This window comes from Parus major, chromosome 1 (genome assembly GCF_001522545.3).
Source record: "Parus major isolate Abel chromosome 1, Parus_major1.1, whole genome shotgun sequence".
NCBI lineage: Eukaryota > Metazoa > Chordata > Aves > Passeriformes > Paridae > Parus > Parus major.
In genome coordinates this window covers 70932487-71004575 of record NC_031768.1, presented here as the reverse complement: position 1 = coordinate 71004575, position 72089 = coordinate 70932487, and the positions used below count along the sequence as shown (strand labels likewise).

The 72089-nt window shown below is 41.8% G+C and overlaps 1 protein-coding gene across 3 annotated transcripts; it reads right to left on the bottom strand.

The window, feature by feature from the left end:
- Nucleotides 1-13063: 13063 nt before the first annotated feature.
- LATS2 (large tumor suppressor kinase 2) lies at nucleotides 13064-61854 on the bottom strand. 3 transcript variants are annotated; one of them, XM_015640375.3, is made up of 8 exons: nucleotides 61783-61854; nucleotides 57038-57610; nucleotides 25262-25394; nucleotides 21814-23351; nucleotides 18513-19095; nucleotides 17692-17874; nucleotides 16388-16494; nucleotides 13064-15636 (listed from the first exon to the last, which is right to left on the bottom strand). In XM_015640375.3, the coding sequence occupies exons 2-8, from the start codon at nucleotides 57374-57376 to the stop codon at nucleotides 15142-15144; spliced, it is 3378 nt and encodes a 1125-aa protein (XP_015495861.1). In that variant the 5' UTR covers nucleotides 57377-57610; nucleotides 61783-61854; the 3' UTR covers nucleotides 13064-15141. The 3 variants fall into 3 exon arrangements, with proteins under 3 accessions (XP_015495861.1, XP_033371527.1, XP_033371538.1); XM_033515636.1 differs by lacking the exons at nucleotides 57038-57610; nucleotides 61783-61854 and adding exons at nucleotides 25606-25706; nucleotides 26301-26635; XM_033515647.1 differs by lacking the exons at nucleotides 57038-57610; nucleotides 61783-61854 and adding an exon at nucleotides 26301-26635.
- Between the last annotated feature and the right edge of the window lie 10235 nt (nucleotides 61855-72089).

The window sequence follows — 72089 nt, the reverse complement described above, 5'->3', positions numbered from 1 at the left end:
TGACAGAATTACTCTTACTCCTGAGGGGTGGAATTCAGTTTGGCTTGGGGATTTGGGGGGCATTGGTAGCACGCTTCATTATGAATTTACTGTATGAAAAAATTCAAGTTTAAAGCCAGCTTAAACCGTAAAAAAACCAAACAAAACTTTGTGAATGAACAACCAATGTCGAATTTAAATATTGAGAGTAATTGTGTGCTGCTATCAAAAACAGTAGGTAAGGGTCCTGCTTTGGTGAATGGAAGATAGCAATCCTAATTTATAATCAGTGTCTACACATGATTTCTACATGCTGTGACAGTTTACCTTAAAACTTGAAATTTCAAAAGCAAATTGATAATGTATTGAAAATTTGCCATAAGGGAAATATTCCCAATTAGGAGTTTAATGGAAGAAGACAAGGTCATTTGTTGCATCACTCATTTTCATAAGCAGAAGTTCTCCCCGTGCAAATCACCTGCTTCACATTATTCTTTGCTGGAGTGTCTGCCAACATATTTTTCAGTAATTCTACAGAATGTTTCACTTGAAAGTGAGCATCAGAGTAAACAGTCTTGCCTAAATTACTAGAGCAACTGAAATAAACAGTTCTGTTAGCCTCAAGGAGAGTAGTATTGATGATTTACTGAGAGGATGGCTTTCCTCAGACTCTAATTGTTCAATGGGCCAGAGGGGTCGAGTTTTCAGGGTGTCACAGTACAATGCAGTGAAACAAGACAATTCTAAGGCTTGGAAGTGACATTTTGTGCACAGAAATACTGACCAAAAATTGCCCTTTACCTTGTCTTAGAGAAAATGGTTTCATCCAAATGAATTTTTGGTACAGATAAAGGAGGGAGAAATGTCACACATGTAGCAAGGAGGTTTGATGCTGAGTTAGATTTGGTCAATTTATGTTGGGCACTCAAAGGACTTGTGCATTGAAATGCTGAAGGAAGTTTCTGTTGGGATGTTGAGACAGTAAGTGTGACAGGAGTCAGGTTAAAACTGTGTGGCTGCTGTTTTGAATCTCCCCCTTTTTCAAGCTGTTAGTACAGAATTTGTTTTATTAACTGCCATCTGTATAACTTACTGTCAGCAACTGAATTTAGAAATAACCTCTCCAGAATAATCTAAGTAAAATATGCATTAGTGCTCATATGTTGGAAAATGGGAAGAAACACAACAGGCAATGGCAGGTCTGTGGGATCCAACAAAGGGACATTACAACAGTTCAAGCAATGTAATGTTTGTATTGTCCCCTGTCCTGTTCCTTTGCTAGTTATGACATCAGGATGTGTCTGAAAAATAAAACAAACAAAGAAATAAGAAAAGCAAGAGCATTGTTTTGGACTGGATGAACTCTGAAGCGGAAGGCCAAGGTGATTAAGGCAAATAAACTACAGGACTGTGTTTATTAGCCAGGAAATGGTCATTACTAAATTGTCAGGAAATGCGCTGGAGGCTGATGTACCAACTCCAACATAGCTGTATGTATCAGTAATGTTTTGTCAGTGTTGTTGAAATCATGGAATAATCATGGCATCTGCATTAACTTTTGTTTGAGAACAAGGAATTTCATTTCTTTTCAGCCACTCTTGCAACTGCATCCACCTTTATTTAGAAGGGGTGAACCCGGTTTCTCTGATGTAAATATTTTGGTGAAGGTGGTGCTCATGAAACAGGACTGGCCACTGCTGTCACAGATGGTATTTGGAGAGATGGCAGCTGCACTGTGTCATGATGTGAGATGGCAAGAGCAAGCAGGAGAGGCTTGAGGAACACCCAAGAGACCCCTTCAGCATCTGTCACTGCTGGAGGCAGCTTCTTAAGAAAAGCCATGACACTGTTTGGAGGAAAGTGGAGTCCCAGAGGCACCCACCTTCTCTCTATTTCATGAAGTACTTTTGGCAAAACACTCCTTTCTGTGCTGGGAGCAGCCATGTAGCTTCCCAGCTGATCAACATCATCCTCGACTGGAGGAATCTCTTCTGGAAACCACAGCACCATTCAGCCTCCGTGACTTGTTTAAGTCAGGACTGTATCCAGACACTGCTAGTAAACTTCTCCATGGACTACCTGAGGCTGCCTAAGAGAACACCAGCTGCCTATGTTTGGATCCCATCCCTCCTTTCCTCTTATCTTCTTTCCAAGTAAGACATTGTTGCATTTATTCCAGGGGTGCTGCATATTTGCAATGGAGGCAGCACAGCTGGTCTAGGACAACTAAAGGCAAAAGAAAAATTTTCTCCTCTGTCTGACTTGAGCAGTGGTCCTCTGCACACTCCTCTTCATCTGAGGCAGTTGGTGTTCTCCCCATCATCAATCTGTTATTTTACATAACTACAGATAGAAAGGTTGTTGGATGGGGACAATGACCCCTAAACTGAGATCCAGACTGGAAAAGAGCAGGGTAGGTCTTACCCATCAAGCAATAGTAGTCCCCAGAGTAACAGTGATTCATGCAGTTTCTCTGGCATGAAGAGATGACCTTTCTGTGTGTGAATTGTTTTGGTTGTTTTTTTTTAACTGTACTGGAACTACTCTTCAAATATTTTGCTGTAACTTGTTATTTGAAGCAGAGTTGACCTTATAGCCAACTCTGTGAATAGATGCTTTTCCGAAAACTGAGTATTAAAAATTATATAGGTGTTAGACACTGATATTAATTAAGCCTGCAGTGAGAGTAATATACAAGTAATACATAATGCAGTTCAAATTAAAGGCTTTGTTGGTATAAAGCAAGATATTAAAGCAAAATAAGAACCCTTCTTATTGAGTTTCATATTTAGGAAATTTCAGAAGACCATCAATTTTTTGCTGGCTGCAACCTGGTGTACTTTTGTTGTAAACTCCTTGTGAGGTGACAACTGTCTTGGCTTTGCTTTAAAGAACAATGAATGTACGCACATGCCTGCACTTTGGCCAAAATATGCACCAATGAAATATCTCCATTACATTTTCCAAAGTTACTGAGGTCTGTCAGCACCCTGTTCACTTCCTTGACTTGCTGTACAGCAGCGTGCTGTGCTCTGCTCTGGATGATGACCTGACTGTGGCAGCCTGTGCTTAGCACATTTGTTAGTCTTGTTTTAGCATATCTGGGGAGTTGTCATAACTATGGCAGTTATTTTAAAAAGCATTAGTGGATACCTGCTTTAAAACTGCCAGGCAATTTAATTTAAAACGAGGTAAGTTTCTAAAATCTACCTCAAAAAGAAAAAACTCCATTTTATTTTACAGCCCGGCTCACCCTGTGACTGGGGCCAGACTGTCACTCGTCCCTGTCAAGCCCTTGCCCACTATGTGCCTACTGGAAAATGTCATCTTCACTTTTGGGTCCCTAAAATACCACCAGTAATGCAGAAAGGTTGTGGCTCAAGTAATTTCTTTTAACATAATGGCATCTCCCAATGGACTATTTTAAAATGACAACACGACTGCCTTACCACAAGATGGCCTTTACCAACCACAGCTTTGGCTTCTATCTCCTACAGCATCTGGGGATTATTACCATCACTGCATTTTATTCCACTAAACAGTTTTCCAATCTAGCAAGCCTGTGGGATGTGATTACTGTTGGGCTCCACAGTTACTAAACAATGAGTCCTCCTCTCTGCCCAGTTCGTGACAGTGTAGACACCATGAACATAAATTTTTGCACGGTTAACTTGGCTGTATCCATGTGAAAGCAAATAACATCTAAAGGGATCACATTTGGAATGAGATTTCAACACGGAATCAGCAGGTCCCTCAAAGGTGGTGACTGAGGCATTCTGTGAGAAGACAGTTCAGCAGCAGGGATAAGCCCCACGCAGGACACTCCTGCTGAGAGATTAAATTAAATTTCCAGAACATTTTTCCTGTCCTTGGCTGCTGGAGTGGGAACATTTAGATCAGCAGTTATTAAGGTTAGCACTTAATCTAGTGAGTTCATGGGGTGCTCTCAGCTCTCATTAGCATCAGCAGATGCTGAGGACATCCAGATCTCAGCCTTAAAAATCACCAAGAGTAGATCGACAAAAGGGACATCAGCGCCTGAACTTGTGGTGTCATCTCAAAACACATGGCCAGATCCCATAAATAATTCTTAGGGTGAGCTGGATATCTTACTAGAAGCTTACAATAAATGCAACCCTTTGTTGAAAGAACCACCGGAGACAACCAGTTTTGCTCTAGAGAAAATCCCAACACCTATGTCACCTATTTGGCACCCCTGACCAGAGCTCTGCATCTGTTTGTGGGTAAGAGACACCCAAGTCTCAGCTTTCTCACCTGTGAACAAATAGGAGGCTGCTTTTGCTTGAGCATAGCCAGTGGCCTCATGGCTGGAGGTAGGAGAGGGGCTCAGGATCACGGACCTCAGATTTCCTGGAGCCGAAAGTTTCTCTTACCTTTCTTGTGACAGTCCATTTCATCAGGGTACTGGCTCTCATATAGTGGAAGATTTCTTGATTTCACATGTTAAAGATGTTTTATTTTGTATAAATAATATCAAGCTAGAGAGGGATCAACTATCTCCAGTTAACAAGGCACTCCTTTAAAAGATGAATATATGCACTTATCAAAAAATCTCTTGCAGAAAACTCACACAGCATATGAATTATACAGCAGCATCTACTTTCAGATAAGGAAAAAAGAAACTGAAAAATTGCATTCTGGAGCAGGAATTTCACCCTATACCCCACTCCAGTACCTCAATGAGATACAATTTGCCACCCTTTTCCTTAGAGATACCAGAACATGTTTAACAAAATAGTCTGTCCTGGTCAGGTAAGCACTCCCTTGTCTCCAGTGAGAATCTTGTTTTGTGCCAACCTGGCATCAGTTTGAAGAAGGATCCTCAGTAACCTGCAAGGAGTGGAGCAAGGTTTGGTATTTGAGCATCTTTGCACCATGAATTCAGACACTCCATGGGATTTGGACTTGGAATGGGGGGACAGTATGAAGGAGATGCAACTAAGAAATAAAACGCTTGTGAAGACCTTTTAGGGATTGTGTTTCAGCTTCTTCCATGGATTTGACATGTGATAAACTCATATTTCAAGCCTCTGCTCAAGAGTTTGTTAGGGAGAGGGAAGGGAAGGTAATCCTAGTGACAAGTCTTTGCATCCCCTCAGTGCTACAAGTGAAGCCAAAGGTGAGGGCAGGCTGGAGGGACCACAGAACACGTTTTCTGAATCTGCATCTCCCTTGTTTCACTTTTTGTTCACTGAAAGGAAAAGTGGCAGAGGGAGGAAAGCGTGCCAACCAGTCACAGACATTTTCCCCCAAAATCTCCACGATTCCATACTGGTCACCTCTTGCTTCTTCTCACTGATCAGCTGTAGCTGCCTGTGCAAGGGAAATGTTTCACCAGGATTTAAAAATAAACTAGAAGCTGGTTTGCAAAGACACAGGTGTTCTTAAGTGTCTTTTCCCTGAGCTTCAAACATCCTTTCCTGACTCTACATTTCTACTGCTTTTGTCTGAGGACATTTACCAGTATCTTCTCTGACAGATTCTGGTTATCCCCCTTGTGACCATTTAACTGCTGTTACTCGCTTTAAAAATAAATACAGACACTAGGGGAAAGAATCTTAATAGAAGCACAATATGTTCATGTTAATATAAGTACATATTAACTCTGGGCTTCCCAGCACAAGAGAAAACCATCTGAAAATCAGGCCATGGAGACTGGATAGATCTACACTATTCTCCCTGGTATTCCACAAGCAATTAAAACTCATTTAAAACTCAGTCTGCAATCTGAGTTTGTGATCCACAGTGTCCTGCAGCACAGAGCTGTTCAGTGCCCACAGGAAATGCAGAAGAACAACAGAGGGACAAAGAAACCACCACTGATTGCATAAATCCTTCATAGGCAAGCCACACTGTAAAGTACAAACAGTATGTGGAATTTGGGCTATTCAGGGATATTATGCTGTGTACAGAACCATTCCACCACTGCGCTCCTGAAGCAGCGTTAATTCCAAGTCTGTTGCTGGTAGAGCATCCCGACAGAGATGAGCAGTAATTATCCTACCCAAAAGAGGGCAGCAGTTAAACTTCTATGGCACAGTTCATATTATTTTCAGAAATGGTTTTTAGTAATGACAAATGTTGTTTCAAGTAGCTCAATGACTGGGAGTTGTGCCAGAGCCTGACAGTAGAAGCTGTTATTTTATTGATATTTCTCAAAAGGAAGTCAAGCCTGATTATGCATGTTGACACTCAGAAAATTCAAAGTAACATTTAAATTCATAATAAAGGGATGAGGATGCTTTCTATAAGAGTGAGGATGTTAATCATTTAATTTAAGTCAGTCATTGAGCTGCAAAGTGAATTTCAATGTATCAGAAAAGAGCAGATAGAACCAGAGATCTGCAATCTGTTTCGGAAAGTTTGCTCTCTGCCCCTTGAGCTCCAGCTGCTGTCACTGGAGTTCTCCAGTTGCTGTCTGTGCCACACCACGACTTGTCCTTACCACAAAGTGACTCCTAATCCCATGGATCAGCACTGTTTTCTTCCTCTTGCTACTTACAGCAATGCTTCATGGTTAAAGCTTTCCTCTGCTGCTATTCAGCTGCTAAAAAAGAGTTTTTCTTCCAGATAAACTGCTTTCCATCTTATTAATTGGTTCTTTTTTTTTCTGCTGCTGAGGCTTCCACCTTCTGTCCAGGGGAGCCTCCAGAAGCTCTTTGCCATCCTTGGCCCCAAACCCCAGAGTCCCGAGGCTGGAGGGGTCCTGCAGGTCCAACCTCCTGTGCTGAACTCAGAGCAGGCAGCATAAGGTCATGTCAAGGTGTCTTACAGGAACCAAAGCAGGAATGTGCTGGAAGCAATTTAGTCTGCTTTGGGAAAACCATGTACTAAATCAGCTGATTATTGAGCCAGCTGTTATAAAACCCTCCAAACTATCGCCACACTGAGCAATTAGAATTTTTGCAGCTTGCCACCAGGTTTCTCACCCTGTGAAGGAGATCTTCAAGTGGGCTGAATTTAATAGAAACCAAACACAAGAGTAAAGCACTGAAGAGAGAGGCACTGCCATCATGGTTGCTCAGCAGGCTGCCTCCAGTCACCTCCAACCTGCTTGAAGTTCTTCATTTTGTTGTGACTTTGAGTTGCAGGCTTCAAGGTCGTGATTGCATTAACTACCAAGGCCAAGTGCAAGGCTGCTAGGAATATGGAATTGGCTTTGGCTAGAGAGCTACAGAAGGCAGGAGTTGGTCCTGACTGCTATGTGGAATTTGAGTTCAGTCAAAGAAACCAGGAGGCTCCTCCATCAAACAGCACCAGTTTATAGGGACATGAAACTCAGAGGCACCCCAGAATATTTTTTCTTGTGGGCATCACATGCCACTCTTACCCTGGTACCTGTGAGGCAGCTGATGTTCCGTGCTTAGCTGTGACAGTGGAAACATAGGCTTGGCTAACACCCTGGGTGACTCCATGTCCCCCAGATATGTCCTTCTGTAGTAGCAAGATGAGTAATCTCCTGGGCCAGCACAATCCACGCTGCTTAGCTACTCACTGGCCCTGTGCCAGGCTTTCCCAACTAGTGGGGACAGAAGAACATCCTTAGGGGATGGGACGTAAGTCCACTAAGGCCACTAGTATGGGCACAAATGCTTGGGTACCACTTGGCTTTAGGAGTGGTGACTGCTCACTGCTCCACTTGTGCCACAGCAGGTGTTACAGTTCCTACCCTTGCACCACGCCCGCTCCTGCCTGTCTGCTCTGGGCTGCGGGTTAAAGGCCTTAAACCTGCCAGCCCTGAAATGCTTTCACACCACTGCATCTTGTCATCTACACTACTCTTTACCTTCCACTGGGAAAGCTGCCAAGCACATCGGGACTATGGTTCATTTTGAAAACATCAGTAACAAGATACTCCTGCATTGCTGCAAACATGCAGCCACTTGGGACACCAGTTCCAGCCACCATTGTTCCCCTGACTTAACCAGAGTAGAAAAGAATATTTCCAAATCAGCAAACCACAGCATTTCAACAAACTAAAGCAAACTGTGTGCACAGCAGTGTCAGTGCCTCAGCTACGAGCCGGGGTAAATAACCTTTGCTCAGGCACTTCACAAGGCGGTGTTTCCCAGCCATGGGCTCGGCCACGGGAATGGGCTGTGGGGAGCAAGCCCAGCAGCTTGGCCAGCCCCCACTCAGGCTGAGAGTGCTGCTCTGTGTGCTCCTGGTCTGTCCTCAGCATGTGACACCCTCCACCAACGGCACCGCAGGCACTGGCTCGGACCATCACATCCTCAGAACTCCTCCTGCTGTGATTCCCATTCCATTCATTGCTAGCCCTGGCTAGAATATGGATTAAACTTCAGAAGAGGGCAAGAAGATTGATAACATCAGAGCCACATGCGAGATGAGGATGTCAATTAAGTTCATTCTCATTTCAGATATTAGTTGGATTTGTTTGACCTCTTTTGTTATTTTTAGAGCTAGTTTAAGTTGGCACGTCCTGCTATGTGGGAAATTGAATGTTAAAACAATCCTTCAGGCCTAAATTGGAATGCACAGTTGGAAATTTCCACGAAATTGTATTTCCAAAATCTGTTCTGGAAACTTCAAAATGACATAGTCACAGCAGTTAATTTTAATGTTTGTAATTCTGAATATAGTGTGTTAAATATAAAATAGAAGTCCTCTGCCTTTTTATTACATTTTTTGGGTTTGATTTCTTTGGAAACAAAATATTTTTACCATGTTTTAGATACATGATTGTACATGCACTGGTAAGCTCTCTCAAAATATTTCCATTTTGTCAAACCAATATTTTCCTATGTGAAGTATTTTCTTTGGGGAAAGAAAACCCACTATGGATTTGAATTTGCCTCCTTCTGCCCAGGGATTTCAGCAACACAAATAGAGTTCCCTGAGGGAAACAGCCTGTCCCCAGCCAATGCTTGGGAACGGAAAGACGACTTTCTTCTGGGAGATACTTTTATTTAGATAATTCTTCCAGAATTAAGCATTTGGGGGGCAGAGCGCAGACATGTGTCAGTGTTACAGTTCCTCTGCACAGCAGGGACAAGGCAGACATTGAGAAGAGAGATATAGAAAAGGCATTATTACTCCCCTTGGTGACATGCCATGGGTGTCCCACCAGATTTGTAGCAGATCATCATTCCTGTCAGTGCTCTGCCAATTATCTGGCACTTCTGCTTGTGAAAAGGTGCCTGATCTGTGGCAGTCACCTCATTCACCTATGGCTGTGTGGGTGCATATTTTCTGAAATGGACTCCTTTTAGGTGAGAGGTGTGTTCTGGCTGTGCACGGCTCTGCTGAGTGCTGGGCAAAGGCTGGGGAACAGCCAGAGTGGTCTGTGCCCCAACCCCTCAACAGCTTCAGAATCCTCCACACAACCCTTTAGCTGTACTTTCCTTCAGGATCCTTTGGCTGGGCACTGTCTGACCATGCATTCCTGCAGCTGTGGTACAACACTCAGTGGTGATATGAAGCTTCTTTGCAGGGTCACGATGCCAAGAACAATCACAGAACCCCCAGGCTCCCAAGGGCTTGGAGAGCCGCAGATCTGGTTGGCGATAGCCATCTTCTGTTCCGCTCAGCCTCAGGCCCTTGTGCTGGGGAGGATGTGTCATCTCTGGAGGCCTTTCTGGACAAAAGTCTGGCTGGCCAGTCCCAGTGCAGCCTGCAGCCCATGGTGAGGCTCGGACTGCAGATCTCCAGAAGTCTCTGCCAACTGTGGCATTTCTGTGCTTCTACTGTCTGCTCATCCCTGGCCCCAGCCAAAGCAGATCCAGCTGTCAAGCCAGCCTTGATACCCACTGCCCTTCCTGCCAGTCCCTGGTCAGCTTGGGTATCTGCAGTCTTCCTGATTTCCACCCAAGTGAGCTCCTCCTATAAAAAAACCTTCCTTCCTTTTGTTGGAGTTCTGTCATAACATCAGGGTAAACCACTCTACACAAGCTTTTTGAAGCTGAGTTTTGACTTTTCTTACCTGTTAGATTTCATGCCTAGAAAACCTCTTACCCATCCTTCAATGCTGAGGCAAACCAAACATATAAATAGCTGGAGAACATACCTGTAAAGTATTGGACAACTGAGCCTTTCACAAGAATGCCAATGCACACTTTTGTCCTTGCGCCAAGGTCCCAGTAGCAAAGTAAGACACATAAAAGGTAAATGTGTGTTCCCTCCTTTCCTTTTTGCTGGCTGTGCTATTGAGCACGATCAGGTCTCTTTTTAGTGAACTTAACTGCTTTGAAATTGGCATCAGACCAGTGAAAGCCACAGGCAGTTGCTGAGCTGAGCTTGCTGCTGGTATTGAGGCCAAGAATGACCAATGCTATGGAAAGCAGCTGTCTTGAAGACACTGTAACTCAGCAGAGCATGAGGCCACCACGAGAGGCTGAGGAGAGGCTGCCCTCAGGAGCAGTGATTTCATTTTCAGACTTTGCACTACTAAAGATAACCCACTTTAGTGGGTTAATTTTGCCATGTTACTGAGTGCCCTGCAGATCCATTCTCCTTTCTAGTTCAGTTTCTCCTCTGGCCACAGAGGAGAAACTATCAGAGCTCCCTTTGGAAAGGAGCAGAATTGTGCGGCCCACAGTTGCCTTGAAAAAAGAAAGGAAAAAACCTCACCCAAAACTGCAGAACAGCATAAAAGCAGGAATTAAAAAAGCACTGTAACTTATGGCAAGCGTATTTCTGACAGTTGATGTGGCCTTCATAGGAACAGCCAGGAGTTTAGGGGAAAAGCTTTCCGTCTGTGGCACATGATGAGCTCCTTTGTGGTGCTTGGCTAGGAAAACCAGCAGCATTGGGGTGAGCTGTTGCTCCACTTTGCTCTACAGAAGCCCAGGGATGGAGGTGGTGGGAGAGTGGGGCAGCAATGCAGCCTCCCTTCCCTGTACAGCAGCACCCAAAGCTGCAGGCCTGGCTCACTGCAAGGACATGTGCAGCAGGACTCCTGTCCAGCAGAACTCCCCAGGAAGGCTGCTGTGCTACCAACAAGGGTGAGACCAACAGGAGGTGCCAAGAATGTTCTCCCCAACACGTGCACTCCCATGGGGTAACCACTGCATGTTGCAGTAAGGTTGGACCATCTTTAAAGTCTTTTTCCTGGCTGCCACTCATGGATTAATAGGATCAGCTATCTCCCTCGGCCCACACGTACCTCCTACACATTCAATTTGCCCATTTCTTACAACAGCTAAGTACCTGGGGCTTTCTTGGTCATGGGGATGAGATGGGGTGTGCCTTAACTCTATTTTTTGAGCCCCACTGAAATTTGAGAAACATTTAAGACGACCCAAGGCCTTCTTCATGAAGCCCCGCTTTCTTCACACATTAGAAAATAATAAGTGCTGTCTGTCACAGGTATTTTTCATCTCACAGTGAAGTAAAGGCACTTTTGAAACCATCAGAGCTGAAAGTCAGTGCATCCATCAGTCTGTTCAAATTTCTGTTGTCCACGTCATCAGCCTCCAGTTTCTTCTGCAAGGCCTGGAGCTACTGCTGCATTTGCAGAAGGTGACCCCACCTTTATGGATCAGATCCTCAGTTAGCTTTGGTAAGATGGAACCCAGGACTCCATTTTTACAAAAAGCTGCCCACTGTTCATTCACAGCTCACAACAGAAACACGAAGTAGGCACAGTTTCCATGTTCTTTGCTGCAGCAGATTTCTCTGCCAGGAAAAACATTTTTACATTTTTTTGGGGGGGGTGTGTGTGTGTATGTGTGTGTCTTTTAATGGTTGCTATTTCTACATTATCTATTCCTAAGATTATTTCCTGTGGGAAAGATTTATTATTTTTAAGTCAAATAATAAATTTAGTAACAGTTGCCATTTTGTGCCAATGTTTCTGCATTTTGGGATCACACCAAATTATATGTTCTAAATTCCTCATCTCGTTGCAATTTCTCTAGGAAAGCTTTTAAAGCAGTTATTTCATACCTCAAAAATTACAGGGAAAAGAATTTTCTTGTGCCCGTGAGACCAATTTTCCATCCAGTTCCAGGCTATCGCCTGCTTCCTGCATAGCCTCATTCTTCCATTTCCATTTAAAAGTCAAATGCTTCTCTCCCTCATTTAGCTTTCATGTTGCTCAAGCTAGGCACCTGGTTATAACTTCCACTGCCAGTTCTTTTGCATCCAACTAGGAATAATTTGCTTCTCAAGAATTGTTGCTGCTGCTCAGCAAATCTGGCCAGGCTGAAGAGTACAGGGATGTGATGGGGTGTGAAAGGTTTGAATAGGCTCCTTTCTGTTCCTGGCAGCTGGGCAATATAGTTTTCTGTTTCTTTATAAAGTTATCTGGGTTTGGGATTTTTTTTGTTTGCTTTGTTTTTAAGGAAGAGGTATTTTAATACCAAACCTGAGTTTTTTATAACCTTTGAAAAGAAGGTACTTGATTTTGCAAGAAGTTCAGCAGAAACAAGAATTAGAGGCAGCCTCAGGATGTGGCACAAGGTTTACTTGTCCAAATTTCATGAAATTTACTCCCAAGTTTCTGTTTACCTCTGAAATGTCTGCAAAGGATGAGAGGCTTTTACAGACAGTGCCTGATAAACGTGAAAGATCAGTTTTTCAAATCAGTTCTTCTTTAGATGAAAGGGGAGTTGGCTTCTGTTCCCTGCAGCACAGATTGTAAATCAGTAATGGTGAAAGGACCCGTTTCCTTCTGGGCTGGTTTCTCTTGTTTTGGTTAGTTGCAGAGATTCTGTATGTGCAGGTGAAATTATTTACATTTTAGAAATTAATCAGAGGCAACTGCCAAAGGGAGCAAGCCAGGGTTGTGGCTGCCCTGGCAGCACCACCACTGCATAGAAAGTGACTGTGTTCAGTTTTATCTATTCCATTCCATATCTGTTCCATCCACTGACCTGGTCACTCCAAACCAAGTTTCACCTGGAATCCTGCTCCTTATTCCTAAGGGCTGTGAGGACAGAAGAAATTGTCTGAAGGTACCTGGAGATTCCACCTCAAATGTTGCAGGAGAGATGAGATTTGGATCTTATGTTTGTAGCTCAACTTCATCAATAGCATTACAAAAAAGAAATCCACTGAAACTTCTGTCTTGAAGGAGGATTGAATAACACATAACACATTGTAGATTTTGATTCAGATTTTTAATAAATTCTGCCAGTAGAAGCTTTCAAAGGCAATGATATATCAATAAATAACAGTTAAACTGAGTTCCTGAGAAAGAACCTACCACATGAAAGAATGTCAGATAGATGTAAATAACAAAAAAATGGCATTACTATATAAAAAAGCAGTAATACTGAATCTTACATGAACTGTCACAACACAAGCACTGCATACCTCAGAACATTCCTTTCATACAAATGTAAACAAATACACAATCATTTTTGTTTAGTTTAGGCTGATGAATTCATATGTTTTTGCTTAGATATCTAAACAATGGATAGGATATGCTAAAACATTAAGGAATAATATGTGGAATAATATACCGAAAAAATAATGAAGCTCCAGATTTAAAAATAAAAACAAAGCAAAAACACATTAAAGGAGTGTTTTCCTCAAATGTTATTAGGTCAATCACTTTAAATAGGACTGTTACACTAATCTGAATTACGGATTTTTGTGTGTGTTTACTTATTTAGTTATATATAATATATATGCAAATATGTATGGCTTAATTATCTTTAGTATTCTGATATCATCTTGAATAATTCTCACGTATACATACAAGAAAAATGCATATTTTAACATAGTTAAGAACTGGTATTTCGAAGTATGCCTATAATTTGACAGAAATGAAGGCCTATTGTGCTCCGCCACAGCAACATTTTAACCTCTAGACAATGGGACAGAATGACCTACCAAAAATGCCAACATTTTCCAATGTCAGTGCCTAAAACACTAGGATCCTAAAGGGATACAAAGCCAGTTACATGTGGGGTCTGATGTCTGGAAAGCCACGTACCTCCAGGTTCCATAGGTGTCTGTGGAGCTGCAGGCAAGGCCTCGACATGTTACAGGAGCCCCGTGTTGGGAGATGCTCCAGTCTGGACACTGTTCTGCCTCTGCGCTGCTCCCTGCCTGAGCCAGCCCCATCCAGGCTCTCCCCACAAGTCTGCTCCGTTGTAATGTTCTGGCTGCTGATCCTCAGTGGGGAAATGTGTGTGCCCATGACATTGCTTGCTAGAACTGTCTATTACATCAGACCACGGCACCACTACTCAGGTATAACCTTTGCAATCTGTGTTACAAAATTAATATTGGATACAATCATAAGAGGAAACCATCCACACAACACATTATCAACACACGGTTTAAAATGGTCTAATTTTAGACCCTTAGAAAAATGAATCCACAGGACCTGCCTGTGAATGGCAAGAAAAGGCCATTTCAAATAGAAAAACACTGCTCATGCAACATTCTTCACACACTAGACAACGAAATCACACCCAAGTTGCCACTTGCTCACGCTTTCTATTACACTCCAATAAGCAGAAGGAAATAAAGCAGCTTTAAGGTTATGTCACAATTTTGAAATGTGGAAAATACATATAATAAAAATCACAATGTGAATACAATGGCATCAGTAAATTTAGAAAATTAGAGAGCAGTTTTCTTTTTTTTCATTTTTCTTCTTTTTTTTTTTTTCCTTTCTTACATTATTGCACAGAGACCTTTCATCACGTTCTTCAGCTTTATGCATCTTCCTAAATGTGAAGTAAGTGCTATGGATAAAATAAAAATGTAGAAAAGAAGAACAGCAGCATGATTTGTCAAAGTTAATCCCTATAATTTAGTAGGAAAAAAAACCCTGCTATAAACAAAATATAAGTGCTCTTTATTCATTTAAAAAATAATGCTGACAGTTGCAGAAGTCTGTAAGTGTTAATCTGAGTAAGGGGGACACTGACCTCAAATAAAAATAGGCCTAGAAATGACAGACTGCTGGCCTTGCAGATTTTGGTGAAGATCAGGATTTCAAGTGTAATTATGAACAAAGTTATTTACAGTAGAACTGACCTGAACTTTCAAGAGTGCCATCTTTAGGACCTGGTCCTGCAAGTTTTTTTTACTCCCCAGGATGTCTCCAGCCTCAGCTGAAGATACACCTTCACAAGAGTTGCAGGATCAGATCCTAAAGGATCAGTTAAAGGCCCTATTGGATTTGAGATTAGTCTTATCTGGAGTACTCTATACAATAATTTACACATATACAGGCTGACAAGCTCCAGTCTGATCCACCACACCTTTGTCTTCTACATCAGACTTCTCAGACTGGCAAACTTCCATTCCAGAAGGTTTGGGATACCTGAACGGATACCCGTTGTCATCAAAGAATCTTCGGAAAGTAAACTCATAAAAAGCATGTTCTGTGTGTTTGCTGTTGGAAGAGGCTAGTGGATCCCAGGTCCTGGTGCTGTCACCACTAGCATCATTCCAAGGACTTTCTTCTTCAACTGGATCAAAATTTGAAGTGTCCATTGGATGGCTGATCTTTGGAACATAGGGAGCTGGCTGTCTACGGATATCAGTAGAGAAGTCCATAGAGTGAAAGAAAGAATGGGCTTTAATATCATCTGCTCCATTTCTTCCAAGCCTGTCCTCAGCAGCACAGCAGAGCTTTGTGATCAGATCAGTTGCCTCAGGGCTCAGCTTGACCTGTGAGGGAATGTGCAGCGTGCTTTCCCAATTTATCACCTGCAGGTAACAAAGGTATTAAGGAACTTCTGATCAGGAAACAGAACTCTTCCAATGGCCAACATGAACTGTACAGGAGTGCACACGCAACAAGTCATCTCACAGTCTGCATAGTTCACAGCTTCAAGAACCCAACTGCTAGATTGCATTTCCCGTTAGTAATTACTCTAATGAACCAGAGAAACATTGTTGGCTAGACAAAAGGAACAATTCCATTTTTTAAAAAGGAAAATTCCTTCCTGAATGTTCCCAAATAGTTAGATTTGAGAACATACTCAGTTTACACATGATTTTGTGGAATGACTTAAAAGAATTATTTCTCTTTGCCTCCAAAATGTAAACTAGGAAAAGTGGTCAAGAAACAGATCCCTTCTAATGAAGAATTATCATTGCTCAACTTTGAAACACTCATACTGCCAACTGCAATTGTTACTGGCATTTCGGGTATTAATAGGCACCCTAAGGAATTTAAATGGATGAACTCGTGCTTGAAAAATCACAATTCTGTTGAGAAGACTCATAAAACTAATATCTATCTCTGCAGTTGGACAAGTCAGCTCTAGTCTGATATTCAGTGATTTTATTTACTGGCAAAGAATATGTGCTTGCACAGAACTATTTTAAATCAGGCTTTTTTAACCATTAGTCCTTTTTCCAGTAAAAGAAAGGGGAATAGGCCTGTACATGGAAGAGAAGGGAAGGGAAAGGTTAAAATTTTGCTATCACAGACTGGAACTTTGCTTCAACTTACCTTCAGCTGGGTTTCTGTGGGTGTAGGAGCCAGGAAAGGAGGCTGTCCCACTAACATCTCAAAGAGGATCACACCAACACTCCACCAGTCACAGAGCTGAGTGTATCCTGAAAGACAAGTCAAAAAGGTTGACCTCCACTAGGCAAGGAAAATGTGTATACAGCTACTTGCAATTAATTATTAAAACACACAGCACAAACTTCTGCTTTTTCTCAGACAAAAGTTTTGTGACTTCTGCTTGCTGACCTAAATTCTACTGCTGTTACTAAAGATCTAATCCTGCTATCCTTAAACCTTTATGAATAAATTCTCAACAAAAGTGAACCATGAAATTATCATTAGAAAGAACAAAGGAGGTTTTTTTTGTGCCCAGTCCCACAGCTACACAGCACAAATTGCACCTCAAAGAATAACAAAAATGTTTAGCAACTGATGTCCACCCTAGGTTCAGTGGAGGTGACTCCACAACTTTGAAAAGGTGCTGAAATACACAGCCTGGCTCTAGAGACAGAAGAAAGCCATGGACAACTTTCTGAGCAAGTTTCAAGCAAAGGAACAACTTCAATCATTTAATTGCTATGACAAGACCAATAAGGTGTATGTTTAAGATCTGAAAAAAAAAGATTAAAGCACTGATTTCAATGGAATTTGTGTCATCAAATGACGTAGGATCCAATGTGAAATCTGGTAGAGAAGATTAGGCTTAGGATCCAGCTTGCAGACAACTCTAAACACCTAATCTCCTTACTACAGTGACCATGTCAGTTCTGCATGGATAGTCACCAAGCACTGTCCAAATTCCTCAAGCTAAGCTTTTGAATGCAGGGTTCCAGACTAAATTGTGGAAAGCTTTCTGTTGGATTCTACAGGTTACAGCTGGGAATGCGGAGGCCGTATTTCCATAAGTTTACATCATCCACACTTAAGTGACCTATCTGAATCAGTGACCCAGAACTATCAGCTGTCTACTCACTGGTCTGTGGAAAATTGATAGGGGTCAGAGTTGTACTCCATGAGCACAGATAATTTGCTTTATACTTGAAAAATATCACCATTAAAATGATCCAATGCATTTATTAGCAGCCTCACTCGAAGGCCTCAGAATGTGGACATTACACAAACAAAGTGTGGCCACCCCCAGTGTCAGTGAAGTGATGCTAAACACTGGAGCATGGGGAGTTTTCCTTAATCTGAGCTAAGTGTTTGTGGCCTTCAGAATGACAATCTTCCATAGCAGCAAGCTTATTCAAGGGGCAAAAAAAAAAAAAAGTAGTGAAACAGGAATAAAATATAGGTTTACCTACCTTTACGAAGCAGGACTTCAGGAGCAATGTAATTAGGGGTTCCAACTAATGAGTGGGCCAGGCATCTCTGGTGCTGCTTCTTAGCTCTTTGTTCCAATGTCTTCAGCCTATCTCCACATCGACAGTTGGACACATCATCCCAAAGATCACTTGGCTCCATGCTGTCTTGTCTGGTATGGCTCCCTTTGAAATGGGAGAGAAAGTTTACATTCATGGTCATAAAACTCAACACACAAAGAGAGAAGTATTTATCCAGAGCCATCTCCTACTCTCAATGAAGAATAGCATGTAAACTTTAAACCCAAAGGTATTTTTTAAAAATACCTTTAAACCAAGGTATTTTTTTATGCCCTCCCATTCACAATTGGTTTTCCATGCAAAAAGGCCAACAAAATGTCTCTGTCTCAGCACAAGGAAGTATAGTTCCATATGGGAGACACAGAACTATGGAGTATACTTAACTACACTAATTGTTTATGACCTTTTTGCCAACAGACATCAGTACTCAATAGCACATGCAGGAGACATATGGACTACTCCATATCTGTGATTAAATCATTTCACCACCACAAGAGACCCTCCAAACCAGTACCAACAGAAAAATTACTGCTGCTGCAGTGGATAGCCACATTACTGACAGGGTTTTGAACAGTATTGGAAACAAAAGGACTGGAAACAAGCTAATTGAGTGAGTCAGAGAGAGACAGACACATTATATTGCCACTGACTGTCCAGTTTCCTGATCTGGTGTTTCTGCCAAGAAGTGCTTGTTTCAAAACAAGTAACACAATACCATCCTAGAAAAAGGGTAAAGATATTACCTTTCTGATAGTATTTTGAATTGTGAGTCCACCTGAATCCAGTACACAGTCCAAAGTCAGTCAGTTTGATATGCCCATCGAGGTCTATCAGAATGTTGTCAGGCTTGATGTCTCGATGAATAAATCCCATTTTGTGCACACTCTCTATGGCCAAAGTGAGCTCTGCAATATAAAATCTAGCCAGACGCTCTGGGAAGACCTCCATCCGAATCAGCAGGCTCATCATATCCCCACCAGGGATGTAGTCCATCACAAAGTACAAATTGTCTTTATCTTGGAAGGAATAATAGAGTTTAACCACCCACTCATTGTCTGCCTCAGCAAGTATGTCCCTCTCTGCTTTGACGTGAGCCACCTGATTCCGGTTCAGCACATCTTTCTTTCGCAGAGTCTTCATGGCATATAGGGCATGGGTGTCCACTTTGCAGGCCAGGCATACTTCTCCAAATGCACCAATACCCAGAGTCTTGATTTTCACAAACATAGATTTGTCCATTTTGGCCCTTTTAAGTCTGTTGTAGTTGGACTCCTTCTGGTAGAGAATTTTCCTCATTTGTTCCTGTTCTGCTTCGCAGAGGCCTGCCTTTACAAAGGAAAGCAAACCACAAGAGCTAGTACTGTTATATTCATAGCAAGAGAAAAATAAATGAGCATTCCCAAAACACATTTCTCAGAGAAATTAACCAAGAACCAGAAAAGATGTATTCATGAGGGATATACTCTCTTGTCTGTCTGTTGAGGTATTTCTGAAAAAAGGGCAAACTCACTGTGCCCAAACTTGTTGCCTGAATTTGCAATATCTGAGATTGGTATGCCTGTCTCTTTTGGCTGAACAAAAAGGCATGGGGAAATATTGTCAGAGGGGCCTACAACATAACAAACCATGCCATGGTTGACACCTTACAAATGTGCACTTTGCCACCGCACTCCACAATACATATGTGCACTTAAGCCCAGCTTAATTTAAACTGAAACTTAAATCTACATGCAGCAGTTCACTTTGTTCATGAATGTTTCCCCAGGGCAACTCACACTAACAGCTCCTACCTTGGGTGCTGTTTGGTTTGTGTTGTAATTAAAAATCTGGTTTTGACCTACACATTCCCAAGTGCCTTGGAACCTTCTTTAGAAATTGTGTTTCTTCCTCTGCCATATACAACCTCCGCTCTCAAGGTTTTTAGATCTCCTGAGCATCTCTTCTATAAACTTCTCTTTTCCCCCTCCCAAGGTATGTACATAAAATCCTCAGGTATTGTCTCTCCTCAGCCACTGCAGCCCAGACCCTGGTGCTATTCTCTCCTAAATGTATTATTTTCCCTCTGCACCCAAGCTATAGAACAGCTGGCTTGTCCACCTCCTATCTCCTGAGAGCCTCCCAGTAACTGCAAGTAACATTTCACAGGGCTGTGAGAAGAAATCTCCTGGAAAAGAGAGAAGCAGCAGGATCCAACCAGATTTTCCCCACCTTTCAAGACAGACCTTACAGAGTGCCAGCTCAGCCAACTTCAGTGTCTGGCGCTCTGCTGAGAACCACTGGTGGGCTCCACCAGCAGAAACCCCATGGCTTATCCCCAGGCTGCTCTGACAACTCACTTCCTGCAGCATACTCTTTTCTCTCTGCTGGAACACCCCAGTTCCAAAATGCTGAATTATCTGGCATCAACTGAACTACTTTGGAGAGAAAGACCAGTGCGTGGTGAGAAGGGGCCATTGGGAGGGTGGAGGGGGCTGAAGCTGACTGATTAGCAGGCTAGAAACCCAAGCATACACCCACAGGGCTGCTGCTCAGGCTGATTTAATTTCACATCTGTAGTCTAGGTATCTAAAGATGAATGTAGGCAGCCAGATGATGCAATGAGATCCCCATGGTATAAAAATTAAATCTGTATGAATAAAGGATTGGGGAAGTCTACAGAAACTTGCACAACAGGTAGGATGAAGTTTCAGACTGAAGGAAACAGCCAAATCAAAACAAGGAATACTGTTTTTAAAATTAAAGATAACTACATCAATCCATAATAAAAGAAATACTTATTTGTTAGGGTAAAATAATGAGTTTGCTCTGTTCTTGCTAATTCTAGAATAATGCAGTATTAAGATAGCCAAAACCTTCTGCATGTGTATTTTCAGTCAGTGATAGGGTTTCTAGGGGAAGGAGTTGTTTTTCTTGATACTTGAATTATCTCCAACAAGGGAAAGCTGAAGAGTCAGAAGAGAAGAACTAGCACAATTAGATGCAGACATACCTCTCTAGAGATCATTCCCTATCTCAGTCTCAGGAAAATATTCACTAAACTCATGTAATACAATACAACTTGTACTTGCAGTGAGGACAAAACTATTAACTGTCAATAAAATGCCAATGTTTCAAGAGATTTTCCAAGAATATTCTTTTAATTCTAACCTCAACAAACAAACTCCTACATTTTCTGGTGGAATGTGAGCATAGAATCAATTGACTCTGGAAACTGACTGTGCTAGGGAAGATTGGGTAGTTAATTATTACCCATTATATGTTAATAACAGCTTTCCTTAGAGCTTACCCTTTAATGCAAAAGTAGACTAGCCATATTCCAGTCATGCCTGGGAAGGGAAAAAAAAAACCCTCTTCCTCTTCCACAAGTGAAAATTAAAACACAACCGGCAGACCAACCATCAGAGCTTGGCAGCTTTGTTATAAGCAGCACTATCAGAGAGTCAGCTTGGATTTGAGAGCTACAGTTAGGCATGAAAGGAGTTCTATCACACAAAAGGCATCTCCCTGACACCTGCCTCTAAAACAAGTTCTGGCAATGGTCCCAAAATCAGTTCAAGCTGGTCCAAGATGGTTACTTGCATGACATTATTATTTACATGTGTTCAACAGACAACTTTCAGTGAATTATTATAGTCATCTGAAAATATGGCACCATGACTGCCAAGCTGAACCATGGCTTTGGTGAATGAACAGCAACCATGGAACAGTGAGGAAGAACTAGACCAAAGAATTTTGCAAGAGCTGCCAAAGTATTGCCAGAATTATCTCAGCCTCAAGCCTGCCTTCTAAGTTATTACCTATAATATGGAGGGGTTTTTGCTTCATTTTACTTTTCTGGTATGAATATAGTTTCACATCTCAGGATTTTCAAACAGCCTCCCAGACCTGAATCCACACTTCTGAGTGGATATAGTCTGATACAGGGAAGTGTCTGATACCTACTGCTTCAGTGGATTCTACCTTTACAATTTTTTTTTTACAAATTAAATATAGCAATAATCAATTTGACCCTATTAGATTTTATTATAACAAAACAAGAATTACTTTTGCCATTTCTTGCTCCAATTGTAACCGTCTGTTAATTTTCTGCTGGTAGGTCTTTATGACGTTCTCTATGTGTTGCTCCATGTAGAACTTGAAGGCAAAAGGTGAGTAGCTCTTTATTCGGGATTCTCGCTTTTCCTCATCTTTGCCATTTTTTCGCACAGGCACCGGAGACGTCTGAATTTGCTTTTTATCTTTGCTTGGTTTTTCAGCTTTAGCATTCTTGCTGCCTTTATCATTTCGCTCACTGCTCTCTTCAGCCTTGTTGCTTGTTGAACTGGGAGCCACACGCAAAGTCTGCTCCACGCCCATGCACAAGGAGTTGATATCAAACTGCTCAGAGGTGCCAGGAAGTAACAAATGCTTGGGATAGGGTGGGGGTGGACACCGCAGTTCCTGGTTACCATAATCCACATCTAGCTGGTAGGCATTAGCTGCTCCAGGCGGTGGCACGTGCTGCTCCATGATCTCCAAGCCATCCACAGCCGGTGCCTGTGCAGGCAACCACCCAGGATGGGAAGGTCCCACAGCAGTCTGAGGCTCTGGTCTCATCACTCGCATGCTCTTCACTGGCTGGAGGATGTGAGCAGATGTGACTGCCGTGATTGTGTTTGGAGATGTAATGGAAGGATCGGGTTTTCCCGGAGGAACCTGTCTTATAGACACTGTCACTTGCGGCTGTTGCTGGTGGTTGTTGAAGGAGTTTGTTCTGCTCGGCACAGCGGCATCAGGTCTGAAGGACACGTGTTGCCGTGGAGATGTTTCTATTCCCGGGTTTTGTAAAGAATCTCTGCGTGATGGTGTTGCTGCCTGCCACTGCTGAACTTGAGGATTATTCATGTCATAGATGTCCATGTTTAGGCTATTTCTAGACGGAGTTAATAGATTTTGTGGTGGACTGTCAGAAAAATCATTAGCAAAGGCTGGACCTCTGGATATTACATGCATTTGATGAGAAGAAGGACTTGTCTGTTTGTGATGAGAATGTGAGATATACAGGCTTGCTGGTGCCTGCTGAAATGCATGACCTGTATTGTTCTGCACAACTCCCCCTTTATTTGGGAGACTGGCATATCCCCCCTCCTGCTGCATCTTGTTTTGAAAGGATGGACTCCGCTGAACACCATATCCCATAGGTTCCCCCTGCACCATCATGTGCTGCCTGCTGTAGTGTTGGCTGTTGCAGCCATGGGATGCCTGCAGCTGCAAGGCCTGACTGCTGTGATTAGCCACTGGATAATTAATCACAGAAGACTCCATACTTGCAGGGTATGGTTTCTGCTGATGGCTCGTTGGTGTGCTGTGAGTGCCTACTCCAGAGGGTCGCTGCACAGGAGCAGTCATAGCTGAAGACTGAGAAGTAGAGATTAAATAGTCCATGTATGGCCTTGGAACCTCAGTAAGCATATTTGCACCTTCTGCTCCAAAACCTGTCCCTTCATAGGCTGCATTACCAATCTGATGGTAGGACGGAAAAGATTCATTTGATCCTTCAAAGCTTGGCCTGCGGGTTACATTATTTGGCACAATACCCTTTCCTTTATAAAAAGAACACAGAAGAGTGTTAGTGAACAATTCAGGTGAACCAATTACTTTGTATTACTCATGCATCTATACATACATACATACACACACATGCACACTGCTCAGGGAGTATGTGTTATAAAAATACCTTTCAAAATCTAAATTAAGTATTCTGAACATTTAAAATTAAAGATGCCAAGTATTCCTACTGATAACGAGCTACTGGCTCACAATAATGCTTGTGCCAGGAATCATCAGGGAGTCCTATCAAATCATGAAAATAGAAGCACAAATTCCCTAACTATGACCTCATCAGACTACTCAACAGCCTGTTTCTTAAAGCTGGACCAGGATTAGCAGTCATTGCTCTTAGACAGGAGGAAGCTACAGAGCAGAATGTTAAGTACAACAATGGGAGGAAAAAGGCTTCTGGAAGGACTTTCTATATAACTTAAAGCCAACATTGCCATAAACTACTAGGCCATCACATAGTCCATCTTCTGCACAGTGAGCCACCTGCTCACATTGGTTTTCTATTTACATCTCTCTCTCTTCCATCATTCTCAAAAATCCCTCTTTCCTTCTCTTTCATTTAAACAAAGGCATCATACAGTTTGTCCTGTATTCCTTCCAATGTGTTAGACAGAGAATATCCCCTCATATTACTCATCTTCCATCTGTTGGGAAGGAAAATCTTTCAGGGTGTCAACATATTAATCTTAGCTTGAAGAATGTGCAGAGACAAGATAGCAGCATTCCTACAGTGGAAGTGTTAACGGCACTTTTCATCAGTTCTTTGATCTAAGGACAAATTGCAGGTGTATAAAGCACTGGCTGTGCTAAAAAGACAAGGGCAGACTGTGTGCTGTTGTTATGTTTCTGTTCCCCTTCTGGCTCTTTAGCTCTCACAAATCACAGGACCATGGCCATTTATGCCTAAACCATTTCCTTTTAAAATCCCAACTTCACAAAGCCTTTAAGAATAGTCATATTGAACTAACAGACTTGAAGAGTGGAATACAACCTTTCTGCAGTATAGCATGTCCCAGCTGGGCCAGATGCAGCACACCTGAGCACAGCTGCTGATTCCTGACCTTGACACACAAGCCCTGCTGCCTACAGACACACAGGGACATGCATGGTATTAAGACAGGTTACTGCATACTCTCTGCACACTGAGGGTGTGCACCACACTAAACAACACCATAAAGAATGCAATGTTTTGAAATGTAATCAGGTTGGACAAATGATCAGAGATCTTTAAAATGAACTCCATAATTGCCAGCGCTTTCTCCTGTGATAACACAAGGCCAGCAGTAGTGAGGCTGTTATTACAACACCACCTCTGACAGCTCATCTGCTGGGACACAGTGCAGTGCACTGATGAGGCTGTGGCAATCCAAAGCATCCTGAAAAGTGGCTACTCTGACCTAGAAGTGGGAGACAGCCATAAGACCCATCTGTCATCTCTATCAGCAGGATTCATGTGGAGCCTTGGGGGCAAGCTGACTTTGCTTTCCCTTATCAGAGGCCACAAAACAAAGTAGCAGCAATAACTGTCCTTTTTTGGGACACATAATTCAGCTGCGCAAATAATCTTGATGTCAAGAGACGAAGTCCACCCCCTAGATTTGTATAGCAGTAAGTCTGTTCTGGTCCAATGGGGGAATACTTGGATTTGAACAACAGACTTCTGTTTAAGAAGGTGGACTTTGAATGTGTACACAGGCAGCTCTTTGAAAGCAGGCTAGCTGTATCCCAGCTAGCCTTGCAAGGCCAGGTTCACTTCACCATCTCCAACAAAACTGCTGTGGAACACTGCTGTCCAACACTTCCCCCCAGCAATGACCCTACATTAAAAACTACCTTATTGCAAGAAAGAAGAACACAATTAAAAAAAAAAACAACAAACCAACATGCTCACCTGGTGAAGTTTGCTTAATTACACGTACTATCTGTTCATTTCTAGGATCCAAGTAGCTCATCTTACTGATGTACTCCAGGGCTGCCTCAATACTTCTGCTCCCTGTCTGCTTCAGTGCTCTGACAGCCATCTCCTGTACAAAGCAAACAAGAATTGAATCACGTTGTGACAAACCCCAAGCGATAGACTGCAAGCTGGAAAGCAGTAAGTGTTCTTACATTAATAGGAACATTTTAAATACCAGATCACAGCTGCCTGAAGCCAAATGGACTTGGTATTTTGAAAGCATGTGCATGCCTTACCAACTCAAAAATTACAAGAAAATAACAAAACGCACAACCTACCCAGATTCTGGAATTAAAGAAGCCTCAAATTAAAACGTGTACTTCGAGAGCCCTTAAAACAGTCTTTGAATCAAGTATGGAAAAGGCAGCATAGTTTCACACTGGATGAAATGAAAATTTAGCTGTTAGTATTTGAGAGCATTTCAGTCACACCTGAACACAGTAAAAACTTTACCCTTTCACAAATACCGCAGAGAAGCTAATTAGGCAGGGGTTGATTTCCGCTTACTAGAGTCAATAAGAAAGAAAAAATGCTCTTTTCAATACATCTGGGACATCATTCGCTATTTGTTTGGAAAATGACTGGGCATCCCAAACTGAAAGCTACACTGTCAGTCTTTTTAGATGTATTTTATTGGGCACGTGTCCATCACTGAGAAGTTAGTATGAGTGCCAGACACACAGCCTGAAAACTAAAACTGGGGCAAATATGAATGCTCCAGCTAAACTTCAAACACAACCATGGTTAGCTACTCCTGCTCTACAGCTCCTTGCAGTTTGTTTATACTTTTAGTTATAGCTCAAGTATATTAAACACCTTTCAATAACTCTAGCACCGTATGGGTGCAAAGCAAAATTCACAAATCCTCATGAGGCTGCATGGTCTTTTCTAAAATGATGGAGAAACTGAAATCCAGAGCTTTAATGCTGAATTGAACTCACAGAACTTCACCCATCAAAAGTTGGATACCTACCTCAAAAGTAGGACCTTTCTGTAATCACCTCCAAAAGGCAATTCATAAAAAAGATAAAAAAGGAGATAAACCTTAGTAACACATGATTAGAGAACTAACTTGAACTGAACTCCCAGCTCTTAGATGGCTGAAGCTGAATGAAAGGAATGCCACCACCAAGGATTTGCCTGCAAATGTCAGTATCCTGTTCTCTTGCCACTTTACTGCTATTTTTAGGGGGATTCTGTCATTACAGCCTGCCCACTGAGCACTGAATCAGATGGAGGTTGTGCCTCTGGCCTGGCTGACTGGTTGCAGATGTGGCAGCTGGGTTGGCACTGGTGCATGACTCTCTCACGGGTCAGTTCTGGGCACTGTATGGCATTCGGGAACTCCAGTTGGAGCAAAGGGCAGCTTCGCTGCACTGAACGGCAAGTACGAGTCAAATACCCGCTAATTGTTTATTTAGCAAGGGAGGCCCATCTCAGATGACACCAATTCACACTTAGCACAGAGCCACATGCTGGCACTTAACATCTTGTTTTGCTTAACTCAGACCCCTCCTACTTCCCCCAAAATGGCAGCAGTTTCTTCTTTAGTCAGAGATTCTGCTTGAGGAATAGTTATAGCAAGCTGAATATTTTCCATACAATTTATGACTCATAATTCATAGAAAGGCAGTAGTTGGTTTCATATTTCCTATAGCTGAATTACTTCACTGGCATCAACACATTACTAAGGGCAATTTTAAATCAACAGAAAAATATTATGTATGAAGGAAAGAATTTCCCACAATGTTTTTTCCTCTTTCTTTCTTCTTCTTGTGGATACATTTCTAAAGTATTAGCAAAGTCACATCCTAGTGCTCACCATTCTCATCATCCAGGGACTCTGGGCTTTACAGCCCTGTTTCACATTGCTGCTAACATATACTCTGTCCCATTTACAGCAGCTGGATCTAGCCTTAGGTCACAAGTCTTAGTTTCCTAAATTAAATGTTCTCTATAAGCACATTTGGGCTGGTTTGGATGTTGGGTAACAATTGTATTAATAATTAACAAAGCAGCCCACATGGTCCATTTCTCCCTCTCTGATCTGTGCTGGCTGTAAACAATTCAAAGGGGCCAAAATAAGAGAAATTCTTACCACCACCATAGTGATATTATCTCTGAAAGCATACTGTAACTTTCTCATCTTTTACCATTGCCTGTGTCTGTAAAGCAGAGTAAAAACCCCACTGGCCTTCCTGAAGCTGCATCTTCTACCTTCAGCATAGTTTAGGAGATTCATATTTAAACTTTATGGGAATAATGTGAGGGAACAGGCACAACACATTCCACTGTGCACAGCTGGATAACATAAGAGGCCAGAAAGAGCTTGGGACCAGCAGCTGTGTCAGGGGCAATCTCACCCTTTCAAGCCCCCAGTGCAACAGCAGCCCCGTGCTCCAGCTCCCCACTTCTCATCTTTCATTAGGTCAGCTCCCACCGTCTAAAGAGCTTCCTCATTACACACCTGTTTGCTCAGCATTTACGTTACTGCTGGAAAAAATGAAGTAAGTTTTTTTGTGGCTCAAAAGAACCCCTTTCTTTTGATTTTTGATTTTTCTCCTGTACAGCATCCTACACAATATCCCCAGTTTCTGATACTAATGTACAAAAACCTCATATCATCTCCAAGCAAATTGAGAGCGACCAAAAATATAAAAAAATCCAAAAATGCACATACAAATGGAAAAATATTTTCCTCAGAGGTAAATTAAAATTAGTCACAATTCTCCACCCAGGAGACAAATCCCTCTGGGGGCATGTGATACTCAAGGAGAGTGGAGGGTAATAAGAAGCTGCAGCAGTGCTGCAGCTAGCCTTGGTCCTCCTCTGCATAATTTTTCCCGTTGCCACTGTCCATGCCCGCAGCTCTCTCTGGCAGTCCCCTGAAAAGAACTCCATTGCTTCCAACACTTTTTCCTTAGGGACAGAAGACATCCTGATGTGTGGCTGAGGATCACAGAGAGTGTGCTCTGCCTGAGGGGGGCTGCTGGCTCCTGAGGCACGGTGGCCTTCTCCTCCCAATGTGTAACACAGGGATGAGCTCTGCCGAGCAAGGGAGCGTGGCTGGCATGAGGCAGCCAAGGGCTGGCCTCCAGGAGCCTGCTGAAGGGGAAGGAAGCTGGCTCTCTGTTGGCAGCTGGGCATGGGGCCTGGGCTGCATTTGCCAGAAAACAATATAAGGACTGTTTTGAAGTTGAGGAAGAAGGGCAGAAGATGGATTAAACAATTACACTTGTTGGAGAGCAGAGGCTTAAGTGAGATGGAAGGTGTTTGTGAGAAGCAGCAGAATGGCTCAAAAAGGAGGGAAATCAATGCCAAAATCTTGCAAATCAATACATAGACAGTAGAAGGGTTGAGGAAACAAGGACAGACACTGGGTGAGGATAAAAGTGCCCAGCTACAGTGACATGGATGGAGCTGTCTTGATTTTACACCACTCAAAGGTAAGTACACTTTAGAAAGAGAAGGAAAAAAAAAAAAGGAATAAGAAACGAGCCAGGGAAAAAAAGCCACTTGGAGCTGTAGCAAACGCCAAAACACTCAAGTAGGCACAGGATCAAGTCCAGCTCCCACTGAGGTCAACAAAGATTTCCATTAACTGCAAGGTACACTGCATCAGGCCCTCTGCTTCAGATTGTTTCCTTTTCACGAGGCCAAGAGCTGTCAGCCACAGTATGGATTGAGAAACTTGGCTGCTGGCTGTGCTCTGCTGCCCCACAGCAGCTGCCAGGCCTACGGAGAAACACCAGCCACAGAAACCACAAGAGAACGGAGAACTCCCAACTCATCCTCTATGTTCCCTCTCTTTGGAAGATTCAAACATCTCTCTGTGCAGGGCTATTATGCACCTTTTTGCTTCCAGACATCACTCACTAAGTACTGATGAAAAAATCAACCAGAAAAAGTAGAAGTAAAGAGCTACAGGGGGGAATGTACACTTACAAAATGTGCATTTACCAAAAAATGTGCACTTACAATTAACTCTAACAACACTGTAATGAATGTAACAGCTGCAATATTAAAATGAGGTTTCAGTGGTCAGTTATGATTCTGGACAGATCTAATGGAAAACCAAAGTCAGGCCATGAACCACAAAACAGACTGAGGAAACTGCAGGATCCAAGATTTGTGGACTCAAATAATAAAAATGGGGAGAGTGGAGTTTCCCAGCTAATTCCTACAGTGGGCTACCAAATCCTGACTGCTGCATGGTCCACGTGCTCTCTGCTACTTCCTCAGTCTTGCACTGGCAGATGGCAGCTTTCCAACAGATTTCAAGATTTTGCTAGGAGGAAGGCCGCCTTTGAGCTCAGATGCTCAATAGGAAAAATCCTTGTTTGATGGTAAACAGATATTTGGATGTGTGCATATAAAGACTTCATCTCTGTGCTCTGCAGGCAGTGTGAAAGGCTTTCCCCATTTTACCCTCCTGCCTGGCTGCACTCCACCAGCATTGGCAGAGGTTTGCGTTCTTGCTGTACTACAGGGTTGTCCAGCAACATTTTTCATTCAGAAAGCTCCTCGTTGCCAAGATGTATTTATCATCCAAGTGAAGATTGCACAAGAGGTTACAATAAGTAAGACTTTTTCCCAAGAACATTGTGTCTGAAGGAGACAATAGGTCCTCCAAAATTTGGCAAGGGTAATTAATTGCTAACAACAACAAAAATTAATTACTTGCTTTCCATTCACTAAAAAGGATGGGTGACAGATGCAGGAAACAGATACAGGTTCCCTGCAGAAGGGCAAAAAATAAAGCTCATGCCAAAAGAGATGATCCAGCATTGATTACAAGCCTTTCTGTGATAGCCCCCCATTGTAGGATTTTTCATTCATGGTTTTAAACACACAAAACCCAAGCAGTTCAGGAAACAATGTGTACAATGTACCCTATCAGAACTGCTGCAGCCCCACAGAACAGAGAAACCTATTTTGCAATATTCTCTCTGAAATTCTCTAGTTGGACACTTCATCCAATTTTGTACTTTACTTTTGTTTTGCCTGTTTTCAGGTTGCTAACATCAGGGGCTAAATTTTGCACATAAATTCCCATGCCTACCATAACCTTGATTAAAATATTCTAGCTACATAATTAAGGCATTATCCTGAGTATCATTAGTGCCTTTCAGTTTTAGTGCATCAAAAATCAGGAGGAAATTAGCAGAGGCAGAAACCTACTGAGTGCCGCAGCATCACTTAGTCCATTCTGAAACCATGTGACCCATTCAGAACCTAATGGGCATCTACCCCATGATTAGTTAAGGGTTTTCTGCCCCCACTGCTCCTGTTACAAACTCCTCCAAAGCTATCCTGTTTAGGCAGTAATAAACCTCCCTCTCAGCCTAGCTTATGAAGGGTCAGTTTATTACCTCTGATTTCAGTTTTGTCTTTTCACAGCAGTTCTGCTGTTACCTACACAGTGAGCCTCCTTCCTTCATCCTAAGAGATTCTTGCAGCTTGACCTCCAGAGCTGAACTTGTTTTCTTTTTTCAAATCGGATTTTTGTTCCCTTTCTTGGTGTAGTAGCCCATCTCTGTATCATGAAAGATCAGACTGGGACATGATTTTGATAAGAGCTGCACACACCACTCTTGATGATGTGCCAACAGCGGTGGAAAAGTTATCCTTGTAACTTGGGTAAAGTCACTTGGGGCTTTAATCCTGGCCTTCAGTTTTTGCTTCCAGCATTTCTACCTTTCGTGCTCCTGAATTATTTTCACTTCTGCTGCCATTCCATCTCTGAAGGTCATCCATTACTTTAGCTGGATGCTCTAGCTCTGCTTTGTACTGACTGTGCATTCCCAACTCACATTGTCAGAGTGCTTCCTTCCTTTTTATCCCCCTTCATACCAGGCTTACCAGGGGTGAAAGTGTGCAGAGGAGACACACTGTAATACATCAAACTGGGCATTCAGAAAATGAATACAGACACATGACAAAATATAAGACTCACTAAATTAAATCACATCAACATATGAAAAAAATACATGACTATAAATTAGGAATGGGGAATTGCAGATATGAAACAACTTGAACCAGATGGGTTTTTATACACATTTTCAAGAGATATTTGCAGAACTAACAAAGGGAGTATGTGCAAAAGACAGAGGGAGGATTTTGTGAATGATACAGTGCTCTGGTAGATGCCCTATCAGAAGAAAGACAAATAAAAACAAATCTAATGTGACAGTCATTGCTATGCCACTGCTCATTCTGTTTGCCCTCCAACACTTTTAGTCTTTATTTAGCCAGTCACCTACAGAAGACTGATATATTTACTACTCTCTTTGTACAGTATTCAGTACACTTGGGTCCTGTTATTGCTTCGTTTATGACAGCATGACAACTTATTATTCAAGTAAGTTAATTAAACACAAACCAAAATATGCAACTTGGAGTGCTAGGCACAAAGATGCTGGAGGATTGAAGTGTCAATTCTACTGGGTCCCAGCATGGAAACACTTCTATCATGACCACCACAAACCAACTCTGAAATAAATCGCCTTAATCCTCAAAGCCACAAAATATGGCACATTCCACAGAATCACAGAATCACTACAGTAGCAAGAGACTTCTAAGATCATTGAGTCCAACTTTTGACTGAACATCACCATTTCAAATAGATCCACAGATGGTGACCCCACCACCTCCCTGGGCAGTCCACTCCAATGCTTAATCACTCCTTCTGTGAATAAATTCTTCCTGATGTCTAACTGTATTCCTTCCATAGCTGTATTTGCTATTGCTACGGAAAGAATGAGACAAAATAAAACAAAAGTAACTAGATCATCTTGTTACTTTTTTTCACATACAAACCCCATCTTTTGGTGAAGAAAGTGTTTCTAATACCTTTTAGGATTTAAAACAACTCTGGATGGTTAAAAATCAACCAAATGAACCAGACAAGTCATACCAACATTGGAAATCTATCACTTTAGGTTTTATATTTTCCTAGCCCTAGAGTGAATACAAAGTTCTCTCACATGTATCACAGAAAAGACTTTTCTACTGTTTTTTTCCCAGCTGCTTCTGCTTAAGTTGATGACTAATCAAAGCTATGTAAGTTCTTCCAAGAAAAGAAAAGTGCTATATAGATTTAACAGCGGGGTACTTATAAAGAGCAGCTACCATAACACCTTCACCAACTTATAAAGGGTAAGAGAGAAAAAAGAGTCAAGAACAGCAACTGGAAATATGACACAGCTTCTTGTCAGATAACACAAAAGGTACCAGATACATCAAAATGTTTTTTAACACTATGCAACTTACACTACCTAGGAGCATAGAACTTATTTTTTTTTCCTGGTATTTGTTTGTTGTTGTATAGTGTAGCCTGTGTAGCCCATTCCCCCACCACAGCTCATTGCAAGACACAGTGTGTTTGGCCATGGGTGTTTCATGGGGGACACCTCCCATTTTACACGATAGTTCTTCTATTCCAAGAGGTGTTCAAATATGGTTCTTCCCCTGAAAAGGAGAGATATGAACTTCAGGCTGTAAGCCAATCCACAGTCCCAAAGTTAAGACATTTGGAAATAAACCAAGCACGGCTGCTCAACATATTTCCAAACAAATGCCTGTAAAATGAAGTATTTATAAGAAGGCATCTCCAGACAAAGGGTGCATATGTAAACACTTCAAGAAGTTCTGATGAACTATGCAAGAGATGCAATCTGTTTAAAGAGAAAACACACGTGCATTGCAATGTCTATTTTCAAATCCAATCAAAAAATTTCATCAGACAACTCCTGCTGATGTCCCAGAGAGTGTGTGTATGTACTGACACACATACAGGTATTGCATAATGTGCACAGGTCTGTAGATTATTTTCTTTAAATTAGTCTGATTTCAAGTGAGCCCCCCCTAAAAGCAATATGCAAAAAATTAAGACTCTTATTTGTGTCATCAGTCAGATAAAATGAGTAATTTAATTATATTTACATATACATTTATTTAATTGTTTCTGGAAGCATATCAGCCAATCTGGAAAGGATTTGGAAAGGGAGAGGCCAAAGAGAAGCTTTTGGAAAGGGGAAGGCTGAAGAAAGCTGGAAGAGGTCCTGCTCCAGGTAACAAAGCTGCCCTCTGCACAAAGCTCAAGTACCATGAAAGAAGAAACAGGCAAGGAAAGAGAGACCACAACATTAAGAACAATAATAAAGTGAATGAAAATAATTAAGAACCACCATTAATACCACTTTTTTTTTTTTTTTTCCTTTCTTTCAAGTAGGCTGGGAAGTAAAAACAGACCTGAGCTGCTCTCTTCCAGCCAGGACATAGGCATGAGAGGAAAGGAAGCAGGGTGCAGAGAACTTCATCTTGCAGGCAACTTAATAGATAAACCTGAGGAACAGTGACAAATAACCTGTTCTCCCTGTCCACACCAGCCTTAGAAAAAGCACATCAGTATCTGAAAAGCTGATGGCACAAGCCTTGTTTCCCCAGATATTTGGTGAAGGGAGTGATACTGTAAACATCCAGGATCCATGGTGATTTGCTCAAAGCCTCAAATGCCCATTTCTGAAGGCAACTGCTTGCTCTCCCAGCCTTTCAAAGAGCACACACTCCTGGTTTAGCAATCATACCTGGCCAACAGTAATAGGTAATAGTAGTTCCCTGAGTACAGATAATTCCCCTTCTGGAAAACACACCGCTTCAGATCCCACATCAGCAGAGAGTTGTAAGGAACAAGCACATAGCATTTCCATTTTGAACACATGTAGTACTCGAGCACTATATATATTCCAGAATTCAAAGGGGTCAGATTTACATTAATGATAGACTAAAGAAGAGGGGGGAAAAGTTTATTTGTACATCTGCAGTGTTCAAATTATCTCCTAACTGCACAAAATCCTTTCTACTGTGTAATGGCACCCCAAAGCCTTCTGCACTGTGCTAAGCCCTACACAGACACAAGAGAAGAATCCTATTTTGAAAAGGTTTTCTAATTTAGAACAAACAATTGTATATACAGACACAAGTATTCCTCATTACTCTTTTAAGTACACTCATTGCACAGCTATTTAAACTATTTAGAGTTCAAGTCTAACCAAATGACCCATGTTGGATCCATCAATAGACAGAAAGTTGGACAAATCTCTCCTAATCCTTAGCACTGGAGCAGGAGCACTATTATGTACTAATTTAGAAACCTTACAGTCAGGCAAATCACGTTATAAGCAGTATTTACAAGTTACTGCACTGGCAGGTTTACAGAGTCTGCCACACAGCTCTTCAGCCACATGCTTTGCATTAACCATTGTGGCTTAAGAGCTTCTCCTGATCCCACAAGGCAAGGCACATCACCACTCTTCCACACCTTAGTATTGCAAAGGTAAGGTAACATCTTACAATAGCTTTTGAACCCTGAGAAAAAAGAAACAGAGGGCAATCGGTAAACAAATTCAAGTATAAGCTCATGAGTTGACTCAAATCAAGCACCACTATAATCTGTAATGTTCACTGAAACCCCCTTCCAGGTTTTTGTTCACGTTTTTTAATAACTAGGGGTGTGATCACACTCATCATCCCCTTTTCATACCAAGCCCAACACTGGGCAGACTTTGAGGCTTATAACTGTAACACAAAGAACAAAAGTCATCTATCTAGTGCTCCAAAGCAAATCCTTTCTACATGGCACAGAATCCTTTCTCCACAGCTAGTGGAGAGTATTTTACTAAGCCTCTGGATTTTGATTTGCGTTACTAAAGTGTTGAATGGCACACCTCCCATCTCCCTGTTTTCTGCTTTCTTTATTCTAACAGTAAAGCAGTTGAGTCGATGTAAAGAGAAGCAAACAACCCCTTCAGCAGCAGCACTGAGCAGCACAGAGTTTGCCAAAAGCTAATAGACAATATCAGGTGTTACAGCCTTTATAACTAGGAGGAAGGTATGCATGGAGCAAGAATCTCCAAAATCTTGGTTCAAAAACCCAGTTGCCATTTGGTTTGAAACCTTCCTCTGGATTGGCATGATTTACATCCAGAAAGCAGCAATGAATCCAGAATCTAAATTTAAAGACAGAATTCAGCTTGAAAATATAAAAATAACACACACAGGAAGTGTTTTATTACCACTTCTTCATAAAGCACATTGAAGTAATTAGCAGAGCAGGAAAGGTGCTGTGCATGTTGCCAATGCAATCAGAAAGTTTTCTCACCCATGAGAATGGGTAGACTTCAGCCAGACTAATTCCTGCACTTTGCCGTTGTCTGACTCAGCCTAGTGAAACACACAAATTCGGCCAACAATGCTGATATTAAGACCAATGTAAATATTAATCTGAGGATATTAATAACACTGCAGCACCCAGCAAAGAACCTATACAAGTTCCTGGAAAAAAAAGTCATAGCAAGCTGCCTTCAGGAGTTTATTGATTCCACTGGAATCTCACAAACTCTCAACACACACAGAACATAGCAAAGAGCCTTGATCAGAAGGCATCTTCAAAGTTGAGGCAGAATTGAGCTCAGCCTTGAGGAAAAGGTGCAGCACATAGCAGAACAACACTCTTGTTTCCAGAAAGGTGCTCCAGGACAGCTTCACTGCCAGTTGTGTGCCAAAATCCTCATGTATGAAATCCAGCCATGAGTAAGAAATGAACCTCCTACTCTATGTTCTGGGAGTCCAGAAGAGGGTCCCTACACTCAAGGTGTGCAATCCTAAAAGATAAAAACCAAAACTATACCTATTCCTGCTACAATGAATCTTAAATCACTACATACATTAAGAATACAAATTCCCACAAAAGCAGCACCTTTCTGTGCAAAGGCCATTTGTCATTTAACTCTACTCTTGGAATTGGGTTCTTTCACGGTCTTTCTCTCAGGGGGGATATTCTGTGGTATTACTACTTACACCCATTAGCAGCCAGGGCATATTGCAAGATCAGTAGGCCATCCATGCCCTCCCTTAGACCTTCTTTTCACATCCTGAGCTGTGAGAATGATAGCACGGACCCTTTCTTGCTAGCACACATTTCTCCCCTTTTTCCTTTTTTTGGAGACAGCAGTTTCTTACTCTATCAGGGTGACTAAATCAAGCTGGATAGAATAGCAGTTCAATGAAGGTTTCATGATGAGCTTATTCCTCTTCATTAGCAGCAAGTGACGTGTTTGCTAATTTTTTTACTCATGCATTAGCAAAAAATGCATTTGGCTGGAATTACATTTACAATAATACTATTTGTGTATCAAAGCATTTCTTTTCAATGGACACAGACACCAAGATGAGGGCTTCCCATTGCTCTTCCTTCTACTAAAAGATATATATAGAAAATAAAGATATATGTAGAAAATAGGATTTTCACAGATATTCACAGACTTTACAAATCATTTCTTAGACAAATTGGATAAGACAAACTTGTAAACTGGGTATTTATATTCAGCAAGATGAGTTAAAAAGTTTGCTGTCCAGGAATAAAGCCCCAAAGCATAGAAAATAATTGTGTCAAAGACTAGAAGAGTTTTTTTTGTGCTACCAGAGACAGCTGTTACCCACAAAGTTATGTGTTGCTGCAAATTTGCAATGCATTAGTACTGTTTATTGCATTTCTCCATATTCAACTCTACAAACTGTAAAAATTTTGCACCTATTCCTGTTAATGGTGCCTCTGTCACTTTTACTGAGTGCTACCTACTTAAGGCATTACAAGTTTTATTTTACTTCTTAAGATTTTAACATTTAAAGTGATAGTCCTCTACCTGCTTTTTTTTTTTTTTTTAACATTATATGGTGGTTTGTTCAGTTTTAAACCATTAGAACTTTGAAATGTTGTTTTAAAACCTCCAAGGCAAGGAAAGTTCAAGTGAAGACAGCAAAATTAAGCTGCCCATTCATTTTCAAGGTCAAGTACTAACAATTTTTCAAACAAGTTTCCAGTGTATTCCTGTTATGGCCTTTAGAAATTTATGAGAGTTTGGCTCCCCTAATTTTTGTTTGGGGAGTACTTTAAAAGAACTTATAAAATCTCCAGGATATCTGGTTGAAATGCATTACCAGTGAACTGTTCTCTCCTTTGAGGATTTGTATCACAATGGGACACCAACTGACATCAAGTAGTAATGCAGAATCTAAAAGAAAGAATATATCTGAGAAATACAGCTCTACAGTGAGACAAATGAAGGCTACTTTCTTGCTCAGCCTCCCAGTGCAACACAGCACACCTCACGTGACTGAAGAAACATCTGGGTTTTATCTTGAGATAAGATTCCTAATATTTTCTGTAGAGATACTTACACACAGAATGCAAGTGCTGTGCAAGGCAACTTGCTGTATTTATTGTTCAGAGTAGGAAGAAGTAAAACTTTTACATAAAATACTATTTTAAAAATTTTTCTTGGCATTTTTGAATTTTATGTGTTAGTTGTAATGCTGTATTTCTTTTTCCCCCCCAAATACTCATTCAAAAATATAAAAAGGCATTTGTTTGGCTTTTAACATTTTAAAATCAATATGCTCAATCTTGTAATGCGATATACACTGCAGCACTAGGGATCTCATTAGACATTTGCCAGAAGTCTCCATGCAGCTCTTGACTTAGTTTCATTAACTCTATCAAATACATAAACACACATATATATACTACAGCTCCAAAAGTAAGAACTGCTAGACAGCACTGACTGGCATTTAATGATTTTCAAGGCTACAAGAATATCTCTTTGTACTAAATGCTTTATAACACTCAAAAGTTACCACAGCTTTCTGCAGTTGCAAGATAAAACTCTCAAATCTACCAGTGCTAGAGGCAAAAAAAAGAAAAAGAGAAAGAAAGAAAGGCCTCAGCTGGATAAAATATCTTAAGGTCTGGCTTTTTACATGTAAAGCAGCCACAGCAAAATTATTCACATTCTTAGCACATAGCTGACCAGGACGAGATTCCACAGAGAGGTAAACAATTCCCCCAAGAGAGCAGCTGCATCTTCTTCAGATCAGGAGGTACCAGGGGGAGGGAGAAATGCCCACTGAGGTCCCCCAAACTGATGACATGCACGAAACTACTTCTGCTCTGTGATAATGCTTCACTCCACTGCTCCTTTACTGTGCCCCATGAGAATAGAGAAGTGTAGAAATAAATAAACAAACAAATAAAAAAAAAGTTTAAGCCAGTTAGTAACACATGCCTTAATTAGTGGCCTAGACGAACACTGTAAGCAGGAATCTAAGTCCAGCTCAACACAGAAGAGTAGGGGAGAAATATAAGATAGTGTTGACCAGAACTGAAAGGAACTTAAACAACTAAGTCATCCAGTTTTGTTTTTATTGTGCAATTATTTTCAAAAGTATACATGAAAATATAAAACTATTTCTTTATAGGTTTTCACATTATCTCTGAAATTGTCCTTTTTTTCTTTTTCTTTTTTTTTTTTTTCCTTAACGGTATCTTTACTCAGTCCACCTCAATGTTATTTCTGATGGCTACCAGCCAAGTGGCACACTTTAATAGTCAGGACACAGAGTCCTGAAGAGGCATCTTTCTCACTCCACTCCACATGCAAAAGCTGTGAGATGTATTTTGGGTTGTTGTAAGAAAATAAATCCTCTGGGAAGATTATCCTCAATGCCACCTCCTTAACATTAGTATCTCACAAACCTGCCACAAGCCATCAACGAAATCAGCACAGCAATGTAGAAAACATCACTACTTTTAGCATTCATGACTTACTATTCATGTAGCTGTTCCAGCTGCAAGTGTGTTGGCAGAAAACTATTTCTGTCTTGTCCCTGGCTGCCTGTCACTTCTCCCTTTGCTGGAAGTCTTGCCTGCTTCCCTCCTGCCTGACCACACTTGCCACCAGAGCCAGCTGGGTTAGCACAGACCTGTGATTCAGCTGTTGAAGCATTTTGTCCCAAGACAGCTAGGGTTAACTCCAGCAGCAGCTCAGCTGGGACAGTAAGACCTCGGCAAGAGGAGGAGTGAGATAACACAGCATGGAGCAGATGGCCCTTTCTGGAGCACAGCTGGAAGGAGGAGAGCATGTAAGTGCAAGGACAAGCTTTCTCTCGGCATTTCGTCTGATGGTGGTTGACAGCCAAGGCAGACGCCACCACTCTCAATTTCTCTGCTGCTTTCTGTGCCTTCCCCCTGTCGTACCTCTCAATTGTGCTCACATCCCTCCCATCATCCCCAAAAAGTTATTTTTAACCTGGATTACTCCTCTGATCAGTCACTGCTCAGCTCCACAAACACTGTGCTGGCACAGCTTGCAAGAATGAACTGGGGAGAAACAAGAGGGAAGACGGGTGGCTCTGGCAGGAGCAACAAAAGCTGCTCTCCTGGAGCTCCAGCCCAGGAGTCTCCTCTTCTTCCTTAACACCAGCCTACAAGATTCCCAGGTGAAGGAAATATGCTTGTGATACCTCAGACCAAAAGGTTTTTCTTTCTACTTTTTTTTTTTTTTTTTTTTTGCCTCTGTGCTACTTTAAGAAAGATTTTAATTGCTGTATTTTGTATGTTAGTATCATACTAAGTTTAACAAGCTAATCCCTCCTTTTCTTGTGCAGTTATCACCTAATATTTCAAGGCAAAACTAGGACATTTTTCAGAAATACATTTGATCATTTAAAAAGATATAGCTAAGGGGAAACAGTCTTACATGACAGGCTATAAATCAACATGTTAGACAAGTAATTTTAAACCTCAGGAGAAGGAAAAAAATCTCACTGCATCAAGCCAATAAAAACCCTCTAACACTCTAGAATATATTGGACCTATTCCACAACAACTATATTTCTTATGAAAATACAGTATTTTGAACTCTAGAGAAGTCTGAACCTGATTAAACTGAAACAAAGGAGAGGGAGGAAAGCAGAGCACTGGACATGGTTCTACTTATCCTTCTCTCACATCTGAAGTCTGAGGAAGGAGTTTGAGAAGGTTCAAACAGATACACTCTCTGGAAAGTCACTTAGTGTTGACACACTTGCTTAGTAGTTTCCAGTAATGCTGGCAGGGGATTATTATTCCTCACCTCTCTCCTTCAAGCCTTTACTCAAACTTCTAGAAGACTCTTATTTTCCAATGCTTCCAACCTATATAATTTGATAGGAGAACTGCCAATTGTTTTTCATGCTTCATTACTACTATTAAGTTCAATACCTGGCCCAGTATCATTAGGTAAATGTTCACGGATGACACAAAGCTGGGAGGATACCCCAAAGGTCAGTGCAGCCCTGCAGAAGGACCTCAATGGCTGGAGAGATGGGCAGAGAAGAACTGGAATTCAACAAAGGCAAATGTGGAGTTCTGCTCTGAGGAGGAATAACCCCAGGCACCAGCACAGGCTGGGGCTGACCTGCTGCAAAGCTGCTCTGCAGAGAAGGACCTGAGGGGCCTGGTGGACAGCAAGCTGTTCATGAGCCAGCAGTGTCCCTGTGACCAAGGCCAGTGGCATCCTGAGATGCACTAGGAAGAGCAGTGCCAGCAGGCTGAGGAAGGAGATCCTGATCTTCTACTCTGCCCTGGTGAGGCCACACCTGGAGTGCTGTGTCCAGTTCTGGACTCCTCAGTACATGGACAAAGACACAAAGCTCCTGGAGGGGATCCAGCAGAGGGTTACAAAGATGAGTAAGGTACTGAAGCATCTCTCCTGAGTAGAGACTGAGAGCTGGGCTGTTTGGCCTTGAGAAGAGTAAACAGAGGGGACTTCAACAATGTGTACAAATGCATACAGGGAGGGTGTCAAGAGGATGGATCCAGGCTCTTCTTAGTGGTGCCAAGCAGTAGGACAACAGGCAACAGGCAGAAACTGATGCACAGAAACTCCAGCTGAACATAAGGAGAAACTACTGCGCAGTGACTGAGCACTGGAATAGATTGCCCAGAGAAGTTGTGGAGCCTCCCTCACTGGAGATATTCAAAAACTGTCTGGACACAATCCTGTGCCATGTGCTCTAGGATGCTTGAGCAGGAAAGTTGAACCAGATGACCCACTGTGGTCCCATCTAACCTGACCCATTCTGTGGTTCTGTAATTCTTATCATCATCATTATTATTATTACAGCCCATGCTCAGTTGCACAAATACTATTTAAACACAGCAGTGTTTCTTCTAAGATCTTTAAGGGTGCAATATATTAAGAAACAAAAAGAATCAAGCGATGACTTTTCTTCCATGAGGAAACATTTTTAAAATTGAGGCCTACAGCAAAACCACACTGAGCAATACTCTCCTTGAGTATTTCAGAAGCGTAATGAAAACTAGTCCATGCTTTAATGGAGTAACACTAGCAGTAACAAGCCCAACACTACATGACATAGGAGGGAGGATTCTTACGACAGAGTTCCAGAAACTAAGATTCAACAATGTGCAGTAGTGCACAGGTGAATGTCTTGATTTCTGCATGAAGTGAAAAGATTACAGTTTCTATGCACCTGTTTAACAAAGTTGCCCAAGGTAAGGACATATGCCTGGTTAGGCAATCATGTTTCAACCTCCTAAACTTGCTCTAAGAGAACTGGGTGGAGACAGTTCTCATACCCATTGTGAACTTGCGAGCATGTTGCCAAGTACTGTTAAATATATCCCTGCATCATTAGCACCCCGCAGGTTCATGGAAGATATGTGTTTGTAGTCTTCAAGCATGCCAAGTGCAAAACAAAGCCAAGCCTCCACGGTGATGGTACATGGAGATGGTTCCCTGTATTTTGATGATCAGGTTCACATTACACTGAGAGGTCATCTTGGAGTAGTTTCTACAGCTTCAGAGAAATGGTCTTTCCTCACTTCCACTTACTTGGGCTCCCAGCTGTGTGCACACTGCCTTGGACAGTACTGTGAGATGCAGCATCACAGATGCAGTGACTCCTGAACAGCAATGTTCAAGATGTGCTTCCAAGGCCAACATCTGCTTCCTGTAACAGGCATCGTAACTGTCTATTCCTCTTCTCCAAGGCATCCATCAGCATTTAAAATTGTTGGCATCATGGTTAATTACTTTTAATCAAGATGGTGTCTGCCACTATCTTCTGAAATTAACCATAGAGGCCAATAACAGGCAGGCTTAGAAGTATGTGCATACATATATAAACACACACATACAAAACTATGTGTGAAAACCTGAATTTGGGCAGGATTTGTGTTTCAGAACATGCAATAGCTGATATTTGCTGTAACTATCCGAAGTACTGCCTTGCAAAGTAAAACAGTAATACAGCCATAATAGTTCCATATGTAGCCCATTACTTGAGTGACTATAACGATTCTTGTATATCAATTTTAATAGTTAGTTTTTAACTTGCAGCTTTTCTCTGCAAAAGTTTAGAGCCAGGAAACTAGAGTATAAGTACCCTAAATTGTAATAATCTGACAGCATAAATTTTAAATAGGATCTATGTGCTAAAAGCCAAATGAGCTTTCAATGAATATTACAATGCTCCCATCTAAGCAATCTCTCTGCCAAGTGACTGCAATCTTTCCAACCTGAAGCGTATGGACTGGGACATCCCACCAGCTGACTACTCATTTACTAAACATTTAGCCAGTTTTTCAGTACAACCTCAAGGTCTCCTCTTGTAGAATGTTAAATAAGAAGACAGTAAGAATGACAGAGATCTCTATGCAAACAATAAAACCACTGAACGTCATTATCCTTTCATCTTTTCTGCATTGCAGCCTTCTTACATCTCTACCCTAGAAAAATGAATCCAGCTTGTAATATCTTCTGGATAGACCTAATTTTTTACAATGATGTTGCACCAAACAGCTTTACTCAATATCAGACTGAAATGGTAGCTTTTTATTTGATTATCATTGCAATGCAAATGTGAAATGTAAAGCAAAGAGTAAAACTCTTGTTAGCTATTTACACTGGTAATACCATCCATATCACACCAAAGTTTTATCAGTCTCTAACATGTAATCATAAACCAAAGATCTTGTTCTGCTAGGAAAGGTACAACCATTTTTTTTATAATGTCATTACAAGTGCTTGGAAAAATCTGTGAACACTGACATCATAATTTAGAGAAGAAAGGGAAAATACCACGTTTGCTACAAGTTACAGGAATATCTTGGCTGGTTATTATAACTGGTTATTCAGTCATCCATGTAATCTGAAATCCAAGCTACCAATATTAAAGAGATTTGAACATACTTCCATTTAGGGCCAAAATCTGTGCCAAACCCTAAGTCTAAGTAAATGGACCTAGCATGTGTGTGTACTGGTGAAACAGGAGGACTCTTTTATTGCTCAAAATAGGCAGCAAAATTCTGGCCTGATGAAATCACTAGGAATTTCACAGCTGATTCCAGTGAGGGCAGAAATTCAGCTCAAGGATCTTCATATTCATGGTTGATCTTCACATTCATGGTTCATCTTCATATTCATGACTTCATCTTCATATTCATGGTGGGGCTGGGGATGCGATCCCAGTTTATATGCACAGTCAGTCTGAAATCCCAAACACACTGCTCTTCTTTCACACCACTTTCTCATCTCACTACATTCTATACAGCAGTGCTCAGACAACAGACAAGTCCTGAACAGATTGTGCAGGCAAAAAGTTCACTTTTTTTCTTCTGACCCAAGCAACCAAGGTGGACTCCCTGTTGTTGCAGGCCGGGTCTGAAGAAGGAGGACACTGTTACTAAGTAGCTGATGAAATTAAAAGGCCTTCCCATCCCCCTGTAGCACTTCCTGCAATGCTCCATACACTAAAAGTCATATAACACTACAAGCTGGATCACAGCTCAGTGCATTCCACTGCACTTTGTCACGCTTCCCTGACCGATACTATGCCAAAAATTACTAGCTTTAACATTTCTCTGGTGAATAAAAGAGCTTTTGCAACTCTGAAACAGAGCTAAGTTTTTAATTCATGTTAAATCTGCTTTTCTGTTCTGAAGGAACATTTTTGATGCTGCCTGTAATTCCCTTTCAGTGCTTTTCTTACTTCTCTAGTGACTTTTGTGAAGCTAAAGGAAAAATTCAAGCTGACTAATTTTAAAAGCCTTAAAGAGACCTCTAAAACATGTCTGAAGGAAGTAAAAGTATGACCTAGCAAAGTACAACGATGAAAAAGATCCATATCAGATTCACATAAATATAGAAATACATGGCAATAAGATTCACAAGAAGTCTACCACAGACAACAAAATCCAAAGTACAGTTGCCAACTGAGCAAAATCTTGGAACAAGACCGCTCCTGCAAACGTCTTCATACTCTTGCAGTATAGAACTACGCCCTAAGAAGCTTTCCTTTGTAATCCTTTATGCAAAATTCATGCCTACAATCACCAAAAGAACCCGAGAAATGAGAAAACAATAAAACAAACAAACAACCACTTAACAGAATAAAATGCTCATTATGGCAATGCTTGACTCCTCTCCGAAACAAAATACCAGCATGAGGTATGTGCACCCAAAAAAGGGATCCTGCCTCCCTCCAAGGCAGTTAGGTTTGCTCAGCAGATCGAGAACTGTTGCCGGCTCCAGCCCATTTTTGGAACAGCGGGTTTCACTATTCAACCCCATCTCCAGGCTAACCTGGAAACTTGCCTGCCCTGATTTCTCCTTGCATATGGAAATAATAAAGCTATTTTTACATGAAAAGCAAGTCCTTTATTTTCTCAAAAACAAGAACAACCATTGCAACAAACACAGAAACCAGGCATTTGGAATAGAGGAGGGTGCTACCTGAAGGTAAGAAAAACAATTAAGCCTTGTGAACAGAGCATGTGGGCAGAATGAGGGGTTAAATATGACTTTAGACAGCAAGCAAACAAAAAACTGAAAAGAGGGTGGGAAGGAATAATGCAAGGTAACCTGGAGCTCTTAAATTCAGTAAACTGAGAGGGTGGGGAAAGCACCTCTGCGGTGATGCCAGCTAGAGCCAGCAGCAGGCACACTCTGGGGCAACTGTGGTGGAAGCCCCACACTGCTCTCCCTGGTGTGCAGAGAGCAGTTCAGGCTCAGGCTGCTGCTTCTTCCACCCTGCAGAGTGGAAGAGAAGGGGTCTGCTAACACCCTATGATCTTTTCAAGCCAGATACTCCAGTTAAAACAACCAGTTTGCTATTAATGGTTAAGCTCAGCACTACTACCTTTGAGACCCAGCTGCCCTTTCCCCACACATAAATGCCAAGTATCATCCTCATTGCTCACACACCCAGTTCCTGCTTTTTAGCAGGAGCTTCATCCTTGTTACATTTCCCATTGGCCATCATCATTGTCAGATATCACTGTCCTGTCAGAGTTTAAACCTCAACAGCAATACTTCCTCTATCCATTAGCTGCCATGATCTATGAGTCAAAAAGAAGAAAGAAAGAAAAAAAAAAGCAAAAAACAAAGCCTCTTCTCAGACTGGGAAACCACAAAACTACTATGAGAATGTGGCAAAACAAACTAGCTATTTGTTTGGTGGCAGGAGTTTCCCCAAATTCATGGGCCCAATAGTTTGTGTGCAAGGAGGGCTTCACTAGTTTGACTCAGGGCTTTGTCTAACGCTAGAAAATGGTCCTGCTTCCCTAAGTTAATGGGAGGGAGTAAGAGAAGGAAGTTATATGCATGGCAGAAACTAAGAAAACTGGCCTGCCCCAGCTAGGTGTAGATGCTGTGCTGATGCATCTACATTGGCATGTGTAGGGCAGGGTGAAGACTGAATTCAAAGGCCACTACACAGTGGAGAGCCTGGGAGCACAAACCCTCCTGCTCAAAGCAAGAAATGGTTCTTTGTAAAAAACCAAGAAATCCTGCTAAGCATGTAGCACTATTTGCCCAGAATAGTGCTCCTGGAGGTGCTGAACACAGAGCAGGACACTCTGACCTTCCCAGGAATCTGGGAGAAGGCAGCTCTGCCTCCAAAACAGAGCCATGTCCCAGACTCTCCCTCCTAAGCAGAGGTGTTCCAAGCTTGGGGGGCAACAGATTCTCCCTGGCAGCAAATCTGAGCACCCATTTCTGCCTGAGTGAGGAGCAGGGCCTGCAACAGCAAGTTCTCAACCTCCACCAGTTTCTAACACTTACAAAACAAGTTCCTGGAAAAATCTGTTGCAAATGATTTTACAGCACCAAAGTAATACTGAAAAAATACATTTTCTAGCTACTTTCATGTGGTTAAGAGCCCTGAAGGTTCACTTCTCAGGAAACAGAAAGATGAGGGGCGGGGGGAGGCACACCAACGCAAATGAAAATTCCTGTGGTTTGCTTTCGAATTTGCTGGCACTTCCCAGAGAGGTCCTCCTGTAGTATGGGGAGCTAGCTCATCACATGTCCTGGCTGACACTGATGACCTTTGCCCACTTGTGGATTCCTAGGCTCTAGGTCTTCAATTTGCACTGCTGCACTGATACTGCACCAATAGCTTCCCTCCACTATTCGCATGACCGTAACACCACATGTTTCACGGGTTCATCATGAAAACCCTCCAGAAAGCACTCAATGGACACAGTACTTGCATTAAAAAATACAATTAAAATATTTTCTAAACAGGAGAGATGGCCAGCATGCAAGAAATGATCACAGGAAGGAGATGGAAGTGAGTTTACAGCATAGCAACCGCTGAAGCAGCTGGAAGAAAAATTCCACCCTGCTCCAGCACACAGCCAGCAGGTTGCTACCATGTCTAGGCAGCACAGATCACATGGGCAGTCAGGGGATCATCCTGACTATAATACATCCTGACTAAAATACAAAGATCATCTGAAATAGAATCAAACTGTTCTGGACAACCAGAAAAAACAGGCTCTAACAAGTTGTAATGCATATCATTAGGAGCACTCATTTGGTGCCAGAACAAAAATAGCCCAATATGAATTTATCTTGATTCAAACGTCTCTGTCTTTTGACCACAACTTTTTATATTTTTAATTGGTACAACCAGATTTTTTATTTTTTTTAAATAAGGATACCCCACACAAATTAGTATTTCAAAGGTTCCAGTTACATTAATTGAATTGGATTTTATGCATCTTTATCAGGCTGACATCAGGCAGGATGGTGGAATGAATAGCAACTGTGGCAATGCTGGAAGAAAAGCATGAATTGGACAGGTAGCTGGTTTAAGCACAGCCTATGAAGCCCTGACACTGAATGGAAGAAAAGACACAGAAATGAAAACATACAAGGTGTGCTGGCAAAGTCACATTACAGTTGCATCTGTGATTCTTTAACATGTCACATCAATTTTTTTTATATTAAAGGCTCAAGTCTATAAAAGTTATTCCTTAGTAATTTGCAATTATAAAAAGATAAAAATCAACTCATTTAGGGTATTCAGAGGCACACAGAGAAAGGCCTGTAGGAGGTGTTGAATATTAGTCATTCAAACCAATGGAGCAGAAAAAGCAATGCAATAGGACAACAGGTAGAGAAAGGAAGGTATAGACTTGAATAGCCTGGAAGATAAGAACTGATACAGTAGGAGAACAAAACAAAACAAAACAGGGAGGGAATGAAGCTGCAGAAAAGCAACAGTGATCTCTGAGTCTCTGTGACATTTTCTTTTGTTTTGAAATAACCCCCATCCAACAGATTCAAATGGTGGATAAAATCCAAACGTAGCCATATAAAGACTTTTACAGGAGTACTTTTACACTGCAAGTTCTCCTTCTAAAGTCAGTCTCTTCAAAGGGCAGAAACTTAACCATATTATCACCCAGTAGCAGCAGTCTTCTTCCTAGCATTTTATGCATGTGAGGTGCAAGACCCTGCATCTTTGCATGCTCTGGACTAAATGAGGAATTTACAAATCATGTATTAGAATAATGAGGGATATGGAAAAAGACAATAATGAAGGGTACAGAAAATAATTGCAAATGCTTGGTCATTCAAACAGCATATATTTAAATCTCACCATCTTCCCAATTCCCACTGTTTGTATTTCTCTATTTCTTTAAGTGTGTAAGTGACTGTGTATATCACAGTAAGTTTCACACATGGATACATACACTGATAACAATTAAAGACAAAGCAGCAGCACAGAACAGAATTATTTTCACAGACTGTCCTTGCCATGGCCATTACCTGATTCATGAAGTTACAAGTACACAGCGTAATTTGGTTTCAGCCTTCTGAAAATTAACTGACCTAGAAATAAATTTTTTTAAGTATTTTCATATCCTCTCTTGTTCTTTTCATTTTCTGCCTCCCTAGAGAAATATTTTTAATTACTTGGATTCACTAAAAATGAAGAGCACAAGTTTCTCATCAGGAAAAATCTACCTCTAACACTGCAGGGAAGCAGAACATAGCCTCAAACATTACAATATTGTTTCCTTAGACTGAAAAATAATTCTTCAATGCAGTACAAAATCTTGTGGATTAAGTTCTTCACAAACAGCTGGTACCATGCAGACACTGCAGTCATCCCAATACATATATATGCACACATGCATTGCTTGTATGAAACCAAATTTCTACGTGTCAGTTTGTAACCCAAAAGTTTCTTGTGAACTCCCAGTCACTGCCCAGATGGCAGGACAAGATCATTAGCAACAAACCAGTTTTGCTGTGCTGCAGCCATGGCTGGGAGACCCCACCAAGATCAGAGCTAACAGAACCACCTCAACAGAAGCTGCTCAGTAACATAAAGTCAAAAATATTTCTATCAGCAACAGTATTTTGGGTGATGTGCAGCAGATGTGAGAGCAGGCAGACAGCAAGACTAGCTGACTTTCATCAGGCTTTTGTTAAAGCATCTTCTGGAGATGGGAAATTAGGATCCCTCTCAAGCCTGGGCAACATGAGACTGCTACTACTAGGATAAGACCACAGACCACAATGCCACAGTAACTTCAGCTTCTAATATGGCAATCAGAGGCATTGTTAAATTTAATTTTGTTTTTTTTTCCAAAAAGCTAGGGAATTATAAAAACTTAGAAGTAAGGGCCAGCATTTCCCATGCTAAGCCTCAGCTCCAAGCAACATAAAAATGTCAGATCTAATCTACACTCACAATTAGGTTATGAACAGCAGCTAAAAGAGTGAAAGAAGTTAGATGTATTTCACATGCTATACATATAACCTACATAAGTTTAAAGCCCAAGTTAACACAAACATTTGTAGCTTTAAGCAAACAGTGATCTTATGTCTGTCCCTGCTTGATTTCACGAGTGCAAATTCCATTTGTTCCAGCAGTACTTTATTGTGGAACATCTACTCTAGAGTAGCTATAGCCACAGGCAGCTTGTAATCCACTCAGAATTCTTTCCAGGGTCAAAGAAAGGAAAACCTGGGTCTAACCAGCTGTTTCTTAAGAGTGATTCAAGGCAATAATGGGGAATTAATAGACATATCCACTACATGGGAAGAACAGCAGCTGGCACCACCAAGTAAAAAGATTTGAAAGGCTCTTTCACATCTCATCTACTTCAGACAGCACTGCATACAAGCATTTGCAAGTCACAGAGGCAGGCAGCCCCCAAGGAGCAAAGTACTGGAGCCTGATTTATGGGAATTAGGGGGACACACAGACAACACACATGGGACATGGACATTCTAGAGGAGTTGCCACCACAAGCAGCTGTCAAGCAGAACTTGAATGCTGGGCCCATGGGAGCACCAACAAATGTGATCTGCTCAAAATGGGGGTAGAGCAAGAAAAAACTGAGGAAAAACGAATGTAATTGTATGTTATTTTGTGTCTATTTGCCCATGCTTTAGGAAAAAGAAAATCAATTAAAAAAAAAAAATCCCTCCACAGAAGTATGGCACATACCTGCATATCACATGAGTAGCAATGAATTTTTATTTTCATTGTACTGATATTTAATTAGCAACTTTAATATAATAATATATTGTATATATAATATAAAATAATAAGCTTTTAATTCATTTAATTGTAACTTGAGTAACTACTTAAAAACATTCCTAGGCTAAGTTCTAAATGCACACCTTGACCTACCCCTAAAGATCATAGCATGCTGTAGCATGACTGTCTTGTATCAAGTCCTTCCACAGAAATCTCTCTAAGTGTCATTCAATTTCTTTAAGAAAGAAAAGAACCCCCACAGACAAGCAAAAAACACCCCACATCCCTCTCCCAATGCAGAGATGCTATTTTCCAGTTTCAGCATAAAATATTAAATCACAGTGGTTCCTCTCAGATACAAGCTGAAAGAACAGCAGAGATTTAGGCTGAGAACAACATAAAAAATGCAAAAGGAACAGTTACACCCTACTACTATTGTGATATCAGCTTCCTGTTAGAATAATAATGGCAGTCTTCACTTTTGGTCACAAGAGCTTTTTATTCAGTCTGAAGTAAATGCTTATGCAGATTTTTTTCGTGACTGTGAAGAAGTAATTTCCTTTCTCACAAAGAAAAATAAAAATCCGTAGCTCAAAATTCTACTGGCAATTAAATTTTAATAAATACAATTTAAGTATCCAGTGCAAATGAATCCTGTACCCTGTTATAGCAAGATAAAATTTTGTTTTTATATTAACTCCCAAGCTTCTAGAATGTTTATCCGATATGAGTAACAGGAAAGTTTAAGATAACTCAAGATTCACACTTATCTACAGCTGAAGTCTAGCATCTGATTCCCATCCTGTCATTTCAAACACAATCCTAATATCAATATGTAATTTATTCTATAGTTTGATAAAGAAGAAAAAAGACTAACAAGAATTAAGGGCAGAGTTTAAAATACTTTTGTTCAGTGCGATGTTACTGCCCAGCTGCCAAATCTTGTCATGCGAACGAGAACATGCAATCATTTTTGACTGTTAATAGATATTTCCACCACCACAAAAACTCAAGGGAAAATACTTTTCTTCCTTCTGCAGGACAAGCATATTCCAAGCAATGCTCACACAGAACAATACCAAGAGCACCTACTCAAATACACTGTGGGAGTTGTGTCATGACACAGAGACTCTAAGTATGCTCACTAAGCCAGTATCATCAAGAAGTGACAGAAACATAGGAAGACTGGAGACAAGAGAAAGGGCTTAGGAGAGAAAGGTGTCAAGCTATCAGCTGAAGAGCAATCTCCACCTCTTGCTCTCAGCCCCTGGAAAGCTCTGACTCACTTTTTTTCTGAAGCAACCAAGAACTGAAATTACTTAAGTTGCTAACCTCAGGCAAATTAGTGGGAAAACACATTCCGTTACATGCTTTGAAGGAAGAGCACTGCATTACACTGGAAATCTCTCAGAAAGACTGAAACCAGAAAGGGAGGTTAGAAAGAAAAATGTGTAGGAAAAGGTTAAGAAACAAGCCCTCAATACATCTCGTAAAGAGAAGGCAGAGTGAACAACTTACCTTCAAATGATGGATGCAAATGGAACACCCAAGAGACTGTTGGCCTGAATTATCAGATCTATTCCAGTTGCTAAAATAAAACCTTTCTCCTGCATTCAGCAGTGAGTGCCCTCATTTGAACATCCCTTTTATCTTCCCTGTAACTCAAAATACTTCTACAAGCAGCACAGCTTGTAATGACTTGCACCACATTAGCTCAGCTGCTCAGACCATGATGCTAACACCACCATGGGCACAGGTTAGATGCCTGTATGGGCTATTCACTTAAGGGTTGGACTTGATGATCCTTGTGGATTCCTTCCAATTCAAAATATTCTGTGATCCTCACCTTTAACCTAAGTCCCACAGAACAACCCCAGGCAATCTTATAACAGCTTATTCTTCAGTCATTTTTCATTAACCAAATAATCTGGACTGAAAATGTCCAGAAGATGACTAAGTTGTTCATCCTGGAGGTTTTGTTAAGTGGCTGGGCAGGCAAAACTCCTAACACAGGTAAAGTTTACTCAAGCAAACACAAAATTTTGTTACAGGACAGGCCAATATTATGAAATGAATTCTCTTATTTGCTATTACAAAATTTTTTGTCCTTCACCTTGAAGGCAAGCTGTCCATTTAGACTTGTCCTCTTAACAAATACATCACAACAGATATTTTACTGCAGTAAAGCTTCAGCAAATCTGTTATCCAAACAAAACTCTACACTGTATCTGCTTCCTGTCATCACTCCAACAATACGGTGGAAAGTCCTACTGCTCAGTAACACTGCTCGAGGACACATGGATCATAGGTGGACAAGCGTGACCTATATCGAACAGGAAGAACAGAATACTAGTTTTTACATGCTAAACGCAAAAATGGACTTTTTGCCCAAGCTGTATTTGGCAGGACAGAATTTTCCTCACTCAAAGAACTGGAAATATTTGTTTGTATTGAGAAAAATGCTTTATTCTCTATCCTCAAAACCTGAAACCAATCAGCATTCCCAAACCAGGGTAGAATCTTTGCCGAATGGGTTCAATAAAAAGAAGGTAAGCCATGATGAAGAGATTGAAAGAATCCTGGAATGCAAGGAGGAATTAAAAAAAAAAAAAAAAAAAAGGCAATCAAAAACCCCACCCCACTTCTACAAACTGAATCTCATGAATTCAGCATAACACTGATGACGAGGTAGTCAACTTGATATTCTTACACACATTACACTGTTCCACAGACAGCATTCCATTTCCATAAAAAATACAACAATTAGTAACTAATGGACAGATCTTGCCTTTCAAAATACCTTGATATTGGCATGGGGGTACATGTTTTACTCCAGATATTCATAAAAGCCTCTGGAGAAAATAAAGTATAAGAACTTCCCCACTCCACATATTCATAGTTGTACGGCAGATAGCATGTTACTGGCAGCATGTAGCTGGCAAAAAATCCTAAAACATGATTTTTTCTTATGAATAGCTGCCCAAAAAAACCATGTCTAGAAATTTTCACCCAGAAAAGGCTTCCTTTGCTCAAAGGAAAGTTTGCTTGAGGAAAGGAAAAAAAAAATCCACAAAAGTGACAAGTGTGTAACGTTCCACAGTTCATCTAGAACTGCTGCAGCCCACTCTGAATTACAATGTCAGTGGCTGTTTATGCTCTAAGGAAGTACAGTAAGTACAGTACAGCCCATTCAGGTTGTTGGAATGCCACTGATCATACACTCAATTGCATCTATTCATTAGAAACACTCAGTCCACAACAGCAGCTGCATTTACCACCAATGCACCACACCCCAAACGCCACCCAGTTGCCCCAGGTGATTCCAGTGGTTTACCATCCCACAGGACAGACCCTCCACACTCCTGTCCTCCTACACCGACTGCAGGTTACACTTCCAAGCCCCAGGACTTTTATTTACTGAAGAATGGCATATTAGGTGTGCTTTTGGCTTCAAGCTTTTACCACCAAAAAGGTCTGGTCTTTTGCAGTCATGTCCTGTAAGTTTCAAAACTATTTGGGCTGCACTAATTATTTTTGATTGAGACTCACTAAATAATTACTGTTGCAAAAATGACTTAAGCAAACAACAGACAAGTTGTTCCATTTGTTTCAGAAAAACAATGACTAATTATGTGTGTTATTTTGTTTTTTATCTCTTAAAAAAGAAAAAAATGTAATTGTGGCTTCTTTCAGTTCAACAGTGAAGTCCCCATTAAGTTTAGGGGATCAGATTTCACTATAAAACCATAAACTACATAATGTCTGAAAAATAAAGATTTCTGGAAGAAAACAGGCAATTTAAAAGAATACTCATAACTTCCTAACCAGTTAAAAAAAAATAATTCTGTTTTCACATGTAACACCTATGATGACTGCAACAGAAAGACATGAGAATTTGATATTTACTTCATGAATTACACTGCATTTCATATACTTGTCAAGTCTACCAATTGGTTTATAATGAACTTCTTGGCTGTGTAGGACTTTCATAGAGCAAGAATAAAGTAATAAAATGTTATGTTTCCTTTTTTATTTAATAAAACAAATTTCATCTTAAGAGTCACTTTAGGCAGAACAGGGAGCTACAAACCCCAGTAAGCAACATCTCTTGTAGGATGTGAAATAGTTTTTGTTAAAATCAAAGCTATAGATATGAGAGATGAGTGGAGCTAGTAATAGTACTAAATAGAAGTATCCTTTCCTTAGCCTCTAAAATTCTTTTCCTTTTCAATTGTCACTACTTCCTTTCACCTTTCAAAAAATCCTTATTGTGGCCTAATAAACGGACTGCAGAAGAATCCTGATCCTTGCATGGTGTCCACCACAACATTTCCCACAAGGTTAGCATTACTTCTCAGTGCTCCATCTGGAACACCAAAAAGCATCAGCCCAAATCCAGCTAGAAAATGGAGTTTTCATAAGATCAAACTGAGTGTTATAGCCTTCTACTCTTACTTCACAGCTTCCTAGAATGCTCATGATTAAAGCTTCTCATGACAAAGTGCCAGATGCTTCAGGATGCTTGCAGCTGCTGAACAGCTGATTTGTGTACCATGAAGCAGGATCAGGAGAGGTAAGATTTTGTATTCTGCAGGCTTGCTCTAGTGGAAGGCTCGAGTAGAACATTAGCTGCTCATGGACTGAAATCCTTAACCTAAAAAAGGGCTGCTCCTGGCTTTTGAAACAGGAAGGTTGGGTGTGGGCTTCAGTGCCCATTTACCAACCTCACATGAGCACTGTGTTCAAAGGTAAATAAAAACATCCCCAAAGAAACTGAAGCTGCCCTCACTTCTCTGTTAAGTGTCTACAGGTCTGCAGAAGATGTCCACATGGTAGGCACAGGGTAGGTAGACTTGTGAATCAAAGGCTTTGATTCACAAGCAGGGACAGGGTAGGTTGGGATCACTGATTTACAATACATACATGATATGAGAAAGTTCAGCATCTCATTCAAAACAGCTCAGGCTCCAAGGGGAAAATAAGAATCTAGAGGTAGTAATCAGGTCTGTCCCCCTACACCATGCCACCTCCAAGGTCAGATGCCATTCACATCATCTCAAGAAGCTCCACTCACTCACAACCCCTCAGGACAGTGAATCTTCATGTGGTCTGGATTCACACTAGGAAGCCCAGCATTTTTATTCACAGGACTCCAGTCTTGAAACCTCTATTTGGTCTCTAGCCAAATGTGATCCTGGTTAAGCCTAGACCTGAGTGCCAAACACACCTAAAGAATAGGCCAAATAATGTCATTGCTGGGCAGCAACTCACAGCTAGGGAGAAACAACAAATGGGAGGATGGAAGGATCATGGTCAACGAGGAGAGGCAAAAAAAAGCCCAACCAAAAATGCGAGGAAAATGTAAGGAGCAAAAATCTCCACATCAGAGTCAGAACTGGGTTCAATGCTCTAGAAGCAGCAATAACACTGTACAACACTGAAGTCAAAATAGCTGCATATATAAAAAAATTAACACATATACTTCGTTACACTACTTTGAATACCAAGACATTTTAACAGGTGTTCAGGTATTTCTGTTTTATACACTGGTTTAACATTACTCTGCTGTAGTGTGCTCAAAGCACTTTCCAAGATTTCAGTCCAACAAGCCAAGTTCTGTGTGTGAACGATCTGTCCCTGTAACCTACCAAATGTGCATTTCCAATCCAGAATCCAGCTGTGCTCATTTAACCTTGGCTCATATGCACAGGGAGTGTTCCCATCCTAAACAGCTAGGGAAATTTAGAGGCTAGAGCTCTGAAAAACACTGTTTGCATGGCGTACTAGAGATCAGAGAAAATCCTTGGCTCCTCCAGTTAAATAATTCAGTACAGCATCTTGGTTCATTGCTGGACTAGGAAGTGTTTAGTTGTTCTGCAGCACTTCTTATTAGATATGTAATCTACTCTACCTCTGATTATCTTGTATAGCATAAACTCTTTGGCATAGAAACAGCACTAATTAATATTTATCTAGCTCCAGGGAAGTGCATACTCTTATACTGTTTATAATAATGTTTGATGTTAGTTTTGTTATACAGAATCAGAATATAGTCTAGGAGAGTCAAGAGACTCACATTCTGCCATGAGTGAATGGGGGCTAAGTTTTGAAATCAAGAAGAGGCCACTGAAAACACTTTGGTTTTAAATCTTTCCAATTCATATCAAGGACTATAAATGGAAATGTTTCATCTTGTCAACAACTGCTATTCAATCACACTGGAAAAGAAGTGCTCCTACAACACTCAGAATTTGAACCCAAACCAGCATTTTTTCTCTAAAAAGCAAAATTTTGAACTACTTCTGAACAGAGATGAAAGTTGACACCAACATTGGAAGCACAAGCAATATGAATGCAGCTCAGTATAAAAACACTGTGTTCTGCAGCATGTGAAAGGCCTTTAAATCAAGAATATATTCTAGCATCAATCCCACAATGACAAAAAAAAGCATCTCTACATCAAGTCTCTGATCTGAGCAGTGCTACTACCTAATAGAAGCAGAGAGAGCAAAGAAGAAAATATGTGGACAGAATCACTGCAGTCAGCTCAGCATCCATCCAAGCCCTCCTGCTTCTAGCCAGCAGCAAATGAGATTCTTCAAATACTAGATATTGTGTCTATCATTTCTTACAGTTATTTCTGACAGTGAGTTGGGCTTAGATGTGCTAGACAAAATTCCACCCTGCTACTCACAGCTAAGACTTGTTACTAAGCATTGCAGGGAAAATGAAGAAACAAAAAAGAAACAAGCTACCCTGTTCAGTCTCATATATCAACTGAGGAAATCACAGAAGAATCCTAGAGGTCACCATGACTGTCTTTAACATAAATGAACCCCACACTAGGCACGTCTGTCCCCAGTAAGTCCGTCTGCTCTGCTGCTCATACAGCAATACGACTGCCAGAAGAATCAGTGCATTTCCATGATTTTGAAAGCCACCATCAAAATCCTTTCTTCAGCCCAGAATATAAACTTGTTTTGATGGCAGTGCCAATCCTCATTCCCAGTCCATACATACCTGATCACAACCTGCATTCACCAGTTCCTGGAGCATCTGCCTGTTGACTTCTACAGCTGCTGTGGTGCTTGACTCATTAGCGAAGGGCAGCAGAGAATATCTGATTTCTCGTAGAGCTTTCTGATATGGTCCAAACTTGGGTGTTTGTCTCATCTGCTGCTGCCTAGCAGCATCCTTCCCTATTAAAATCTTAGGGTCCAGAGAAGTTTCACTGCTTGCTCCAATCGGCAGTCCCTGACCTGAAGATTTGGATGGCTGCTTTAAACCTTCTCGAATCTCTTGCAACCTTTGTCTGCTGTTTCCAGAATATGTTGTAGCAGGAAAAGTCTTTGGCCTCATTGTTGATCCAGTTTTCTCTGAGCATAAATACAGCTTTATTCTTTGTTTCTTTTAAATTATTTCAAAAAAGTGTCACTTGATGGTATCAATTTCTTGTAAACATAATCCTTCAAAGGGAAGAATAAAAGGCAAAATTCTCAAGAGATTTCTGCCAATGTTTTACTTCAGATCATAATCTTCACATTTCCTACTGAAAATTAAAATCTGTGGAATCATTTTGCAGACTGACAGTGTCTGAAACAAAAGAAAATTAAAAGTACATTCAATTAATTTGATATTTTAAATGCCTGTGAAGGGACAGCATGACAATTCATCAAGTGAAAATGAATCAGTTTAACCTCTTAAGCTGTCACAGTTGGATACCCTTTAATGATTTTCACTTTATCTGTTTTCAACAGGATTCTAGAAGGCTTTCTCAACGAAACCAATAAATAACTCATTTTTCTTTTAAGTTTAATTTTTAAAATAAATTAAAATAAAACTCCTACAAACTAAGGTTTAAAAAAATTAATTTAAGAATTTTACAGTACCTAATTGTGGCAGGTTTCCTGCCCAATTGCATAACTGAATTCTGGACAAGCCTATCCTATTTCATAATTAGGGAAGAGTATGCTCATGAAATGTTTTTCCCCTGCTTAAGATTTTGTTTGTTTTACACTAGCTGAGCACAGTTTCAGAAGTTTATAAAAGAGATTTATAATGGAAATATTGATGACTCTAACCATAGTGACTTCTAGTATTTCAATAACAAAGTGAATAACAGAAAGACAAGAAATTTTGCCTTTCCATGTGAATAACTTAGCAAAGCCTGAAGGTAACGGTTCTCACCAGAACTGGAAGGAAGGGGGTGGGAGGGGAAATAAGAGAGGAAAGGGTATATGATATTTCATTAGCTGTGCCTTATAGGGAAGAAAGGGAAAAGAGGGGTAAATGGAGCTACACAGTAAGAGCAGAAGATGAAGAACCAGATCCTATAGCATCCCAACACAGAAAAACAAGACTTTGAGACAGCTCTATGTTCTCTGCTTCATGTCAGCTTTTCTAACATGCAACAGAGAACACCTATGCAGCACAGCTGAGCTACTGTACAACTTGTGATCTCCATGCAGCAAGAATCTCCTTACAACAGGAATCCTACCTTAACTAAATCTTTATGCATCACCATCATACAAACATGAAATAATGGTGCATTTGGAACACAACTTGGAACAGGATTAAAAAGACAGCCTAATCAGAAATGCAAGCTATTGATGCTGGTTATACAAGTTGGCTTCTTCTGCTGCCATTTGCACTTGCAAAGCGACTTCTGAATGGTGCTCCAGCCACCTTGCTGGTAAGGGAAGAATTCCACTCAGCTCTTTCCAAATTGCAAATACAGAGGATGGTAACACACTGTAGATTTCTCACTGGCACTCAGAAGTCAATTGGATTTTTTTTTAAAGGTGCTTCACTTTTGATCATAGGACATTTATCACTGAAAAGGGTTTCTCCAGGAAGCATTGTTCTTTATTTTCCCATGCTCATACTTAAAACTCTTTGTTGTGATAGCAGTAGCATTTCCCAAAACCCTAGCATCCATGTATTTACCCTCATTTCTCACTGCCAAGCAAACAGCTTATTGCTGTGAAGCCAAACAGAATTAGGACACATTCACCTCTGAAGCCCACCACCACTTCTTCATCAGGACAGAGTCCACTTCAAGCTTTCCTCTACAACCAAGATCTGGAATGCAACAGTGCAGTCAGATCCCAGACTCTTCTATGATGGTTCACCAGTCTGAACTGCAGGAGCACAGATTAATCACTCAAGATCAACTCAAGTCAATGTTTTTTGTTAGGATTTAAACTCTCCATTAGCTAAAAACACCTATTATGTGTTTGAGGTCCTGAGCTCCTTCATACAGTGCTCTCCATGAATGCCCTGCAATAGTAACTCACAGAGAAGCGGCAGTGACATTTGCCAATTGTTTTAAGGGAAGTGCTAAAGCTGTTCATCCAGATCTTGATGGTTCCACAAACCAGCTATTGGTCAGTAACAGATCAAGCTTTCATTGTCCCAAGTGAAGACAAAAGCAACTGCAGGATCTCAAGAAGAGCTTCTTTTCTACTTGGACAGAATATAGCAAAAGATAATACACTGACTTGGTAAAAAATAAAACACAATAGTATTGCAGCCTTCTTTGGATTACATCATAACTAGCTAGTGCTTAGAAGATACAGAGCAATTAATTGGTCTATAATTGTCTCTCTTTTCCTGACAGCAGCAGGCACCATATGGCTTGGTTTAGACCTCTGGGTTGTTCTTCCTTTTCAGTCCCTGTGCCAATCCTCAGGCCTGGGACATGCTGGGAAAGCTTGCAAGCCCCCCACCTTTTTGTAGCAAAAGACTGCTTTCCCACTTACACACATGCTTCACATAAAGAACTTCTGTGACCTTTAGCCTGAGCTCCAGTCTAATAATGCTGGGTCAAGCCAGCTGGCAACTTCCTCAGCTTACATTTACAATACTGCTTAAACTAGAAAGAAATGTTGCTCATTTAGATAATATGGATGAGAGTGGCAACAGCAGTTAAGTATTGGAGCTAGCTGAAAACCTGTTTCATATTTTGCAGGTTTGGGGTTTTTTTTAACTAAATATGTAAGATAAGAAAAAAAAAAAAAAGGAACAGTAAATATTACAGATGATTTACAAGGAAAGACAAGCTGCTGGCTTTTTTATATCTTCCTGTGATTTGCATTTTTCAGGAAAAAAAATAATAAAACGGTTGTATGCTTTAAAAGATATGTAGTGTGTGTCCAGTTCTGTCTCAGCATTTCTAACTGTACATCTGGATTTGGATAACTTCAAATCCTTCTAATCTGCACCTTGCCTGCAGCACGAATGTATCAATAGCTTTCCTGCCATCAGTAGACATTGAGTTGTTAGCCATTCCAACTAAACAGTTCTAAGCTCTTTTCCAAAATGCCAAAATGTTACATGTTCAGTACTAATTAGAAGCTTGTCCATTATCCTGAAGACAGGACACTTCAAGCAGGTGCAGCATTACTTTAATTACATCAAGTTATACAATTTTTGAGTAACCGATTGTTTCATTTGTGAAATACCAACAGCTGCTCTTTCAGCAACCAAACAACCAATCAATAACACACTGAAATAATATGCTGATGTCTGTTGTCCCAGCAGCACTACCTATTCACTCTCCTGTTCCTTCATTCACCAACAGGCTGCGTGTGCTAGTGGTTCTGTGGAGCTGGGACACAGGCAAGAAACTAAAGCTCACCCGAGCTGGTGAGCTGCTTCCTTGCAAACTGTGCAGGCACTGGAGTGAGCTGAACTTGAAATCATAGGAAGGAGTAAAATTTTAAGAAAGTGCTACAACTTCCTTCCCTCTCTCAATTTACAGGGATCGCTTTGGGGACTTTTTTGGATTACCAGTTCAAGGAAGGAGGAACTGCTCACTTGGTATTGGAGGTCTACGATGGGGGGAAGCGTGTCAGGAATTTTATTATTATACAAACCGTGCTTCTCTTTACAAGTGGACACATTGTGGAAGTGAAGAAAAGTGGAAAGGGGATTTCCCTAAAACGATTCTGCCTCTCCTCCCGCTAAAAGAACTGTCCAAAAACGACTCTGTGCCCGTGTCCCACTGCCAGCCACAAGCACTGGCCCAAGGCAGGGCTGTGGGAAACAGCTCACCTTCCCCCTCCACAGCAGCCCGGCAGTGAGTGACCGCAAAGCCCGGACACTCCGAACGAGCCCTTTTTGCGTCATCTGCGCGAGTGCCTTTCCCGGGGAAAGGGCTATTTCAACACGCACACCGCTCACGAGGCAGCGGAGAGGGTGCCGAGCTGCTGGGTTTTGGCAGTGACCTTCAGCTGACTGGGAACAGCGGGGCCCCCGCCGCGGCCAGGCGGGACCCCGCGGGCTCCGGATGCCCCGGCCGGCTCCCCGGGGCCCTCACTCCCTGCGACACCCGCCCTGCAGGTCTGCCCCGGCGGGTCGCCTCCCACTCCCCGTACCGCCGGGAGCCCCTTCTCCCCCCACTCCCTTCGTGGGCAGAAAGCTCCCAAAATAAACTCCGGCCATTTATTAGCAGCTCCGGCCAGCTGGGGCAGAGGCCTCGGACAGGCGGACCCCCACCCCGCTCGGCCGGGGCTGGGCTGCGCTGTCACACGAGTGTCCGGAAAATGTCGGAGAGTGCGGGCAGGGCGCCCAGGCTGCCCCCACGAAGGAACTCACACACGGGACGCTCGCTGCCACTTCGAGGACCGACCCACCTCCGCTCACCCGCACCCCCCGCTTCCCCACAGGACTTTCCCTTCCGCGCAGAGCAGTTTTGGGGGATGGGGAGCGCTCCCACCCGGGGCTGAGGGGGAGCCCGCGCCCCCCGTACCCTCTCCGCTCACCTCCCCGGGGCGCCCGGCGCCGCCGCTCGCCCTCCGGGGGTCGGCACGGCGCGGCTCAGCGGCGGCGGCGGCCGCGGCGGCGCGGGCCGCTCTCCATCTTCCCCCTTGGCCGTCCCGGGCGCCGAGTGCGGGGCGCAGTCGGGACATTCGCTACATTGTTGGCATTCCATTCGCGCCACGTGACCCCGCGGCGCCCGCGTCATTCCACTCCCCTCCCGGCGCATTCCAGCGGGGGGAGGGGCTTCCAGGGCGGGAAGGGCCGGGAAGGGCTGGCGCACCTTCAGGGACCGAGGCGGGGGGGCCGCCTGCCCTCTGCCCGCCGGCCCCCTCGGGGCGCCCGTCCGTAGGTTTACAGGCAGTAAGAAGTGACACTCCTTCCCCTCATAAAACCCACTCCGCGTCACAGCAACTCCTGGCTGGGTTCTGGCGGGAGACGGGTGGCACTGCCTCCACTTACTGAGGTGAAATGGGCTGGGGAAGAATCATGGAATCGCTTGGGTTGGAAGAGTCCTTAAAATCATCTAGTTTCAACCCCCTGCCCATGGAGGGCACCTTCCACTAAATCAGGTTGCTTAGAGCCCCGTCCAGCCTGGCCTTGGACACTTCCAGGGATGAGGCATCCACAGCTTCTCTGGACATGACAGGGGGCTTGGAAGTGCTCTTCTACTCATCCCATGCTCCAAACTCATTTAAATTGAAGGGTCTGTGCTGATAACTGTTACTCCTACCAGTATCCATTCATCGAGGACTAACCAGGCACATAAAGTGACAACACTATCAATGCCTACTTGGGGTTTCCTTTTGGTTTCTGATTTGCTTGAGGGTTTTTTTGAGGAGTTTACTTGTTTTTCATGTTGTTTCATAATGCTGAGGAGACAATGGAGCTATGAGTTATCAGAGGACAGACAGCTGCAAAGGATATTTGGATGCAAACTTCATATTTGACCTTGTTGTGGATGGAGGTACCTGGAACCAGATTCATAGACTCACTAAGACTGGAAAAGATCTCTGAGATCATCCAGTCCAACCATTAACCCAGCAGTGGTGTGCTCACCACTAAATCACATCCCCAAGTGCTTCATCCATGTACATTTTGAACACTCCCAGGACTAGTGACCTCACCACTTCTCTGGACAGCCTGTTCCAATGCCCACCACCCTTTCAGAGAAAATACTTTTCCTAAGATTCTATCTAAACCTCCCTGGGTGCTACTTGAGGCTGTTTCCTCTTTTCCTGCTGTTTGTTACCTGGGAGAAGAGACAGACCCCCACCTCACTAAACCTCCTTTCAGGTAGCTTTAGAGAGTGATAAAGTCCCCCTGTGAACCTGTTTTTCATGAAAGCAGGAATAATACAATTTTAGATATTTCTCTGGTCTCTAATAAAGACAATTCACAATGAGAAATAAACCCCACACTCCCAAGTGCAGTAATGTTTGGATCTGGGAGGCTGGTTCTGACCCCTCAGCATGACAGATATGCATGCTAGTCATAACCAGGGGGTATTAATACAGCATAAAAACCATAAGAAAGTAAACTTCCTTACCTATAGGCATTTATCTTTAGACCATTAACATGGAAGAGACCTGCAGTCCTGAAATTCTTCAAAATTCTTAAAATCCTGTTGCACAGCTGAGAGGTGCTCATTGTAGGGCTGCTCTGTTTGGCAGGGAAAATGTCAGTCTTGCAAACTGTTAAGACATGTTTAATCACACACCGAGCCCCAGTGTCTTCCAGTGGACTGCAAGTACATATAAAGAGAAGTCCATAATAACTCTCTTTCTAGGATGGGAGCTATAGTTACAGCCTTTTCCAAGCCAGGGAGACTATTTTTCTAAGTTATATACTCATGGGCAGTCCTGTCTCAGGACATTTCTCTGAACTTGTTTATCATCAATTTTTTTTTCAAGGTCTTCCACGCAAAACTGTCAATAGTGCCTATACATGATTAATGCTTATAAAAGTGCTGGTTTGAGAGGAGAATAGAATGCTGCATTCCATGAGAAAAATGCTGCATAGAAATTGTTTAGTGTATCATCTGAAGGCAGTCAGTTACTGTATATAAATTGTTGTCAGAATTTCAATAGTGTCACTGAGTGGAATGCATTGTCGGGCAGGGTGGGGGGGAAAGAGGAAGCCCCTCACTCTGGAAAGCTAAAGATGAGGAAATCCATTAGGTTCAGACCAGATTCCAGTGTTGGCAGAATATTATAGGAAAATGTGGGTCGTTTTGCAATCTTCAAATACCTGCAAAACTGAAGTAAATTTTAAATGATATGACAGATGCAGCATGGCTTCATTTTCTGAATTACTGCTGTGCTTATCCGATGAAGCATAGCAACACGATTGCCCAAACCAGACATTGCTCAATGGCTTGAGACCTTTTCCCAGCAAAGTTCAGGCTGGTTTAAAGGAACAGCATGAAGATAAAAATTGCTTACTCTGTGCTATAATACTCTTTTGTAAGATTTGCTTGTTAAGCACTTTATTAAATCTAGATAAAACAGATTTTTTAATTTACTTTTATCCTTTGGAATTGTTTGTTTTCCTATTGTGTTCCGATCCATCTGGGAATGAGACTCAGCTACGCTATTTTGCTTTCTGGTTCCAGCCAGCTGCACTTTCTGAATTTCATGCATTTGCACAGATTTCCTGGGATAGAATTCCCACCGGCAGAGAAGCAAGTACAGGTGAGATGGGTTGCATCCATCCTCCAGAAAGTGTCCATATACAGCTGGTGCACCATAGATGTAAGTACTCTGTAGACAATTTCTGCTTTTACCCTTTTAGAAACCCTAATTAATGGAAATCCTGTTCCTCAGAAATACAATTCAGAAATTCAAATCAGCTAGGTTGATACGACAACTCGGTTAAAACATGATTTGGTCTTTGTAAAGCTTTTGGAGATTACTGTCAAGTCTTTCTTCCCAGCTATCTTCTCCCCAGTAAGGCACCTCCAGAAGGAAAGATGCTCCATACAAAGAACAATACAATTTGGGCTGTTTGGCACAGCAAATCTGCTCTCAGACTATGAGATAATAGTCAGCCATGAGTAAGGGTCATTGTGTTTATTCATGGCTCTGCTTCAGTGAGTGATGCTGTAGGGTCTGTGGTGATTACAGCACTCACCTGCTGAATTGCCTGAGCAGCTGTCTTGCTGTGTGGGCAAGTGGGAAGAACCACAGATCCACTATTTCACATTCTTTCTCCTTCCACCCACTTGCAACAACGAGGGAGGTGGGAGCTCTGTGCAGCTCCATCCTGACATCTGATGCTGTGTGTTGCCTCATCCCCTCCTTGTACTCTTGTTTCACTGTTTGCTGGGCCACAGTGTCTCTTTCTAAACTTATTGTATTTGGAACCAGTTACCAGATCATGCTGCTAAAAATACTCCTAACAACCAAATAATTATGATGTGGGTGGATGAACTTTTTCTTTACGCAGAACTAATTGCCAATAAAAGCTTGAACCCATTCAGAAAACTTGAAAAAGTAAATCAGGAATATCATCAGCAATGCCTAGTTCTCTGCTAGTTTTTTTCAAAAGGAGGAACACACACATGTGAAATAATAGTGAACATGTTAACACATGTATGTATGAGCATACTTACACAAGGAATTTGCTGACAGTGACATCCTGTTTAGAATATCAGTGTCATGTTTAGAACAACCCAGCGTGACATAAGATGAATGATGTACAAGGAAAAAAGACCTTACAATGTCACTGAAATGTTTGCTTCAACACATTGATTTTCTTTGCAGAGTTGTACTGGGGAATCATTCTTCCCAAATCACCAACACAAGACCAGTTTGGAACAGCACTTCTGGGTTCTCCAGCTCAGTACAGACAACACAGCCTATATCTGAATATAATATACATGTTTAACCCTGATGCAAAATTGCGTTTCTGGTGGTCAAAGTTAGGCTCAGTGCTTCAGTAATAGAGTAGGTGAAAAAAAATAAACTCTAACCAAATTCTAAATATAGTTTAGGTATACGTTTTTCCCCCCCTTAGGAATATGCCTATGGGACCTATCACAGCGCTCTTTTGGAGTGGCAAAGATGCAGTGAATGTGAGACCTGGGATTTCAGAAATTTATTTTATTTCAGCACAGAGTAGCAAAACAGGACAAATCCAACCAGGAAACTGCCTCAACTTGCACACAGACTGGTTAACTGGGTAAGGCATTCTGGATGCTCAGGCTGCCTTTACGGCACTCACAGGTTCAAAAGGTTCAAAACTCTGAATTTCACAAGTCCCACTTTCCTATGTACTCTGCTCCCAGCCCCAGACTTTGTATCAATCATTGACTGCAGCTGGAGCCCAGCAGAGCCCAAGAGGACTGTAGGAATGTCGGGACTTTGTGTGGAATTTCGCCAGTGTGAGCCAGTTGTGCTCTCCATTTGGAGCTGAACTGCTGAGCCAGTTGCGCCCTCCGTTTGGAAATGAATTGCTGAAGTGTTCAAGTCCCTACAATCAGCTTGATGGCATCACTTTGTTCAGATGCAATGCAGATGGCTTTTGAACAACACAGCTACTCAATCTGGAAATTGTAGAAGTTTTTAGGCAGTGCCCTTCTGATCCTGGAGAGAAAGAGAAGGGTAACACAGGACATGAAGCCCTGGTAACAGGTCTGGGCTGTTCCAGTATCCAGATCCAGCAACTATCAATCTAGCCTACAATTATCTTTTCATTGAAGGCCTGGCACAGCAGCATCTCCCAGCATAACGATATCCCCATCACAGCTTTATCCTTCCTGCCACATGCTCTGAATGATTCACACTCCGGACAGAAGGAAAAGGTGTGGGAGGAACAAATGCGTATTCAAAGCCCTTGGCTTGCTGCAGAAAATGAGGGGCTTTGGAACTGGTGAGGACAAGGGTAGTTTCCCAAAATGTCTGTGCGAGGGGAAAAAAAAATTAAGGAGTGGTGAGGAACCCCTGTCCTGAAGGAACAAATGAAGCATTTTTTAATTCCCAGAGCAACTGGTATGAAGGTAAGGATTTGGGACTAGCAAACTCCTAAAGGAGCGCAGTATGCAAAAGCAGCACCAGAGCACATGGGGAGGAATGAGCCACATATGTAGTCTGTGGGTTCCCCGTGCCCCATACACACACAGTCACACACACACACACACACACACACACAGAGTCACACACACACACACACACACACACACACACACACAAACACACCACCAGTGAAAGGGCATTTTGCAGCTGAAAGGGGCCATCCAAAGCTTCAGAAGGCTAATACACCACTGAAAGGTTTCATGCTGATCTGGGTGAGGGGGTGGTACCCAGGTCTGTGGAGCCAAAGATAACATAGATGAACTTTTTTTCCACTCCCCGTCCCTTTTGGGACTGACAGCAAGCTGTTTCACTTCACCTGAACTTCCCTGCCTGTAAGGAAAGAGGGGTAATTCCCATGCTTTGGAAAGGCTAAGAAATCTCTGGATGAATAGATCTCTCTGTGACCTATCATTATGTTAAATTGATGTCTCAAAGCCCAGCAACAAAATTCAGCAATAATGTAAAAGAAAGCTGTGTTCATTTCTCTGATAATTTACTGTACCTATTTAGAAGGCCTAATATTAAAGCCCTGTGCAGCTCTATCCATGAGTAACTCATACATAGGAAAAGATCTAAGTCATGTTTAAAGATCTGATCCCATTAAATAAGACCCTGGAATAAGAGAGAAAAATTACTCATGTGACAGACTGCCATTTATTCAAATGAAGTGTAAAATAACAGTGAACGAAACTTTACTGAAAATGGGTATTTTCAGTCAGTTACTTGCTTGCAATTAATGCATTTAATTAACATCACTAACATCACTAAAGCTAAATGTCACATTCCCCAAAAGCAGCAGTAGGAAGACACCTTCTAGACATCTCACCAGAGAAATCTGATGGATAATCAGGATGGATAAGGAAGGACAAATAAGTATGGCCAGAGAGAATAAATATGTTAACAAAGGAGTTCAGCAGTGAAGGCTGACAGTCCAGTGCCTTTGGAAGATAACACTAGATGGATTATAACCATCTCACCTTACAAACATAGATATGGTTCTTCCAGCTAAAGGCTTGAATGGAGTCACAAGTTAGCACGTTTAATATACTGCCTTATCAAAAGCCTTACAAGGAAAAGTGGTACTTCAGAAAAGGACGTGTCAGATTAGATATCAGTTGAACACATTTTGGGTCCCCAGCATAATGTGTGGTTTGGACTACTACATGTGGGTCTCAGGGGAAACCATTCCTCTTCTGAGATGTTGCTGGATCTGACAGAGTCTGTAAAAGGAGGGAAATATAACTGGAAGGTTATCAAGAAAATAGTGACCATGGTAATGAGCCTTGGATTAGGTCTTTGAACAAGACTTGGATCTTTCCCTGTAAGCCTTGTTATTATGACTAAGTCAGCTCTAAATTGAAAAAAATTAACAGCAATGAATTTCAACAGATTAAATGCTGAGAGAAACTGGACATGGAACAGAATAAAGGAAGGAATGGAACAGAAAAAGCAGCCATGGCATATGTTAAGAAGCACTATTAATGTGTATTCAAAGACAATTAAAATAATAGTGCAGATGGGTAAGGAAGTACATGGCTAAGAAAAAGATACAGTGCAGAAGAAGGGAACTAGACAGATTGCAGACTGACATCAGTAATGCACAAGGAAAAAGGAGTGAGTTGATATAAAATATGGAAGTTGAACTGTAAGAGATTGAACTACAAGCATTCAAATACTCCAGATACACTGAATAAAGCTTCAGTGGAAACAGGCAAAAAGAGGTAGATGTCAGCTATAGAAGTATGAAAAACTTATTTCTACCTCTATTTTCAAAAATCTCCTTTTGCATCAAAGAGTGAGAGAAATAGGTGACAGAAGTAATCATAAATTAAAAAAGAAACAGAAATAAGACCATGCTGATGCAAGGCAATCACAGGTGTGGAACAGCTACTAAACAAGAACATTCCAGGGAGATATAGAGAAAATACTAGTTAATCTTGGTATATGTGATGGTACACCAGAAGGCTGCAATTGCTACCCAAAACTCACAATAAGGGACAATCTCTTCAGAGCAGAGATTACATCTCTGCAGATAAGATGGACAGAGAAGTTGAAGAGAGAAGCAAGGCTAGGCTGCATGAACATCCACAAGGAACACAGCAATTCAGCAGCAAAACCAGAACCAGAATCCTCATCTACCAAATAATGATCAAAAACTAGATCATACCATCATTAAAAATGAAGCAAAATTACAAAAGTATGCAAAACACAGTCAGAGGAGAAGCCCAATTTCAGTTCCAGGCTATTTCCCAGACACAAAGATTTAAGGCAAACTGTAAGACTTAGGTCTTGCCCTAGTTACTCTGCAGAAATTCGGATCCTTGCTGCTTAGCCTCTCTTTGACACAGTAATTTTCCAGTGGTGCTGTAAGCCTATTGCTTCATCTCATTTTCCTAAGTAAACTGTTTTTTCACAGTGACTGTGCCAATGGAGCTGGCCTTACATCGGCATACCTGCCATATCTGCAAGACAGCATAGAGCTGGCCCATGGTGCTGCTGGCTCACAGCATCACCTGGGCTTGGCACAGCAGTGTTGCAGAACTCTCCTGTTTAAGGTCTGTCCTCAGAAGTGGCAGGCTCTCAGAGCTCCTGCTGAGCCCAGCACTGAGCCACCATGTTTCTTGTGCTGTAAGAGAGGGCCTGAGGACTGAGCAATTGCGTGGTGCAGTTGTGAGGGGCAGGGCTTCAGTGGAAGCCTCCACTGTTTGGATTTCCTGAAGGAAGGAAGTAGGATAATATACAACTTGGCAAGGCATCTCAAAGCAGCATAAGAAGCTCCAGTCAACAAACCTCGGATATTTTCTTGGGGGAGAAAGAATGATACTGAGTAGAGGAAAAACTACAGTCACACCTCTGTGTACTCTGGGAGTCAAAATCCTGTGTGCTTTGCACTTGTTTATACAGCTTTATCAGCAAAGAAGGATACCAGAAAACCAGGAGAAGTATTTGCTATTATCTGTGAGGTGGGTGACTTGCATCAACAAAATAACTTGGCCTGACCCATTGGTATAATCACAAGCAGGATGGAAAGATGGGGATTAAGTTTCACATGGCCTTGGCAATAGAAACATAAAATTGCATGTTGGGACTTGTCATCTGTATGTGCCATACCATCCACATAAAAGAGAAAGTTTTGTTGAAATTTGGTTCAGGTTTACAGCCCCTAAAATGTCATTGAGGAAAATTCTGAAAGGACCCCTGTCTAGGTCTACTGGGTTTGCATAGCAAGGTTTTGGCTGTGGGGGACTACAGAAGCCATGGCTTCTCTGAGAAGCTTCCAGAAGCTGCCGCCGTGTCTGAGAGAGCCAATGCCAACTGGCTCCAAGATGGACCCACCCATTGCTGGCCAAAGCTGAGCCCATCAGGGATATCAGTAATGCCTCTGGGATAACAGACTTAAAACGAGGTGGAAAAAAGCTGCACAGCAGCAGCCAGAAAGAGTAAGGAAACATGAGAGCAACAACACCACAGGCACGCAGTACAGTGAAGGAGGGGCAGGAGGTGCTCCAGGCACACTGAGATTCCCCTGCAGCCTCTGGTGCAGACCCAGGTGAGGCAGCTGGGTACCCTGGAGGTCCAGAGAGGAGCAGAGATCCACCTGCAGCCATGGAAGAGCCCAGACCAGAACAGGGGGAATGCCTGAAGGAGGCTGCGACCCCATGGGAAGCCCATGCTGGAGCAGGCTCCCGGCAGGACTGGTGAGTCTGTGCAGAGAGGAGCCCATGCTGGAGTAGGTTTGCTGACAGGACTTGTGACACTGAGGGGGACCAATGTTGGAGAAGTCAGTGAAGTCATGCAGCCTGTGGGAAGGATTGATGTTGAAGAAGTTCATGGAGAATTGTCTCCTGTAGGAGGGACCCCACACTCAAGCAGGGGAGGAGTGTGACAAGCCTCCTCCTGAGGATGAAGAAGCATCAGAGACGCATGTGATGAACAGACTGCAGTCTCCATTCCCTGTCCCCCTGCACCACTGTGGGGGAAGAGGTAGAGAATCCAGGAGTGAATTCAAGAAGGGAGGAGTGGGAGAATGGTATTTTAAGAAATAGTTTTCATTTCTTATTATACTACTCTGATTTGATTGATAATACATTTATTTTCCCCAAGTTGAGATTGTTTTGCCCATGACTGTAATTTGCTTTGTCTCCCTGTCCTTAACTCAACCCATGAGCTTTTTGTTGTATTTTCTTTTCCCTGTCCAGCTGAGAAGGGGAGCAATAGAAGCAGCTTTGGTGGGCACCAGCATCCAGTCAGGGTCAATCCATCACAGTAGGAGACTGAAAAATCCTCAGCTCTCCATAATGCTTTACTAGAGTATCACCACAGAATAATATACATGAAAACAGCAAGAAACTGAGTTTCCCCTCCAAAAATGCTTCACCATGTGCTCCTGTTTGATGACTATCATTATCACCGCGTGTCTCCTAGTCTTCCACACAGTCTTTCAACCCACATCTATTTTGAATTAACTTCCCACACCAGCCACTGCTTTTAGCTCACTTCAGGAATACAGAGTTCCACATCTAAAAAGCATCACAGCAGTCCTAAACATGCTTTCAATTTTCGAGCTGCTTTCTTTCAGTCTCTGCTCAACATTACCTTTACATACTCCACTAGAGCTCATTAAAAACTCCAGGATTAAAGAAGAAAGGCTCTGAATGTTAGGGGATAGCTTTTATTCATCACCAGTAAACTGTCAGTAAACTGTAGGTTGAATAATATGTGATATGCAAATAATTAAAATACAGATTTTTGGTTATAATGAATCTGTAACTTATATGAGTAAAGTTTTCTTTTAGTCTTGGAATGTGATAAACACCTGAATAGGAATATTGTTACACTGTAAATCAAAGTGAATAGAACCACAGAATCACAACCAATTGTTTAATTGCTAAACTAATTGTTTATCATCTCATGACAACATGCAAAGAAACTCGAGTGGCCCTTGCTTTTCTATCTCCATGATTACAAATCACAGAATCATAGAATGGTTTGGGTTGGTTGCAAGGGACCTTAAAGATCATTTAGTTCCAACCCCCTGCCATTGAGACACAGGGACACCTTCCACTAGACCACATTGCTCCAAGCCTCATCCAACCCAGCCTTTTAACACTTCCAGGGATGGAGCATCCACAGCTTTTCTGAGAAACCTGTGGCATGTAGTGCCTCACCACTCTCACAAGGAAAAATTTCTTCCTAATAGCTAATCTAAACTTGCCCTCTGTCAGTTTAAAGCTACT

Coding starts and splice junctions, on each gene's coding strand:
- LATS2 (XM_015640375.3), bottom strand. CDS start 57,376: ATGAGGCCAAAGACTTTTCCTGCTACAACATATTCTGGAAACAGCAGA. Junction 17,875..18,512: donor TTCAAAATACTATCAGAAAG/GTAATATCTTTA, acceptor CCCATTTCAAAG/GGAGCCATACCAGACAAGAC. Junction 15,637..16,387: donor CCACAGAAACCCAGCTGAAG/GTAAGTTGAAGC, acceptor TGTTACCTGCAG/GTGATAAATTGGGAAAGCAC.